This window comes from Vulpes vulpes, chromosome 12 (genome assembly GCF_048418805.1).
Source record: "Vulpes vulpes isolate BD-2025 chromosome 12, VulVul3, whole genome shotgun sequence".
In the NCBI taxonomy this organism is placed as follows: domain Eukaryota; kingdom Metazoa; phylum Chordata; class Mammalia; order Carnivora; family Canidae; genus Vulpes; species Vulpes vulpes.
In genome coordinates this window covers 169,474,062-169,545,107 of record NC_132791.1, presented here as the reverse complement: position 1 = coordinate 169,545,107, position 71,046 = coordinate 169,474,062, and the positions used below count along the sequence as shown (strand labels likewise).

The 71,046-nt window shown below is 50.1% G+C and overlaps 1 protein-coding gene across 1 annotated transcript; it reads left to right on the top strand.

The window, feature by feature from the left end:
• Window positions 1-34,325: 34,325 nt before the first annotated feature.
• On the top strand, window positions 34,326-61,887 carry WFDC1 (WAP four-disulfide core domain 1). The gene is made up of 7 exons (XM_072731412.1): window positions 34,326-34,728; window positions 48,591-48,774; window positions 52,947-53,030; window positions 53,980-54,120; window positions 58,700-58,741; window positions 59,938-60,009; window positions 61,481-61,887. Exons 1-6 carry the CDS (start codon window positions 34,573-34,575, stop codon window positions 59,994-59,996), a joined length of 666 nt encoding a protein of 221 aa, XP_072587513.1. The 5' UTR covers window positions 34,326-34,572; the 3' UTR covers window positions 59,997-60,009; window positions 61,481-61,887.
• The last annotated feature ends 9,159 nt before the right edge of the window (window positions 61,888-71,046 follow it).

Genomic DNA, 71,046 nt, shown 5'->3' with positions numbered 1-71,046 from the left:
AGAAAAAGAAAGATAATGTCCTGTGTAACCACAAAACCATTATTTTATCACAAGTGTGATTAATAATAATTAACAATTTCCTAATTGTTGTATCATCTGGTAACCTGCCCATAATCAACTTTCTGTGTTTCTAAAATGTCTTTTACAGTCTACTAGTTTTCCGAGGACCAAGGTCCAGTGAATGGTGACATAGGACATTTGTGTTCCTTTACTCTTTAATCTCCAACAGTCCTCTGGTGCCCGACCCCCCCTCCCCCCCCGCCACCCAGAACTTTCTCTGCCACCTTCCACCCCTGCCCCGGTGACACCGATTTTTGAAAAAAATCAGGCCAGGTTGTCCTATAGACTGTTCCCAAGAGGCTCCCTCTCCCTTCTATTTCTGGAAATTAGATCCAATGTATCGATCACACTCAGGTTACATAGTTTGGGCCAGAATGCTTCCTAGGTGGGGTTGTTGAGAGCCCATGACCTTGGCTGTCCTCCGTGGTTAATGCCGAAGTGACGCCCAGGGTTAGGGTGGCCGAAACAGATGTTGTCTGTTGTAAAAGAACCCTTTCCTTCTGTGATCAGCCAGTATTTGGGGGTGATGTTTGGATCTAAACACTTTATTCTTTGGTCCCGTGGCAGAGAGGATCCGGGAATTCAGAGGAATGGTATGGGAGGGCTGGTGAGGGGCCCTGCTGCTCACTCCCCCAGATGAGTGCTCACACTCACACTCACAGACACAATTTTCACAGCCAAGAGACAGCACATCTAGTGGTTTCTCCTTCCGGGGCCAGGCTGGGGGCACAGAGAATGGCCAGCACACACATCCCTGAACTCTTTCTGTGTCCCCCACCCTGAACCAGATACACATTCTCACCCTTCCAACAGCCCAGGGATCAGAGGTGGATCCAGTTATTCTCCTAGTTCAGAGATGGAAAAACTGAGGCTGGAAGTTACGGCACCTGCCCTCAGCATCCAGGACGCCTCACCTGCCGTGCCTGCTGTAAACTGCTCTGCTCCACCTCACCTTCATTTCAAGCTCCACCAAGACTAGCTTTCTGGGGCTACGCCCCGGCCACAGAAAGGCAGAGGCCAGGAGAGGGGCTCAAGGTTGAGAAAGAAATGTGAGGTGAGACCAGGTGAACGTTAACCTGTGTTTGGTAACTGTAAGGTTATCAGATCCTGCATTTTACTGTTCGCTCAACCCATTTCCAATCTTCATGTATCATCTGGAAACCTTCCTATGATAATCGTGACCCGAAACAACCGATATTGGTGACTATAAGGAAGTGATGGTCTCATGAATGATTTCGTGGTCAGGACAGGTGGTTAGTGCACCGGGCCTGTTGGAGAGATGCCCTCACACATCTTGTTCAGGTGCTCAGATCCTGGTGGAGGTCCACGCCCTGTTGATTTCTGCCCCAGGTGGAAGCTGAGGGATGCGAGGGGTGGGGGCTTGGGGATCGGAGGTGGACATAAAAAGGCATACTGTGGCCTTAAGGACTGCATGTCAGGGAGATGGACACGATTTACTATAACAAAGACAAATATAGAGAAATTTTAATGAGGTGTAGCTGTGGAGTTTTGGGAGTACAAGGAAATTTGAGGTTGATTCTAATTGAGAGAATCCAAGGAAGACTTTTGCACTGCAGGGGCATTGGAGCTGGGTGTGGAAGTATGAGTAGGAGTTTGAGCAATGACACTGACCCTGACCCTCTGGGGGCTGAGGGGAGTGCTGGATCGAGGGCTGGAGTGTACAGGGAAGACATGTCCAGGCGGTGGGGTATGTGCTCAGCAAGGGAGGACAGCCAGAGATTAGGTTAGAACAAGAAATCGGGATCAGCGGGTTTGAATGATGGGTTGGCCACTAGATCTTATTCCGAAGACATTACAGAGTCATCCAAAGAACGCTGGAAGAATTTGCTCAGGTGTGATGTACCCTAGGGCAGGTACATGGTGGGTGGGATGAGAGTCTGGGAGACCAGGGAAGGAGTGTGTGAGGGGATGAGGGGGGAGGTAAGGATGGGCAGGAGAGAGGCAGTGGGAGGGAAGTGGGCGTGGTTCTCAGGAGCTGGGGGGGGGCGCGCATGCGCAAACTGGGTGGAGGGTGGGGTGCAGGGTGTGAGGGAGTGGGAGGAGGTGACAGTGACCCCAAGATTTCCAGTCTGCGCAGTGAAGCAAAAGGGAAGCAATGAAGGAGGAGATGTCTGGGGGAAAGCCTTGAACTTATCAGGTTAAGGGCACCCTGCTGCAGATGTTTGGGAATTTGAATCCAGAGCCCAGAGAAGAGCTTGGGCTGGAAGTACAAACAGGAGTGTCCTCAGTACCCTTCCAGGGAGGGGGCGTCACCCCAAGAGCTGTGTCTGCAGTGTGGGGGCAAGTGGGTGACCCAGAAGCAGATTGTGTGAAAAGCAGAGACTTCCCTTGGGGTCCTGGAGTCCCGTGGGGAAGGAGGTCAGTGCTCCTCTATGTGCTGGGGGCCTGGAGGGAATTTGAGGGAGAGGCTGAGAGGCAGAGGTGAGCCGGGTTTGGGCCTGAAGGGCGTGGAAGTGGGCTGATCTCGGAGTGTTCCCCATGGGATGGTGCAGAACTCATGCTCAGTCATGGGGGGCCAGGCGGGGTCCTCTGCCATGAAGAGCACCCTGCGGCCCTAGTAGGGTTTCCCAGGGACTCTCAAGAGCAGCCTGGCTGAAAGTCTGTGGACCAACAAATGAAACCCCTACAGAGTTACAGCACCTTTCAAATCATGAATTATTTCCTGTAAAGGGTGAAAGGGGTCTTAGAGGGTTCCTTCCTCCACACCCCCGTCCTTTCCCATTCCCCCCCCAGCCCAGGAACCATTTGTGCTCACACAGCTGTCCTCAGTGGCCTGTGGTCTGATGACCCTGGGCACAAGGCCTCTAAAGAAAGAGTATGATTCCAGGTACGTTCAGGGTAAGTGGGTCAAGTACAGTCTCCCTGGGGGACCTGCTCAGCCCCACAAACAAGCTGATGTGCCAAATGCCTCTTCTAGACCAAGGTCGGCCGCTGGCCACAGCCTATTCATTGGTACCCCTTTTCTGCTTCCTGGATGCCCCCTCTGGGACAGGCCCCTCTCTGATCTCTGTCACTGGGGTGGAGGGTGGTGGTGGAGGCAGATGCCTGGGACATGCTGGACTTCACTGGGTCCCTGGAAGGATCGCTGGGCAGCACCCGAGCCCCGCGCAGGGGAAGGATTGGAATATCAGCGGAGCAGTGGCACAGTGGCAGGTGGGTTTTCCAGTGCTGTTCTGCAGGAGCAGGGTCTGTCCCGGGATGAAGGTGGCAGGACGTGAAAATGTCACATGGTGGGAAATGGGACTGTGGAGGCCTGAAGCCTGCGTTCTTGGCATTTGGAGGCTCCAGGGTGGGCACGGGGAGGGAGAGATGCCCCATCGCCAGGCGGTCTTGCCAGCCTCTTGCACACACCCTCACCCCACAGCCAACTGCTTTGCTTTGCAAAGATGCGGCGACGTGCCTGTTATTGTGCTTTTGAAATCATTCGCTGCGAGGAGCTCATTTAATTTATGATTGGTGAGGCTCCTCCTCCCCACACTCTGTACCTGCTCCGGACAGGCCTCTTCAAAATGAGATGATAAAGCGACACAGTGTTTTTAAATGTAATGAAATATTTTGGCTGTGAAATTGGCCAAGGAGCAAATGGATATGTTAACCCTATTAATAGCAGTTGGCTATTTCCTCCTGATTTGGATGCTTTGTCTCCAGAATCATCCATCTTTCCCTAGGCCTCTGAGAAGCGTGAGGGTCCTGGGGCCTAAAGGGGGCTAAAGGGGCCCGAATGCAGGGAGGAGAGGCAGGGGCGGACGGGGGGGTCCCAGGGACCCAGGAGGGGCTGAGAGCCCGCATCTCTGGGCCCGGGGCCGCAGCGAGGAGGCAGGGGCGCCCGCCCAAGATCGGGATGTGTTAGGTCCGGGTCCAACTGGCAGTGTGTGGACAAGGCGGCCCGGGCTCCGCTGCCAGGATCCTCAACAGGAAAGTGAGGAGAAACTTGAAAATCAGTGAATGGATGCCGGCTCGTCCTTTCAATGTGACACTAGCCCCATGAGCAGGCCGGCGGGGAGTTATTTATATTTCATCCTCTAAGGAATCGTGCCTTTGTTCGGCTCCTCTTACTATTCGTTAGGGTCCCTGATTCCAAAGTGAACACGTTCACTTGCAAACTTGTGTCTGGCACAGGTGACCATGACTTCTGTCCGTTAGCAAAGAAAACCAGAGGCTGTGCTTCTGCTGCCCTGCAGGACCCTCGCCAGGTCTGTCTTTCTCAGCCCCTTCTCCACCATTCCTGAGTGCCCGCAGGCAGGGGGGGCCTCACATGCTGCTTGACCAGCTCCCACCATGCCTGCTTCCAAAGTGATGAGCACAGGGGGTTTTGGGCACATGTTTATTCCATACTGGTGTGAGAGACTTTTAAAATTTTTATTATTTTTTAAAAAGATTTTATATGTTTATTAGCAGAAGGAGAGGGAGAAGCAGGCTCGCCACCAAGCAGGGATCCTGATGTGGGGCTCCATCCCAGGACCCCAGGGCCATGACCTGAGCTAAAGACGGGTGCCTAACCAGCTGAGCCACCCAGGTGCCCCATGAGAGACTAAACAAACAAACAAAAACTTTTAAAAAATTACATTTTGATGTCTTTCCTAGCCAAACCTGCTCCTGAAGACCCAGGTAGGGAAGGTCAATGGAGCTGTTGGTATTTTTAGGCGGGGGTTGGCCTCCTGATGCTTGTGATGCCTCAAGAGTCAAGCAGAGAAATCCCTGAATGCAGCTCAGAGTTCGCTCAGGTCAGTCCTCATTTCCAGGTACCAAATTCTGTTCCAGGAATCGATTGCGGTTAAACAAACCATCCCGAGCCTAATGGCATAAAATAATGAGCACTCATTATGGATGGAAAAAAGAATCATGGATTCCGTGGGACAGAAATTTGGGCAGGGTGCAAGAAGGGCTTGGTCCGCTCCATGATGTCTAGGGCCTCTGTTGGAAGACCGGAAGGCTGGGGTGACTCCAACATCTGGGGCTGGAGGAGCCACTTCCAAGATGGTGGGGTTGGTGGAAGGCTGGGCTCAGCTTGGGCAGTTGGCCAGAGCACCTCCAGCTGGTCTCTCCAGCATGGTGGCCTCAGTGGTCCTGTGAGCCAACTGGGAGCTCCAAAGTCTTTTATGACCCAACCGCAGAAGTCACAGGGTGTCCCGTCCGCTGTACTCTCTTGTCAACGTAGCCAGAAGCCTGTCTGCACACCAAGGGAGGGGCCACAGCCCCCCGGCCATGGGAGGAGTGTCAAAGAATTTGTGGTCCTGTCAAAGCTGCTATGGCTCCATTACGATTTCCTTCCTCTTTGGTCATTTCCGATGAGTTCTAACCAGCCACAGAAGCCAAGGGAAGAGGAGACCTTCAAATCCAATCTTTGCTTCCAGTTCCGACTGTTGTCCTTGGGGTTTTTATATAATCACGTTACCCTTTTTTTCTTGTCTCCTCCAATATTGGGGGTGGGGGTGTGGAGCCTCCAGTAACGTCTGCCCATGGAACTCAACACGCAGCAGCCAACGTGCCTATTGACGTGAGAGAAAGCTCATGCTGCATTTGGTAAGTGAAGAAAACTAAGGAAAACTAAAATGGAAGAATATTGACGTGCCAAATGGTTATCTCTGAATGGAAGCTTTAGACATGAATTCTGTTTTGCTGCTGCATATGTAATTCTTCCTTTTTTATGCAGAGCTCAAGCACCACATGGGGATTAAGTTTGGGGCTCTAGGGCCTGAGTGCTAGGGCTCACGGATCAGTTCTTTCCATTCATAACTTTGTAACCTTGGGAGAGTTACTTTGACTCTCTGAAACTCAGTTTCCTCATCTGTTAAATGGGGCTGTAAAATGATAGACCAACAGTACCTACCTCAAAGTGAGGATTACTGTAAGGACTATGCGAGACCATGCATGTAGAGCACTTAACACAGTGTCCAGCAGAAAGGGAGCAGCCAGGGTTAGGGATTATTCTTAGTGCTATTATTACTACTAACTTTTTATTTTATTTTTTTAAAATTTTTATTTATTTATGATAGTCACACACAGAGACAGAGAGAGAGAGGCAGAGACACAGGCAGAGGGAGAAGCAGGCTCCATGCACCGGGAGCCCGACGCGAGATTCGATCCCGGGTCTCCAGGATCGCGCCCTGGGCCAAAGGCAGGCGCCAAACCGCTGTGCCACCCAGGGATCACACTAATAACTTTTTAAAGAGATAACTGATCAAAGGTTGTACAATTATTTTTAAAGATTTATTTATTTATTTATTTATTTATTTATTTATTTATTTATGATAGACATAGAGAGAGAGAGAGAGAGAGAGGCAGAGACACAGGAGGAGGGAGAAGCAGGCTCCATGCCGGGAGCCCAACGCGGGACTCGATCCCGGGTCTCCAGGATCACACCCTGGGCCAAAGGCAGGTGCTAAACCGCTGAGCCACCCAGGGATCCCCAGGTTGTACAATTTTTTAAAAAGATTTTATTTATTTATTTGAGAGAGACAGTGAGCAAGCAAGAGAGAGAGAGAGAGTGCACGAGCAGGGGGAGAGGGAGAAGCAGACTCCCAGCTGAGCAGAGAGCCTGATGCGGGACTCGATTCCACGACCCTGAGATCATGACCTGAGCCGAAGGCAGACGCTTAACCAACTGAGCTACCCAGGCGTCTCAAAGGTTGTACAATTATACAAGAAAAGTAAAGGCAAACAAACCATAGAATTACCCAGAATCCTTTAAAAGTAGAAAGAGAACAGAGGCTTACTTGTTTCTAATGTCCTGACAACAGCATTTTGTCTAAATGTGTTTTATCAGAAGCATAAACCCCATCTTATTGCTGGAAAAAATCTCATAATTTGCTTTCACATCTTTTAAGGGTTGTTTGCTCCAGACATTCTGCTTTCATGAAGATTTTGAAAAATCTAGGGCAGTGATTTTCCTTAGAAGGGAGGGAGAAGGTCACCAGGAAAGCGAGTTGTCCTACGAATCCTCAGTATTCCAGAGTAAGTACTCAATCAGACAAGATTGAGAAGCTAAAAGCAATAGAATAATTGACCTGATTTTTTTTTAAAGTGCAAAAGCTTTGTTCTCTGCTGGAACACAGAAACATTTGTTACCCTAAAAGGAGACGTTTCTTTGACTTGCTTTGCTGTCAGCAGAAATTTTGGCTCTTGCATTCAACACCCTTCACGGCTAAATAAATAGGAGGGACAGACAGCATGATCAGTTGCTTATTTAGAGCAAGTCTGGACAAGCAAACAGTGGTGCAGAAGTAGGGCGATGGTCCCCTCAGCCGGGAAGAGGGAAGACGGAGAACCTGGCAGCCCTGGGTCAGGGAGCTCCGGGCTGGCCTGGGTCTTAGGAGGCTGACTCAAACCAAGCTCTGTTGCAGAGTGTCCAGTTGGGCCAGAGCTGGAAGTCTGCCCGTTATGGCCTCGGCATGGGGCTGACATGGGATGGGATTCAGTAAGCCCTGGATGGATATGGATGGATATGCAGAGGCATTAAGTGGAGTGTGGGGAAACTTTCTTGACCTCCATCTCCAGGGGATCGTGCTTAGATGCTAGGACCAGAACCCAAAAGAGAGGACACCTTCTGTTCATTTTTCTGCATCCTATGTAGGGCTTCCCTAGCTAACGATAAGGATATTTATAATGACCCACCATCTCTTGGAAAGATGGCGGTGGGGGTTACAAGAAATAACATTTATTTTCTTCCAAATAATTTTCCACACTTTCGAAATTTTCTAAAATGAGCAGATGTTGTTTTCAGATATTTGCACAAAATGTGTCTATGTAAAAAAATTCAAATGCACATTCTTCTCAAAAAAGAATCCTTTCCCATTTTGTCACACATAGCTCCGGACCTGTGTGGACATACTTCCTTTGTAGTAAAGCCTTGAGGGCTTGCTGCATGCCTTTCTTCATGCCCTCAGCCCTTCCAACAACTGCAAGGTATGATCTTCTGACTCATGAGAAAACAAGCTCAGAGAGGTTAAGCAACCTGTTTGAAGTCACACAGTAGTGTTGGTGGTGGGTCTAACACCTAAGTCCTTGCCCTTAAATATCCTGCTGTACTGCTCCACCCTTGTAAACATAATACCACAAAATTAATTTGCAAATATATTTTTTCCTGTTTTTTTTTTTAAAGTTTTATTTATTTATTCATGAGAGACACAGAGAGAGGCAGAAACATAAGCAGAGGGAGAAGCAGGCTCCATGCGGGGAGCCCAATGTGGAACTCAATCCCAGGACCCTGGGATCAAGATTAAGCAGACGCTTAACCACTGGGCCACCCTATGCGGCACCCCTTTTTGCTGTTTTAAAAGGTGAATTTGTTCGTTTGCTTCCTTTTGTTTAGTATTTGCAAGTAAAGGTGACGATTAGAGCCAGCTGATAGATGCAGAGGACTTGATGACTTCTTTTCTTGTGGCTGAAAATGGCAGTGGTGAGACAACCTGCCCAGAGGGGCCTTGTAGAACACTCTGGAACAAGACTTTTATGATCACTGTGGAAAACACAGAAAGCACAGAAATAAACATACTGGTGGGTCTTTGGGGCTGGGAAGACCAGGTTGGCCACCTCTTCGACACCCTGCTGTGTCCCTGGCACACAGGCTGTCCTTTGTCACCTCTGACTCACATGTCAGAGTAACTCTCTCCAGGCCCTCCTTTGCTCCTGGTATGTACTCTGCAGCCCCTCCAACCAAAAGGCACATGAGGTCACAGAGTGCCCTTGAGTGGGGCCCTCTCCGGTGGTCAAGCAGGCTAGCAGGGAAGAAGGAATAGAAGCTTCTGGCTCAGCCCCCTGCTGCCCTGGCTCAGGAGGAATGTCTGGGCCCTGCCCTCAGCCGGCCCAGGTGCTGCAGGGCGCTGGCTCACCTAGGCGCACAGGCAGAGGAGGTTAAACGGCAGAGGAGTCGCTTTCCTTAAGTCTCGAGCCCCAGGTCAGCCCGTCCTCTCGAGCATTTGGATGGAGCTCCCTTCCAGAGGGTCAGTAATCATTCTGATACCTTCAGATGCTATTTCCCAAGCTGTGAGGGTGGGATTTAATTTAGCTGTAGGAGGAATGTAATTGTGTTAAGTTGCACCGCCTTACTCCGACGGCAGGTGCTGAGGGCTTTGAAGATTAAAGTATGAAGGGAAATTAATTATTTAAGGAAAAGCACTGCAAAGGGAGACAGAATAAACCTAGCTTAAAAACCAGGAGGTCCACATTGTCAAACACTGGCAGCGTGCTCTTCATGCTTGACAAAAGATGAGTAGCAGCTGACATCCGCGTAACGTGTTCTAATTTACAAACTTGGACGATGTGTTTCAGTCTTATTTGATTTGGCAGGTCTCTGATATGGTTGTAGCCCTCCAATCTGACAGCCAAGGATGCTCAGGCCCAGAGAGGTTGAGTACCTCCCCCTGGGTCACACAGCTTCAAAAGTCCAGATTAGAAAAATCGGAACCCAAGTTCAAAGGTCCACTGTTCCTCTGAGGCCAATTCAATACAAGAATACATTCATTCCTGCAGACAGTGTTCCGTGAGGGTCTCTGTGACTCTGGCTTTTCCATTCATGATATAATGGTTTGTGATTGGGAAACAACCACTTGCAAATGTATTTAGAAAGAAAAATAAATCCCATGATGTCAATGGGGACACTTAAGCTATCAGGATGTGCACGGAAGACTTACTATTGCTTTGGGCAGAAGGTGGATTATCAGTCATGGAGTCAACTGATGATAACAGCACCATAAGGAGATGACTGAATGGTTTCCCACAGCCCAATTCTGATCCTGGGCACGTGGAGAAGCCAGATTTCCATCTGACTCAGAATCATCAAGCCCAATTGTCTTCTAGCCTCGAAGCTATTAAACGCCTGGGGTTGATGTAATTTTTAGAGGGTGAGATGGTAAATGTCTCTTAATGGGGTAGAATTTGCAAGTGTGGTTAAGCACTGGATAATTGGATAGACCCACACAGAAACCTCAGCGGAGCCTCCTTTGGGAAGTGTGGCTTCAGGCAGGATGCTTCACTTCTGGGCTAAGCCTCCATCACCCGGGCCGCGCCTCGGGACCAGTAGTAGTGTTGTAGACGGGGAGCTGATGGGTACCTCCTGGGTTCATAGCAAGCGATTAGTAAACACTCAACCACTGCTACTGTTGCCAAGGGCACTGAGTTGTGTGCACACATGCGTGAGACGTGTGTGCTTTAAGGCCATGAAAACAGCTAGAGATAAGGAATGGGATCCCAGAGACCTGATTTGCATTTCAGTGCAGCTCATCAATGACTCTGAAATCCTGGGCACCTCGTTTACCTTCTTTGGGTGCCAATTTCCCCATCTATAAAATGGACTTAATTGAGATTCTCAGTAAGTTTCCTGTCTATGTAAGATGTTCTTAGAATCTGTCATTCTCAAAAAAAAAAAAAGAATCTGTCATTCTCGTTCCATGTCATAGAGTTGGCAAAAGCTCACCAGTGGGGAAGGAGCTGGTCACAAACACAGATGGGCTCTGTGGGAAGACAGGGAGACAATAGGGAGGGGTGGGGATTGTGGTCAACTGAGGAGGGCAAGTCCCATCTGAACAGGTCACCACTACTCAAGAGTAGCTGGTGCTGCCACATGGAACAGCAGGCTCTACAGAGTTTCTTGTGCATTCAAGAGAACTGGAAATACAGATTTTTATGTAAAATTGTGCACTTGTAAATGCTGGCAGCTAATTCAAAAGCAGATTTAAAGGCCTGCCTTCCCAAACAAAAGTGTCTGAGCATCTGATTTGGAATCAGCCTGTATCTGTAGCCTCTGAAGCACCCACATCTCCAGGCCAGCATCATGTCCTGGCAAGATCACCCTGAGGACTGGAAGATCTTTTATTCCACCACTGTTTTACTTTAACATTAGGACTCACATTGTAGCCTTACTAGCTCCAAGGGGGAGACGAAAAAGGTCCCTGCTCTAGAAACGGTTCATCTGTTTTTAGCTCCTGGGCTCAGCATGGTTGATGACATCATCCTGCAGGGCTGCTCTTCTACGCAAAGTGTTTGAGGGAAGCTGAAAGGTCCTGGTGCCCCTAAATCTTCCCAAATACCTGATTTTCACTGTTTGTGCTGGAGCCTCCAACCTCCTGGATCCAGGCAGGGTCTCCTGCCTCAGTCTGTTACCTTCCAGACATTTTGCTTTAGTGCTGATGAGTTTCAGAGTCCTTTGGGGGTGCTTTAAAAATATATATGCGTGAGAAAATGCTCTGCATCACTTGCCATCAGGGCAATACAAATCAAAACCACAATTAGATCCCACCTCACACCAGTGAGAATGGGGAACATTAACAAGCAGGAAACCATAAATGTTGGAGAGGATGTGGAGAAAAGGGAACCCTCTTGCACTGTTGGTGGGAATGTGAACTGGTGCAGCCACTCTGGAAAACTGTGTGGAGGTTCCTCAAAGAGTTAAAAATAGACCTGCCCTACGACCCAGCAATTGCACTCTTGGGGATTTACCCCAAAGATACAGATGCAATGAAACGCCGGGACACCTGCACCCCGATGTTTCTAGCAGCAATGGCCACAATAGCCAAACTGTGGAAGGAGCCTCGGTGTCCATCAAAAGATGAATGGATAAAGAAGATGTGGTCTATGTATACAATGGAATATTCCTCAGCCAGTAGAAACAACAAATACCCACCATTTGCTTCGACGTGGATGGAACTGGAGGGTATTATGCTGAGTGAAGTAAATCAATCGGAAAAGGACAAACTGTGTATGTTCTCATTCATTTGGGGAATATAAATAATAGTGAAAGGGAATATAAGGGAAGGAAGAAGAAATGTGTGGGAAATATCAGAAAGGGAGACAGAACATAAAGACTCCTAACTCTGGGAAACGAACTAGGGGTGGTGGAAGGGGAGGAGGGTGGGGAGTGAGGGTGAATGGGTGACGGGCACTGAGGGGGACACTTGATGGGATGAGCACTGGGTGTTATTCTGTATGTTGGTAAACTGAACACCAATAAAAAATAAATTAATTAAAAAATATATATGTATAAATATATTTATCAATAAGTATTTATAAACTATATAGTTAAAAATATGCATAACATAAAATTTACAATTTTAACCATTTTTAAGTGTATGGTTCTTTGGCATTAAGAACATTCACACTATTGTGCAACCATCACCCCCATCCATCTCCTGACTTTTTCACTTGCAAAACTGAAACTCTGTCCCCATTGAATAACTTCCCACCTCCCCTTCCCCTAGCTCCTGGCAGCCACCAACTGTCTTTATAAATATGATGATTCTAGGGACCTCTATGAGTGGAATTATACAGTATCTGTCTTTTTGAGACTGGCTTATTTCACTTGGCATCATGTCCTCAAGGTTTATCTATGTTGTAGCTGGTGTCAGAATTTTCTGCCTTTTCTAGGCTGAATAATATCTCACTGTATGTATAGACCACATTCTATTTAACCATTCTTCTATCGCTAGACACTTGGGTTGCTTCAACCTTTTGGCTGTTGTAAGTAATGTGGCTATGAACATGGGTATGCAAACATTTGTGCATGCTCCTGCTTTCAGGTCTTTTGGAGAAAAACCTAGAAGAGAGATTCCTGAATCATAGAGTAGTTCTATTCTTAATTTTTTGAGGAACTTCCCTACTGTTTTCCATAGCAGCTGCCCCGTTTGACATTATTTCCCACAATGCACAGGATGCCGATTTCTCCGCATGCTCACCAGCACCTCTTTGTTTCCGTTTTTCATTTCTGTAAAAACTAATGATTGTAATGGGGTACCTTTTTTTAAGGCTCAAAATAAGGGGAAGAGGGAGAAAACATGAAGGACCTTGGAGAGCCTTCTGTGAAGAAGCCCCTGAGAGGAAGCAGCATAAACCACTTGGTCATATGCAGCAAGTGCTGCAGAGCTGTGCTGTCCAATAAATGCACCTAAAAATCCAGTTCCTCAATGATACCAACACATTTCAAGTGCTCAGTGGCCACATGGTAATGGGGGGAGCTGGTGGCTGCCATATTGGACAATGCAGATCTAGAACATTCATCATCACAGAAGGTTCTGTTGGACAGTGCTGCTATGGAATTTACAAAATGCATACATGCAAATATCTCATTTTGATGCTTGAAACTCCAATATTGGCCCTGTTTACAGGTGAGCAAACTGAGGCCTGGATGGCTTAGAGATTGATGTCAGTCATGCCACCTCTGGGTAGCAGAATAGACAGTAGAGTCCCCAGATTCCCGGGCCAGTGTGCCATGTTCCCTCCCTTTCACCACAAGCTTGCACGGGAAGTGGAGGTGGTAAGGGGAGGAAGTAGGTTACAAAGGGGACAGGCTCCACGGCATTCTTCAGGATTTCTTTCTAAAGATGAGTAGCCTGTGTGTTGATTTCCTGAGTGCTGTGCTAATATTTCTTGTTTGGTGGTTTATTAAATGTAATGGACCAGATGTTCCAAGGATTATATAGCCCTCATGGCCTGGTGGCTCTGACAGCCTTTGGCTTTAATCAGCTTCCTGACTGCCGCAGGCCCACGAGATTTCATGACCTCATGCAGCCCATTCTCTCTTCTTGGGCAGTTCCCTGATGTCCACTGGGCACGTGGCCATGTAGAATAAAGACTACATTTCCGGGGCACCTGGATGGCTCAGTGGTTGAGCGGCTGCCTTTGGCTCGGGTCATGATCCTGGAGTCCTGGGATTGAGTCCCCCACCAGGCTCTCTGCGGGGAGCCTGCTTCTCCCTCTGCCTGTGTCTCTGCCTCTCTCTATGTCTCTCATGAAGAGGTAAATAAAATCCTTTTTTAAAAACAGACTACATTTCCCAGCCTCCCCTGCTGCTACATGTGTCCATGTGACCAAGTTTTGGCCAATGGGTTGTCTGTAGAGGGGCACCTGGGGATCTATTTTAAGGGATGCCTGCAGGCTACTGTCCTTTGCCTCTCCCTTTCTCTGTTAGTCCTTTCCCAGTACTGTTGTCTGCAGCTGTCACCTTGGTCCCTGAAGAAAAGGTCAAAGGTTAAGGATGGAGAAGTAGAGCAGAGCCACCACACAACCCTGAATTGCTAACATTTGGTCCTTTATGAGCAAGAAAACCAAGCTGCTGTCTGGTTCAACCCACTGTTATTTGCAGGCAAATCCAGTCCTCACTGATGAACAAGGTAGGGACAGAGCTTACTATATATCAGGCCCTCTCTATAAACCATCAACACTCAGAACAATCTTAATAAAGTAGGGATTGTCAACTGGGGATGATTTTGCTGCCAAGGAAACATTAGGCAATGTCTGGAGTCCGTTTCTATGGTCCTGACTGATGGGTGAGGTGTGTGCTATTGATTTCTAGTGGGTGGAGGCCAAGGAGCTGCTAAATGTCCTAGGATGCACAGCACAGCTTATACCATAAAATTAATGCCAGTAGTACTGGTTTTTGTTTTGTTACATATAAGGAAATTAAAGCCAAAGGGCTGAAGTCACTTGCCTTTGGTGACATAGTTTGTAAATGGCAGAGTCAAGATTCAAACCTGGTGAAGGTTGGTGTGCATCATGAGCAAGGGAAGAGATGCATGCAACACGTTCCCCAAACACCCTGCACATTCCCACTTCATGTCCAGGAGTCAAGCATCTCCTGTATTCAGGTCCTGGCTCTGCTGCCCACTGGAAGATTGACTTTGAGCTGGTTACCTCCCCTCTGGGCACCCCAGTTACTTCCACTCTATGAATGAGAGATGGTCAAGCCCACATCCCTGTTGGGAGTATTGGTGAGCCCACCAATCAGAGTGGATCTGGTGGGCCACAGCGTGCCAGGGGCTCCTTGTGTCCAGGGTGAGCCTTTCTGTTTCCATGGGGAACCCGAGGAGTGGGATCTTGGAGGCCGGAGTGGGGAGCACTCAGGGATGGAGGGGGATGGGCTGTTTGCTAATTGATATGGAAAGATTTCAAAACTCTCATCACCTGTATGGTCGTTCTGGTATGCACGGGCCACGTGTCAGCTTGAGTAGAGAGATGTAGACATTGCTCAGGTTGGGAAGGTTTGGAAGATTGAGTCTGCAGAGCCAGTCTCCTTTGACCTCTGAGCCTTCCCCCTGAAGAGAAATAAAATACAGCCACCATTCAGATGAAAGATGAAGAGGGGGTGATGATGCCTGATGAGCTCCACCTTAGACCAGGTGCTTTGCTAGGGCACTCACTCAGTTCCCACAGCTGTCCTGGGATGGGGATTTATTATTTGCTTTCATTTTACAGATGAGGAAGCAGCGACCAAAGGGATTGGTACCACTCTCAGGATTTTGGAGCTGGTAAGTGAACTCAGGCATTTATGCAACCACCCTGTCAGAAAGCAGCGGGATAGGAGTTGGGGTCTGAGACCATCTGAGATTTGTGCAGTCAGGCGACACTTTTCGCTCAGGAAAAATGGGGAAAGGATCGATGGTCTCAGAGAGCATTTGGCTCAGTAAGCGTGTTCAGTGGATCCGGCACTGAGAATTCACTAGGGCAGAAACAGGTACATCAGGACCTTGACCCTAGGGGTCAACCTGCCCCATTTGTACTCCCAGACTTGGCTCCCGGGGTAGCACCAGCCCTACGGTCTTCATGCCCCTTCTCCATGCTCCCTGGCAGGGTTGAGCCACCTTTGGATTAGGAAGGTGCTAATGATTTGATATCTCAGCCCAGGGATTTAATTGATCCTTTAAGCTCAGCTGGACAAATTCCCTCCAATAGCTGTTTTATCTTCCGGCCCTTGCCACCACTTTAATTATACTAAGTCCTCATCAGATGCCTCCAATAAGAGGGAATTTAAAAAAAAAAAAGGACAAGCCATCGGGACAGGCTGGGTTTCCTTTCTAGACCATTTGGAGCAGGATTGCTTACTTCGAATCAGCAGCTTTCACCTGGAGATTAAAAGGCATCCCCCGGAGCCCACTTGAGATGAACAATGAGGCACATGGGAACTTAATCTTCTCCGTGCTCACGAAACCGGTGTTTTATGGGACGTCGCAGCCTCCAGCCTCCCATCTCCCTTCGCAGGCCATCAGTCCCTGTGGCAAAAATGGTGCCCTGGGAAAATTCATGCCTCTACAAAGTGGTTAATGGCGCATGAAACCATCTCAAAACATAACTAGAGAGACATTTCCCATGTTAACCTTCTGCAGAAGGACACTATGGGGAGGACTCGGGGCTTTGCATGTTTCTGAAGCTCCAGGGGGAATGCCTTTGTTGTCTTTCTGTTTTTGTCTTTTAATGTAAACCTGGCTTTAATAAAGTTAAAGACTTATACTTTTTTTTTTTTTGCTTTTAGCATAAATTCCAAGCTTTTAAACTTTTGTTATTGACTTTAGTAAAATTGGAAAATGACAAGTTGAAACAACACACGTGTGATTCAGACAGTTTCAAGACAACACATTATTCATGTCACTGTTGTGTATCTGATGTGCTCTCTGAGAACACAGCCATTCACATGCACTTTCTTGGGGTTCGGAGGGACATGGTGGTGCCTGACCTTCTATGGGTTCGTGTTGTGACTTAGCCCCGTGAGCTCTTCAGTGAGAAGCTGGCAGTGCTCATCAGTATTCATCTTTAGCACTCTTCGTTTACCAGCGTGCATGGGTTTAGATGAAAGGGGACGGATTCAGGGTAAGAAGTCCTGACTGGCAGCAGCGGCAATGGCAAATCCCATCTAGGGAGTGCTCGGGAGCCACGCACTGTGGCAGGTGCTTACCAGACAGCATTCCACTGGATCCTCCAACAGCTCAGTGTGAGAGGAGTTATTATCGCCCTATCTTACAGATGGGTACATTGAGGTTTGGAGGGGCCAACAATGTGCTGGTGAACAGATAGTCTGCTAATCCGTTGCTCTGTGACCTGGCATAGCTCCTTGCTGGACTTCCCCTGTGGCTATGAAGGTGTAGTAGTAGTCAGACGGGGTCCCTGGCAGTGCCCACCTGGAGGATGGCCTGCAGGAGTGTTTTGGGTTGGCCCTCACGTTGTTATTAAAATGCAATGTGAATAAAGTGGGATTTGGAATGACCATCTTGAACACCTATTTGGCAGCATCTACCAAGCAGAGCGTACGCCCACCCTGTGACTCTGTGATTCCACTCCCACCTCCTTACTCAACAGAGCGGACACTCTCACCAAAGACACGTCCCAGAAGAATGTCAATGGCAGCTCTACTGGGAGTGGCTCAAACACAGAAGTGCCCAAATGCCCATCAACGCGGATCAGTGGACTGGTGTGTGTTCATACAATGGAATTCTCTGCAGCCAGATACCAGCGTGGGTGAACCTCACCAACACGGAGTGAAAGAAGCCGGGCAGGACAGAGCACACACTGAAGGATCTCATTTGTAGGAAGGACTGGAACAGGCAAAACTGGTATACTGTTCAAGGTCAGGATTGGGATTACCTTTTAAGAATAGGGGGAGAGTGCAAAAAATGAGCTGGGGCATCAGGGGATGACTTGGGACCTGGCAGGGTTCTGCTATAATCTGAGTGGTGAGTACAGGATGCACTTACTGTGTGAAAATTCATCGAGCTCTGTCCTTTTTCTTCTCTATCACTTTCATTTCTCAAACAGCTTTATTGAGATGTAACTCACATGCTATAAAATCTACCCACTTAAAGTGTAAGACTCAGTGGGTTTGAATGTGTTCGCAGGGTTGGGCAACCATCACCACATCCAGTTCGGGAACATTTTCATCATCCCAGAAAGAACACAGGTACCTGCTAGTGGTCACTCCCCGTTTATCCCCCCCACCCCTACCCCGGGTGATCACTAATCTACTGTGTGAGTTATATATACTTCTGATGCGTGTATGTAGGGTAAATTTAAATGTACAAGGTACTGAAATAACCATAGGGCAAGTGGCAGGCATTGCACTACACCCCTAGCCTCTGTGTCATGCACTTGGCCGTGTTGTATGATCAATCACCCGCCTGGCCCTGTAGGCATTCCAAACCGTGACTTTGGGAATAGATGATCTTGAGAGTGTTTTCTAGTAGGAATATCCCTTGTTTCTCATTTCTCCTGCGTGGGAGCAGGTCTGGGTCAAATCATCCTTTTAATTTAGAGAGTCCAGTGGGGATGCATTTCAGAGCTAGATGCTGAAGTGGATCAGTCCCCTGCAGCCCAGCTGTGGCTTTCCCTGGACAGTGGATAAGCATCTGGATGGAGCCATTTCTCTGGACTCCTTCACTGAGCCCCCAGGGCCCGCTGCTCTGGGTGAGTGGAAGATGTCTGTCCTCTTCTCAATGTGCCTGGCCGGGACAGCCCAGCACCAGGCAGGATGGCAGAAAGACGAGGCAGGGAAGGGAGCAGAAAGTTGTGCATCAGACAATTTGGGGACATAAGAGTAGCCAGGACTTGGGTTAGAAGGAAAGGTGTTCTCTTGGCTGATCCAAAACTAAAAGCTGGCAAGCAACAACTGACCATCTTCATTTGTGAGGTACTTTCACTTTATCCTCATAGCACACCCCAGAAGTAGCTATCAGTATCCCCGTTTCCCAGATAGGGAAGCTGAGGTCAGCCTCAGCCTCAGACTTGGAGAAAATCGTGATCTTCCCACAATTCGAGGGGTCATCTGGGGTTGAGCTGGATGGTTCTGCTGGTCTTGCTGCAGATGGGAGCTTGGTCCAGAGCTCAGCAGGGGCTGGAATATCCAAGGTGGCTGTTCTTCAGGGCACCTCTCCACTGGGCCCCTCCTCATCAGGTGGACAGCCTGGATGATGTCCTCACGGCTTGGCAGCCAGGCCCCGAGAGAGGAGATGAGAGCTTCCGATCTTCTACTTCTCACTGCATGCTATTTGTCAAACCAAGTCACAAACCAACCCAAGGGGAGGGGAAATACGTGGTGCCAGGAAGTGTGTGTGCATGTAGGGTTGGGAAGAACTGTGGCTGGCCACATTTGGAGGGACTCTTCTACACGGGATTTACGATGCAGATGTTAGAGGCTGTGTTCAGAATGAATACCAGCTGTATGGGGGCTCAGCCACGGAGGCAATAAACTCGGGTAGGTAGCGAGGGATTTCCTGAGGAGGTAGGGCCTCCTCTGGGGTGGTTCTAGAGTCAAAGAGCTAAGGGTAGGGGGGCTCTGAGCTCAGACTCTTTGTTGGGTTCCAATCCCAATTTCTGTTGCCAAGAGCTCAAGCCAGTCACTTGAACTCTCTGCCTCAGTTTCCTCACTGTAAAATGGGGAGAACAATCATCCCTGCTTCACAGAGTTGCTCTAAGGACCCAGCAGGATATGCCTGTAGAGCATTTAGCACTGTGTCTGGTGCAGAGAAGTTCTCAAGTGTTGCTGCCATCACTATTTTGTGGTTAACATGACGATGATGATGTGGAGAAGGATTATCCAAGCTAAGATGGGTAGGAAAGAGTGTTCTGAGGGGAGGGAATAGCCTCTGCTAAACCCAGGAGTGGAGAGAACCTGAAGCCTAGAAGAAATGAAAAGCCGATGTAGCAACAGGCAGAGTTTTGGGGGGATGGTGGTCACATGCTGGAGGGGCAGGCAGAGGGTGGGCCAGAAAGCCCTTGCAAGGCAAGGGAAGGTTTAGGGGTTTGGTCCTAAGGCCAGAAAGCCCTTGCAAGGCAAGGGAAGGTTTAGGGGTTTGGTCCATTCTTTCATCCATCCATCTCCCCATCCTTCCTTCCTTCCTTCCTTCCTTCCATCCATCCATCCATCCATCCATCCATCCATTCATCCATCTCTCCAGCCATCAATATAGGGATGCCTACTGTATTCTAAGTTCTTTTCTAGCAGTGGGCTGCTGGGACCAGGTGTAGGTTCTACTGAGGTCTGGCTGGCTGGCTGCCGGGGGGCAGAGTGGACAGAGCCAAGATGGGCATGCGGCAATTTGTGTGAGGGCCTTTGCCTCATCTGTGTCAGAGAGAAGGGACCTGGTGGTGTCAGAGAGGTGGGAGCCTGTGGGGGCTCCAGTGGTGCAGGGGCAGCTGACCCTTGGCATTAGATGGGGTAAGGAAGATGAGGGAAAGGCTGGTGTGGATTCCTCCTGGGTCTCTGGTTTGGGGGTGGATCCTTCCAGGACGTGGGCAGTACAGAAGGACTAGGTTAGGGCAGGGGGTGACAGTGGCTCCTGTTGTGAAGATACTGTCTTTGAGAGACCATTGGAGCTGCCATGCCATGACACTCGAGTGTCAAGAATGAGGGCCATTGCCAAGCTGGAGAAAAGGGATAACAGTGTGCTAGCTTGAGAGAACAGTGTGTACAGGTGCTTGGAGGCCTGGGGCAGCAGGGTCTGTTCTCAAAAGAGAGGAATCTCATATGGTGGCAACTGAGAAATGAGGCTGGGGAGGCAGGCGAGGGCCAGGATGTGAAGGATTTCAAGTGCCCTGGAATCTGCACCTGTTCTGTGAGCCCCAGATGTTCCTTAGGGTTACAAGCAGAGAAGTGATGTGAGCAGGATTTTTGTTTTTGTTTTGGAAGAAGGCCAGAGCTCAGAGGGACCCTGCTGGTAGTGGGAGAATGCTAATGCTTTGAACTGGGATTATCAAGCCCTGTGATAAAGTAGCTAAAATCAATAGTTGGGTGTGGGGAGCCAGACATCAGGTGGGGAGCTCATTAAATATAGATATTTGCTGATGAGTTAAGATGATTATGGAGTCTGATTCAGAGGATTAGGGGTACAAACAGCCTGTTGACTTCTGTCATTTGACAACAAAAGTCCTCATCAGAAAGGTATCGAGCAGCCAGGCCCCTTCAAAAGAGACGGAAGGTGTTGAGCATCAACAATATCAGCTGAGTCTGGTAGCTCCCTTTTAGGGGATTTTACATCTCCCCTCCTTCCATCCATTTACCCATTCTCCATTTACCTGTCAAACGACCTATCCACTCTTTCATCTTTCCTTCCATCCACTAGTTTTCTGCCCATCCATCCTTCTACCCAATCCCATCCATCCATCCATCCATCCATCTATCCATCATCCACCTATCCATCCTTCAATTCAACTATCTACCCATGCTTACATCTCTCCATTCTTCCATCCATCCATCTCCCCATCTATCCTTCCTTCCTTCCTTCCTTCCATCCATCCATCCATCCATCTCTCCAGCCATCAATATAGGGATGCCTACTGTATTCTAAGTTCTTTTCTAGCTATCAATGTGCTAGATAGACAAAGTCTTCTCTCATGCAGCTAGCCTTCTTGAGCAGGAGACGTGCAACACATAAAATAAACAAGAAAATGTGTGAGTGATAGATGTGGCAGGAGAATTAAAATCTGGCAGTGAAAGTGACTGGGTGGCTGTTTTCACTAGGGTAAGCAGGAACTCCTCTCTCTCTGTAGGGGTGACATTTGAACCGAAGCTTAAATAATAAGGGGTCAAAGAGGTAAACACTTTTTTTGGTAGGGGAGGATGAACATTCTGGGTGAAGGGAATAGTAAGTGAAAACGATTGGTCCAGAAATGCATTTGGTTGTTTGAGGGATAAGGCCAGTGAGGCTGGGAAGATGATGGACTGGAGGAGGGTGGAGCCAAGGCTGAGGACACCACTAAAATGAGACCCTTTGACATGTCAACTTTGTCAAGCCAAACTGGTGTTCACCTCACGGCCTTTGCACTTGCATCTGGCCTGGAACATGCCTTGACCTTCTCTCTGCACAGGTGATTCTTTTTCATCACTCCCATCTTGACTATGATGTTACCTGTTCAGAGACATCTTCCACATTTGTCTATGCACACATGCATAAAAATACACTTTTTTGGCAAAAGCTGAAATGCGCTATATATCGTGTTGTAGAATTCCTTTTAAATCTCTTAGCAATATATTATGAACATTGTCCCAACTCCATGGAGGTATGCACCACCTTGATAGAGGCATGGAATTCCACTGCCTTAATACATCTAATTCCCTTAAGCAATTCTCTTACACTAGGACATTTGTCCTTCCTGCCCCCCACCCCCCACCCCACGTCTCACTGTTATATACTGTGCAGTGGTGAGCGTCCTTGAGCACGTCATCTTTCCCTGTGGTTGTCTCTGTTGTTATTTTGCTTCACAGATCACATGGAGGTGACACATAAAAGGCAGACCAGCTCTAGCCAAGTTATGACAAATTTCATTTTAACAAGGTAGAAGTTAGGTAACCAGGCCCTGTAGCTGGGAACCAGTGTTAACCGGCGTTACTGTGAATACTCACTCCTTTCTGCAGCAGTGGCTTGTGGCTTCCAGCAGGTGGTGTCATGAGCCAACCCCGCATCAGGCCTTGACACCTGCCACCAGCTTCGTAATTAATGGTCGGTTCCAGTCCCCACTGGGTATGACCTGGGGCGGTTAATTTTCTCGGTATCTATTGACAACTCCAATTCAGATAAATGTCCCTCCTCCCTTCCTCCCTTTTTTTTTTCTTTCTCTTATTCTTTCTGCAAATTCAACTGTGCTCACTTACTCTACCCATCTTGGACCAATTTTCCCAGGCTTCTGTTAGACACATTTATCAGGAATCAGATATGTTTCTCCTTGATTGCTGGGGGACTTTGAAATACATACATGGTGAACTAAATAAGCTCATATACGTAAATGCCTCGAACAGTGGCTGACACGTGGAAGTACTATTTAAAAATCCACGAGGCTGTTTCTTAATTACTAAGACTGTCCCCCCCAAAGTTATGAGAACCCCCAAATTTTCTCCAGGTGTGGGAAGAAGGAACCTAGAGAGGACGTGTAAAAGGGCATTGCTGGGTGCAGGTGGCTCAGTGCTTGCTGGGCAGGGTCCTTGCTCAGTGAGCAGGTGACACTGGCAGCAGATGATTGCAGAGCTGCTCTGGAAAGGGGGTTCATAGTTCATGGTGGGGCTGAGAGCCTCACCTGCTTGTTCTCCAGGGGCTGACACATCATTTCCCCACCCCTAAGAGTGTCTGGGCCCTGACAATGGGGAGTAGGATTGAGTGAGGAACAGGGAAGGGCATTTAGGGACTAGGGAAGGGCACCAGCGAAAGCAAGATGCCGGGAGTGTGCTGGGCCATGTGGGTACCAGACTCGCGGCACACACTGAGACCACCATGAAGATGCTCGGGGAGGGTCCAGGCTCCCCTGCCATCCTCGGGGAGCAGAGCGGGATGTGGGCCCTTCCGCCAGCCTCCGAGAGAGAAAGGGTAAGGGGCTTGGGCAGTTGTGTTGGGATGGAGTCCTTGTTTCAGGGAGTCTGGGGCTCAGGTGATCTTGGGCCATCAGGTGACGTGAGGCTCTCTCCAAGGTGAGATGTGAGGGTAGCAAATGACAGCGAGAACCCCCAGGTGACAGAGGGATTCTGGTGATAACGGAGCCAGCTCAGTCTTTAAGCAAATGAATACCTTGGGCAAGACACCTCTGAGCCTCAGTTTCTCCATCAGTGAAATGTGGATAATAGCAGTGCCTGCCTCTTAAGAGTTTTCCTGTGGATTAAGTGAGTGTGGGAAGTTCTCGGCTTAGAAAAAGACTAAGTGTGTTATTATTTTTATGACTAGAATTAATTATTATTATAATCCTCCACCTCCTCTGCCCTGCCCCCAGGCCCCATAGACACAGAATTCACAACCTCCCTTTAGAGGAACAAGAGGTAGGTGGGGACTTCTCACGTTTTCCATCAGCCCGGCAGCCCCTGGGGCCCCACCTGCCACCTGCCCTCCTTGTAGGGGTGAGGGTCAGGCACCCTCTGCTCAGTTGTTGGTGTTGAAGCTTTCAGCGTTGCTGGCTGCTACCTCTAATGTTGACACACACATCCCTTTGCCCCAGACATGTTTGTCACTCACCCCCACCTGATGCCTGTTCCTCATGACTGATGTGCAGGCATGAGATCACTCCTCAGCCTTTTGTCTTTCCAGCGTCCTCAATGAGTCACTGTGCGCCCCCAAATCACAAGCAGCAGCATGAAAGTCAGTTACGTAGACTCACTTTAGAGCTTCTTGTGATGAGATTACCACGGTTTACCAACAAAAGTACCATGTGCCGTGTCCTATGCAGAGGACTTGCATGGGTTTTCGGTTTTTGTGGTTTTTTTTTGTTTTTTTTTTTTTTTATGATAGTCATACAGAGAGAGAGAGAGAGGCAGAGACACAGGCAGAGGGAGAAGCAGGCTCCATGCACCGGGAGCCTGATGTGGGATTCGATCCCGGGTCTCCAGGATCGCGCCCTGGGCCAAAGGCAGGCGCCAAACCGCTGCGCCACCCAGGGATCCCGGTTTTCGGTTTTATTTTGCACAGCAGCCCTATGGGGCAGGTGCCATCCTTGTGCCATTTGCTGGAGCAGGAGATGAGCTCAGAGCTCAGGGGACATTTCTGGAAAGTGGGCAGAGCTGGGATTTGAACCCATGGCCATGCATTTTCTTAGTAATATGTGGTCCATTGTAGACAGGTGAGAAACTCTAGGTAAGATTCAATTCCCCTCAGTTCTACCATCCAGAAAAGGTCACCATGAGCATGTCTGATGGGAGATCCAAGGGTACCAATGATATCCACTGTGAACCCTGGCTTGGGCCTGCTTCCTGCCCACTTGATGTGTCACAGGTGGTTCTGGTTGCTGAAACTGGGTGCTCCCTAACACCACAACTCTCAACCCCCCCGTTATCCGTTTGCATTTGTTAATGTCATTGAGAAGGCTTTGCTATTTTGGTTGAAAGAAGAGAGACAAGAGTCTCTGGAAGGAAGAACTGCCCCCAGAGGACAAAGGACCTGAGCGCTTGGAGGAACAAGCCTGGTGTGTGGTCTCCCTTGAGGCCGAAACCCAGCCTCCTCTCCAGGAGACCCCTGAGCTAGATGTGAATGTGGAGTTTGCACAGGCCTGGGTAGGATTTTATATCAAAGTGTCTTGATATTGCACCATGTGGAGCAAGGAGAGTCCACATGACACCATTGAGAAGCTGTTTCTTGTTTATACACCATTAAGTTCAGACCCTCCCACACTGTGGATTACATTATGAGTCTTACAACGAGCCAATCTAGTGTTTGCCTCAGGGCCTTTGCACCTGCTGTACCCCCATACCTGGAATATGCCTTGGCCTTCTCTCTGTACAGGTGATTTCTCATCACTCCGGTCTTGACCAGGATGCCACCGGCTCAGGGATGTCTCCTGCTCACTCTAGCCCACTCATTCTCCCTGCTTATCACCGTGTTAGTTTCTTTACCGGGCTCACAGCTCCAAGATTATCTTGTTCTTTCACTGGCTTCTTTGTAGTATGTCACTCTCCACTCCCCCAATTCGAATGCAAGCTCTCCAGATCCCAGGGCCTCGAAGAACATCTAGCACCTAGTAGATGCTCGGTGAATAACTGTTTAACAAATGGACAGGAAATTTCCGCCATCCCTGTGGGTTCTATCAGCTTTTGATCTCGTGAGAGGAAGGAAAAGAGGAGGGAAGGGAAGGGAGAAAATGTAGTCACCTGTGTGTGTGGCTGGGTGGCAGGGCAGGGGGCTGTTTTACTGTGACCGTTTGTGCCAGGCCTGGGCCTCTTTGCCCCTGGATCCACCCTCCTCTCCCACTTTAGGGGCCGTTTCCAGGGGACTGGCTCCTCAGGCAGCATGTCCCCTGCTCTCGTGTCCCTGGGCTAAGCCGGTGGGAGGCCCGGATGGGAGGCCGGAGGGCAGAAGGAAAGGGGAAGCCAGGCTGTTTCTGTCCTCTCCCTGGGCATTAGATGGGCCTTGGGCAGTGGCTGTGTCTCCTCTGTGGCTCCAGCATCACCAGGCAGCCAGTCCTGAGCTTCAGCTTCTTTGGGGTGACCCCAGGTCGTGGGCGGGAGAAACACCCTCCCCCTCCTCCCCACCTGGGGTTGGGGGCAGTGGCACCTTGTTATTGAGCGGCCTTCTGTATTCTGCAACAAAGTTACAGATTCTTGGGGGAATCCCTCTGTTTTAAAGACCCACTGTTGTTTCCACTTTCCCACTGATACAAAACCTGCACCTTTGAACCATGACAGATGAGAGAAAAAAAGTTAGGAAAGCAGTTGGCAGCTGATTCTCAAGGAATGGATGGAGAGGACGGTAGGACAGTGGGCCCGGGTGGCGGCGGGCTGTCACCTCTCCCACCCGCCTGCCAGGCCTGGGGCCCTGCATGCTCAGCCAGGTGGAAATCACCTTCTGAATTTATGTGGCTGTCACACAGTGACTTATGGCAGGACAGCTTGTTTTTGCCAAATGATAGATTTATTTGCACCAGACACTGAGTAATAAGAGTCAAAGATTCTTGCTTTCTCTTCTTTTCCCAAACTCCTGCCAAACGAAAGCGTTCTCCACAGTCCCTGCCAGGAGGGGCAGCAAGAAGCTCAGGGTGTCCTGGGGTGCCTGGGTGGCTCAGTTGGTGAAGTGTCCGACTCTTGATTTTGGCTCAGGTCACAATCTCAGGGTTGTGAGATCGAGCCCTGCCTTGGGCTCTCTGCTCAGTGGGGAGTCTGCTCAAGATTCTTGCCCTCTGCTCCTTCCTTGATTCATGCGCACACATGTGAGCTCTCTCTCTCTCTCTCCCCCAAATTAATTAATTAAATTTAAAAAAGATTTTATTTATTTATTCATGAGAGACACAGAGAGAGGCGGAGACACACGCAGAGGGAGAAGCAGGCTCCATGCAGGGAGCCTGATGTGGGACTCAATCCCAGGACCCCAGGATCACGCCCTGGGCTGAAGGTAGACACTCGACCGCTGAGCCACCCAGGCATCCCTTAATTAATTAATTTTTAAGAAGAAGCAGCTCAGAGTGTCCTGCTGCCCCATTGACCACTCCTGGCCAAGTGGCCTAACTCGTTGACCCCAGGGAGGGAGAAGGAACACATAGTAGGTGCTCAAGAAATACCACATTCCTCTACCTTTTCTCCCGTAGCTTCTGTTTTCATGGATGCTTACCCACCAGGCTGGATGTGAACTTGGTGTGTATCAGTCAGGATGTATTTGGCAGCAAGTAAGAAAAAGTTCCAACTCAATCAGCTTAACCCTAGGCCAGATGAGTTTGTCCCATGTAGCATGAAGCCCAGGTAGGATGGTTCTGGGGTTGGCCAAACTCAGCAGTTCAGCAAAGTCAGCAAGGACTTGATGATTCCCCACACTGTCATTTTAGGGTTGGCCTCCCTCTTGTCTCCTTGTGGTGGCAAAGTGGCTGCTGAAGATCCTGGAATCGCATCCCAACTGGGTCAAGTCCAGATGCACTGAGGAAGCCTCACTTTCCTGCATGTCCGTCACGTGTGAGGACCACCTTCCCAGAAGTATCGCACCTGACATCCCCTTGCACTTCATTGGTCCAGACCAGAGGGCCGACCCACTCCTGAACTGACCACCAGGAAGTGGGTAGGTGGGATATGTGATTGGCTCACGCCCATGGGGGACTTGCACCCTCACCTCTAGATGACTTCCCCTTGCAATCCTGCTCCCAGCACCCCTTTGTCCACTTCCTCTGCTAATCTCTGGATACAGTGAGAGCCTCCTCTTCCCCTCACACCCCCATGAGTTTACAGAGTGGCCGACTTGGGACCAGAGGCTGATGGCCCCTTCCTGGAAGATTCTTCCCACCACACTCTCCCCCTCAACTTATTGGGCTCATTCCCGTCTCTGGGATGTCACCCCTTGCGTGCTCCTCCTTTCCGCCCTCTCTAAAGGCGGTTCCCCACCTGGCACGGCACCTGCTGTGTCTCTCTCAGGCTTCTGAGTCCTTAGAGCATTTAGCACAATTTGTCTGTTTTCTCATTCTGTGTCTTCTCCCTGGATCATCTCCTTGCTAATGGAGGGGATGTGTCTCACGTCTTATCCAGGTCCCACCATCACCAGGGGGCTCGTGTTCCAGAGTATCTCTGGAAAACACAAGATGAGGCTGCTGTGCAGGAACAGGGGAATGTTTAGTTCCCTGGAAGTTTAAGAGTTTCCTCTGCAGAAGGGCTGCGAAATCTCTAGCTCACCTCTAGGCCACGTATCCTATCAGTGGAGGGGGGATGTTCTGACACCCAACTGGTCTGAAGGCAGAGGTTTTTTTTGCTTTTGTGTGTGTATTTTTTTTTTTTTTTTTTAAGGACATCCTTAGGAAATAACATCTTGGATGGCTTAGCCTGGCCCAGTTTTGGTGGAGCCAACATCAGCATTTCCTGGGGGTTGTCTGACCTTGACCCCACCCATCAAGTTGACCTTGAGCCCCCACCTGGACCACAAAGGCAGGAGGGGGTGAGGGGTGGGCCCCTAAGCAGAGGATCGAGTGGCCAGCCAGAAGAAGCAGCCATACACGGGCATGTTGGCCGTTGGGCTCCCCTGCCCTGATGCAGGTTACCGGGCATGGAGAGCTCCAATCCGTTTCTGCTCATCTGGTCATTTTTAGTTTTGTTTCCACTTTACTTTTATTGTGGTAAAATTTACATTTAAGAATTAACCATTTTAGGGGCTCCTGGGTGGCTCAGTCAGTTAAGTGTCTGACTCTTGATTTCAGTTCCGGTCATGAGCTCAGGGTCGTGAGATCGAGCCCCGTTCGGGCTCCACACTGAGCATAAAGTCTGCTTAAGATTCTCTCTCTCCCTCTCCCTCTGCCCTTCCCCCCCACTGATGTGTGCTCTCTCAAAAAAAATTTTTTTAACCATTTTAAATTGTTTGATTCAGTGGCATTTAGCACATTCACATCATTGTGCAACCCGCATCTCCATGTACTTCCTAAACATTTCCTCACCCCAAAGGGGATCCCATCCCCACTAGCAGTCCCTCCCCATGCTCTTCCCTCCACCCCCTGGGAACAACCAATCTGCTCTCTTTCTGTAAATTTGTCCATCCTGGATATTCCATACAGGTCCGGCTTCTTTCACTTGGCATCATGTTCTCAAGACTCATCCCTGCTGTGGCATGAATCAGTACTTCGTTTTTTTTTGTTTTTTTTTTTTATAGCTGAACTTCTATTTTTTGGCCATTGCAAATAGTGCTGCTAGGAATATTTGCTTACACATTTTTATTTGAACACCTGTTTTCACTTGTTTTGGGTGTTTACCTAGGAGTGGAATTTAGGAGTCATATGGTAATTCTGTGTTTATCTTTTTGAAGAACAGCCAGATGTCTGCACAGAGGATGTTCCATGTACCAGCAATATACACAGGTTCTGTTTTTCCATATCCTCACCCAAGACTTGCTATTTTCTGCATGTGTGCATGCATGCATGTGTGTGCATATGTAGCACATATGTAGTTCCAGTAGGTGGGAGGGGATGTCTCCGTGTGGCTTTGATTTGTACTCCTCTGGTGACTAAGGATACCGAGCATCTTTTATTATGCCTATTAGCATCTGTGCATGTTCTTGGGAGACACATCTGTTCAAGTCCTTTGGCCATTTTTTAAAATTGGGCTTAAATTATCTTCTTGTTGAGTTGCAAGAACTCTTTATATATTCTTCCCTTTTAATTTTTGAGACCTCTTTATCTTGACGTCACTCAAACCAAGAAGTATAGTTTGAAAATACTACAGGAAATGTCTCCACACCCTTCACCCAAATCCACCAACTGCTTTCATCTGGCCCCATTTGTGTCGTCCATCTGCTCTGCTTGAATGGCACACGTCTCCATAACTAGTACACATTCAGAACTGGATGTTGGAGGAATGCTGGTGGCAGTAGTGCTAAGTCATACTTGCACCCCACTGTGAGCCCAGTAACCCAGGGGTGAGGGTGCGGCCGTGGTCTCCACTGTGGACAAGGAGCAGAGGCCTGGGGAAGACAGCATCTTGCTGTGGTCACCGGGCACAGCAGGAGCAGGACCTCAGGCAGACTTCAGAGCCCGTAACCTCCGCCCACGCTTCTGGCAGAGTTTATTACTACTGGGTGCTGCTTTTTGTTTTTTTCTCTTAATTGTGAGTGTGAGCATGAGTGTGTGTGAATTATACATACATACGTGTGTGCACAGTTTGGCAGTAACTATACGCTGACGTCCTGACTGCACTCTCTTTAACTGTGGTCAGCTCCAGCAATGCAGGCATTCTCAGCTAGGAGCGGATTGTGTCCCCAGGCCAGGGGTGTTTGGTAGCATCTGGAGACATTTTTGGTTGTCACGACTGGTGGGGGATGGTGGGAGACTACTACTGGCATCTAGAGGGTAAAGGACAAGTGTCCTCCACTGCACAGGGCAGTCCCCTGACAGGGGATGCTGATAAGCCTTGTGGCACAGCTGGCAGACAGGGGCCGGTGTGTTCCCGGCTTCTAGGACACTGTCGAGTGCAAGTTGTGGCTGTGGAATGATGCCACCTTGGGGGCAGGTGTGGCTGCAAGTGTTCACGTCCGTCCAATCAGGTCAGGGGACTTTGGTGCCAGGCTTTGGGGGCTCTAGGATCCCTGACTGCCGTTAGAAAGTCCCAGCAAAGGGATCTGGGCAGGAGTCCTGGGTGGGGCGTGGGAGCAACCATTTAGCCACTCAATGAATGTTCCCTGAACTACTATGTGCTATGGGTGAGAAAGAAAAATACCCCAAACCATGAAGAGACGATCCTTACCCTTAGAGTATTTACCATCTATTGGGAGAGATGGGCATTGTCACAAGAACCATCACTTCCACTGTCTTGTCGCCTGCATCCTGCCCAGTGGAGGCACACGGTCCATGAAAGCCTGTTCTCGGGGAACCCAGCTGGCCTGGAGATCGGGGAGTGTTTCTGGGAGGAAGCAGCCCAGTGTTTTGCTGAGAGTGGAGATATGGGGAAGCCTGAATTAGTTTCCTCAGCAAAGAAACCAGGGAATGGTGTCAGGGAGAGGGAGCAGGGTGGGGGGGGGGGGGGGGGGAGGAGCATAAGGTTGGAGCTGGGGACCCATCGGGAGAGGCCAGATGCATCAGGCCTCCTGGCCCTGGCTGCTCACTAGAATGGGCCAGGGACCTCTGGAAATGACAGGTTCTGATCTCCCTGATCTGAGTTCTGACTTCTATGGTCTGAGCTTGACCTGGGTGTCGGGCTGGTTGAAACCCCCTCTGGCAGGAGATGCTAACATGCAGCCAGGTTGAGAGAGTCCAGGTTAGACCTGCAAGGCCTGTGGGGTTGCACATTTTATCCTTGTCCTAATAGGGCCATGGCAGGTTTTGGGGTCTAGGAGATGCGGCATGGAGGGGTTTCACAGTCAGATTTGCATTTGAGGGAGAAACAAAAACAAGTGACTCAGTCACATGGAAAAGAAGCAAGAAAAGCCTGGGAAAAGCCTGGCCCAGCAGCTAGAGAGGCACTGATAGGACCAGTGCATCAGCTGGAAGACAAGGGTGCAGAGAGCCAGGCCAGCCTTCCAACCTGACCTTTTGACTGGCGTGCATTGGCTTCCGGGCTTCCTACTGCCTGAAAGGGGACGCTTTTCTGCAGCAGTGCTGAATGGGAAGGAAGCGGGAGGTCCCATCGGCCAGAGCCAAGGGGTCAGTTCCTGGGAGGTCTGGCCCTGAGGCAGAGGCCACTCAGGGGCAAGGGGAGTAGGCGAGGAGACTTGCAGGGGTGGGGACAGAAGCTGGGAGTTCCCTAACGGGGAGGGCATCTGCTGTGAGTTAAGGGGGAGACAGACAATAAGTGGAGGTCAGTAACAGGGCGGTGGGGTGAGCTGAGGTCAGGGTCTGGCTGTCCAAGAACAAGCGGCCCAGGGGACATTCACAGCCTGGAGCAGAGCTGGGCGGGGCAGTTCTTAAAGCCAGCTGCCAGCTTGAGGGCCACTTCCACTCGAGTCCACCCTGTTCTTGCAGAGGACACGGTGAGGGGGTACCGGCAAGAACTGGGCACCTCCTGAGCGCCCCGTGGGCTCGTCTACATGATCCACTTGATCCTCCCAGCTCCTGGCTCAGTGTGTGCAGAGGCCTGCTCCGGGTCACACAGCACTGCTTGGGCCCAGAGCCATCTTCAGGCACACTGTCTAGGGCCCCCAAGAATCTTAGGTACTCAGGAAAGTGTCTTAAATTTCTCTTAAAATCAGAACAAAAAGAGTACGTTCCAACTTGGGTTATATTTGTCTTTTCATCAATGCCGTTGTAATAGATTGTTGTGATTGATTGATTGATTGATTGCAGATAGGACAGGCCTGGGAAGGCAAAATCGCCGCGGGCCCCTTGGTAGTGTGCTCTCACCGAGCCTGTGTGTCCAGCCAGCGCTCAGGTGTGTGCCCTGGGAGCACGTCCCCAGGGAGCCCTGTGAGGTCTCCTCTGTCTAGCACCCCCTTCACCCCATGTGCCGCTGGGATCCCCCATGAGCACGTGATGCAGTGATTTTGAACACAGGCTTTGAAAGTGAACATCTGGTTTTACTGTCCCTGGTACCCCCGGCCAGGTGCATGGTAGGTATGCAAATGTTTGAACAGGTGAATGAATGTCCCTGGTCCTCTTTCTTGTGCCAGTATGTTTCTTTCTGCAGCAAGTCATTCACACTTTAGTATGACATATGGATGAATGCCCCCTTGGCCCCTTTCCTCAAGCACTTAATTTGCTTGATCTGATCACCATGGAAAACATGTTCTGCCTTCTGGGGAAGGCTTGTAAAGCCTCAGTGATCAGGTGGGGGAATTTAGCAGGGGTGGAGGGGCAGGATTTCTCCCTAGACCCCGTAACTGTGAGCCCCATCCTCTGCTCCGGAGAGGGAGGCCGCTAAGCACTTGTGCTCTCTGTACCTCTAAAAGGAGACAGTTTCCTCTTTTTTCAGAGGGTGAGAAGCCCTTGGCAGGCAGCCGCCACCGTCAGGCCCCAGTGGGCCCCTCACTCAGAGCAGACTTGATAACCGGCTTGATAAAAGGCCTCGCCAGCCCGGAGGCTTTCCCAGAGGAAACCTCCCCGCCCCCGGATCTGTAGGAAGTCATTCTCATGGGTCGATGAGTCCTGGGAGGACAGCCCACGAACTTGGGATCACATCCAGGTCTCCAGAGCTCAGATAAACTAGAAAGATCTCCGCCGCTCGGAACATCAAGTTCTGAGGCCTGGCAGGCGCCGTGGAGGAGCTGGCGGCCGGGCAGTCAAGGCAGGCCCCAGGCCCTGGCCGGCGTCGTCGGCGCCCGCCGGGATGTCCAGCCTGGCTGTCAGGCCAGGATCCCGCCTCGAATCTGATCAAAGGAGAGCGGCTGGTTTCCCAGGCAGATTTGTTCCATGTTTACTTCTCTCCTCAAGCCTTTCTCCTTCCACAGAAAACCTGTAATGCCCGGGTCCCTGGATTGTCACACACACACACACACACACACGCACACACACACACAGCCCTCGCCCCCATCTTAAAGACTTCAAAGGGTCGTTTTTATAAGTTAGTCCTTGCAAGAAATTAACTGACAGGTCCCACGTTGGTGCCCTGGGTCCCTGTGATCTGAATACTGCTGCAGAGCTGATTGCTCGGCTGAAGAACATGTATTGAGCACCTACTGTGTGCCAGCCTGTGCCATGTCCTGGGACTTCAAGAAACACGCCCGACTTTTACCCACTATCTCTCATCGGTGGACTAGACATACTTTGCCATAGAGCCGTCGTGATGGCTCAACTTATTCCAAGCCCCAAGCCTGGACTTGCTGAGGGCAGATGCAAGCTAGGCCCTGCACAGACAGTAAGAGATACTTGGCCTTGCAGAGCTGATATCCCACTCGGGGGTGTCCGAGCTCCTACTGTCGCTGTCGCTAGGACCACAAACTTAGCATCACAGATGAAAGAACTAGGAGCAGTAGGGGAGGCTTTCCCAGCACCCCACAGACGCAGCTGAGCTGCGATGCAGCCCCCCTGTGTCTGTGTCTGGGGCCGGGGTCCCTTTCCTGGCAGTGAGTCACAGTGGTCAGATGGGCCTGGGGCCAAGCCCCAGCTCTGCTGCCTGCTGCCTGAGCTCAGGCAAGTATGTGTAGTATTTGTACCTCTGTTTCCCCATCTGAGAAACAGACATCACGGTAGGGGTTGCTGCAAGCAGGCGGCACAATGTTTGTCAGATACTGAGCACAGCACTTTTTGCACCTGTACAGAACACACACAGGCTGACAAGGCCCAGGACCTGCGTGGCACGGGTCACAGTCAAGAGGTCACTGAGCCTTCCCAAGGAACGCACGACGTAAGCGCTGGCAAGCCCACACGGGGGAGGAGGACGCCAGGGTTCCAGGAGGGTGAGTCCTCTTCCCACGGCCACGTGCTCAGCCAGTCCCCATCCAGCACCATCCTCCAAAGAAGCTCCTACACACTGCTGTTTGTCAGCTCAGCTCAAAACTTGGATGAGGTAGCCGTTGCGAACCGCCACCCACCGTGCTGGGCTGGTCCCCTGTGTGCCCGTCCCCCCAGCCCGGGAGCCAGCACAGCTCCTCTGGGAGGAGAGACTGCCCCAGCCCGCAAGGAAGTGCTCATTATCCCAGTGGGACAGGGCCACTCCCGGCCACGTCTCCAAGCAAGCCCAGTGCCCCCTCCTCCAGCCTCCACCATCTGAACTGCCTGGGCTGCAGACATCCATGGTAGAGCCTCTGGGGCCAGATGTTATAGGGCAAGCTAAAAATAACCGGGCGGGCCGGCCACCATCGGGGGTGGGGTAGGGGTGGGGGCACGTGCTGGGCGCGGACACATGATCCGAGGGACCCGGCTGAGCCGAGCTAAGAGGCCGGCAGACTGTGCACACTTCTGCTCCCTACTTGTTGGCCCCCCCAGCCAGAGGGCCCCTCGTCTCTGAACATGTGGGAGGAAATGCCTTTTTCTAGCCGCAGGATGGGCAGCGGCAGAAGGAAGGTCATCTGGGCTCTGTGCTTCCTGCTGCTTCTCCTGGAAGCCGGTTCTGCCAAGAATCTCTGGAAACGGGCATTGCACCCCAGGCTGGCCGAGAAGCCCCGCGTAAGTGCCCGGGAGAGGGAGGCTGGGAGGCGATCCCCCCAAACTCGGGCAGGGCAGCATCTTTATCTGAGTGTGCCAGGGTCGGGAGGTGGGCAGATGAACTCACCGCCCTCACAAGGCTCCTTGTCTGTCGGGAAAGCAGCAGAGGGGCACCCCAAAAATGTGCAGGGGGATTGTGACATGCCTTTGGCTACCACAGTATACTTTCTCCTGACAGGCAGCACCCGATTGAAGACTCCAGGGACTTAAAACTGAGTGTTTTGTCTCAACAATCAATAACCAGATGTTTATAAAATATAATTAGACATTCATGCAGCTATTTACTCATTCAGTAAACAGTCCGTGGAAGCTGCTCAGGGCCAGGCACTGTGTGCGGTCCTGTGGCTGCAGGATGGAGACACCAGCTCCCACCCTCGGGGGGGACATAGTTGAGTAGGGAAGGCGGTCCGGTGACATGTGGCGGCACCTCAAAGGGGTGGTACAACACTGCAAACGGCAGGAGGCATGTGCCTTAGAGCCAGGTGTCTGGGTTGGAATCCAGCTTCTGCGGCTCACCAGCTGTGTGACTTCGGGCAATTTATTTGACATCTCTGAGCGCCAGTGAGCTCATCAGAAAAAGAAAGAGTGATGCGTTCCTTTTGACAAATGTATCTGATCACCACTGTTGACCTGGCACTGTCCTGGGCTGTGGGCATACAGACATCAGATCCCTGTTTCGGGGAATTCACAGTTTTGTGAGAGAGGCAGAGAGTAAGTAAGAAATAAGGAAAACATAGTGTGTTTGGTGACAAGTGCCAAGAAGAAAAATAAAGCTGGAAGGGGACTAGGAGATAGAGTGGGGGGTGGAAGGGTGTCATTTTAGTGCCCTCCCTTCCCACATGGGGAGCATAAGGCAGTGTAGGTTCAAAGCTCTCTCGGGGTGAAACGGTTGCTATGCATGCAGTGGTTAACACAGAGCAAGTGCTCAGTGCATCTTGGTGACTTCATTAAATTACTGTGAAATTGGTTGGTGCTTGCCTCCCTGGGGGGTATGCAGCTCCTCAGTGTGAGACCTGATGTCTCATTCAGTACAGTGTTCCTGTGCCACGCCAGGCGCCTGCCATTAACTTGGCACTCGGTACATTCTTATGGGTAATTTATGAGCAAATGCATTGGAAGCACAGAAGAATGTGTTCAGCTCTACCCTGGAAGGGTCGGGAGGGTTTTCCAGGGCTGGGGACATTCACCGTTGGGCTTTGAAAGATGAATAGGAGTTTGTCAGATAAATAGGTGGGAAAGGGGAATGTTTAATGACTCTTGCCGTGATGAGATGCATGAAACTATATTGAGGCTAACCCTAGCCTCATGGGCTCACATTCTTCAGGTCAGGCAGGAGGCCGCTAGGAGTGGAACAGATTCATACCAAGTGAAATGATGGTAGATGTTTAGAGAAGGGAGAGCTCATATGAGACAATGTATTCATAGAAGTCTTCCTGGAGGAGGTGAGACCCTGGCCAGATCTTGAAGAACTATTAAGAATTAGGAAGAGGAAGGATATTCCTGGAAGAAGATTCAATATGGGCAGAGGTATACTGAGGCAAAAATTGTGCATCTGAGGGGGCAGCCCTCACTACGGGAGAGGGTTGGTTGGTGCAAGGAGGGAGGTTTGACACCTCCATGCTCTTTGCTGGCCCAACAGGATGATTCAGTCCTCCAAAGTAGTTAGCACTTTGGTTCTAGGATAACAAAGAGATTTCCAATACGTGATCTGGTCTGATCCCCACTCTGTCCCAGAGTGTCATAGGAGCAAGTGCCGTGGCATCTCAGGAGGAGGAATGGAGAGGCGGGGTGGTTGGGGACGATGTGCATGGGGCCTGGGCAGGTGAGCTTCAGAAACCAGATTGCTTTTAGCCTCCATCTGCCAGAAGGCAAGTGCTTCGAGTTTGCGCCCCGGGATTGGAGCTCTCCCTGGTTATCAGCAGGCATCATCATCCCTCCCCAGTGCTTGGACACGGGAGAGGTTCGTGCCAAGAACTGGCCTCAGAGAAAGCACCTGAGGAAGGGTACAGGCTGTTGACTTGTGGGCACCAGGCCCAGGGATTTACCTCAGTGGCACCTCCAGTGAGCTGCGTAGCCTCGGGCCACTCACTACCCCTCTGGTCATTGCCTGGGAAATGAAGGCCGAGGCCCAGATGGCCTCCATGGCCCTTGCAAACGCCCAACAGGGAAATTAGGAATATAGGCAACAGCTCCCACACGCTCAGAAGCATGACTTCCCCTCATGGGGCACCTACCACCCCCACCCCAGACTGAGTCAGGTCTGCAGCCCCGGCCCCTGGAGCGCTGTGGGGGGGTGTCCGGAAGTGTGCCGCAGCCAGCTCGTACCCACTCTGGAGAGTTGAACAGTGCCCTTATTAAAATTGAATCCTATAAGCCTGTAATTATATAATTTATGTTAAAAAGGAAGTAGATGCTCCCTATAAGAACTGTGTCACTTGCTAATGATTTCACTCCATCTTACAATTAATTCTCTCTGCTCTTGTGGTTATTAGTGGTGTCTGGGTGGGGAGACACCATGTGTGGAGGGGCTGCCACTCGACCCTGTCCAGCTCCTGGCCTGGCGCTCACAATCATGGGGGGCCTACTCACCACGGCGAGATGGCAAGGCTGGTCGTCCAGCCCAGCTGGCACCAGGTGCCCCTTCCCCCTTTCTGCAGGTGGGGGTGGAGGTAGTAGCTGTGGGCAGAGTGGGTCCAGGGCTCTTCCCAAACACTGTGTCCCTTTTACTGCCTGAGGACTTAGAGACACACCAGAGAGGGAGGCACTTCCTCTGTCCCCAAGGAGGCCATCGGGGGACACTTGTCGTGAGAAAGGGGGCTCCTGTCTCTGAGCCTCGGCCTCCTGGTCTGCAGCATGGGAAAGGCAGCCTGGCTGCGGTCCCCCAGGGAAGAGACCTTGGGGAGTTGTGTGCCCCGTGCCTGGCACAGAGCACCCCCCTCTATGTGTGCGCTATTGAAAATAAAACCAGAGCAGACAAACGCACAGAACCAAATATCTGCCAGGCCGGATAAAAGAGAACAGAATGTTTGGGAATAGCCCAGTGGCCTTTTGCGGGGAGCTTTTCTTTCCTGGCACTTGCTGTGTGTCGGGACAAGCGTTCACCGCACATTAACTCCTAGAAGCCTCTCAACAAACTTTACCATGTGGGGCCCATTGCAGCCACCGTGTCATGTCGCCCCAGGGGCTGGGTTGCCCAATGGTCTCCGCATGTCGCTGTGGCTGTCTGTTTTGTCCCCCAAGTGCCTGCCCAAGGCAGCTAGAGATGGTTGGGCAGTTTGCACCATGCCTGGGGGTGCCTGCCCAACAGAGCGGGCAGTATGGGGCTGCAGCCGCGAGGGCAGGGGTGCCCCTCCTTGATACATGCTGCCCCACTTTTGTGCGGATGGCTCTTGGCCCTGTAGAAGCTGGCAACAAGCCCCGGCCCTGTGACCCAGCTTCCTCAGTCTCCCCAAGAGGGAGTCTCCCCTTATGATTTCTGCGAGCTCCAGAGCCTTCTATTGCATCTCTTATTCTTTTGCCAAGTTAGCAAGAGGGGGAGAGGCAGAGGCCTGGAGCTGTGCAGACCTCCCATCTGCTCTCATCATTGGTAGCCTGGACCTCTCTGGTGGGGGGCATGCCCAGCTGGCACCTAGGACAGGCCAAGGTACTGGGGTGTTTACACCATGGGAACAAATGGAACCAAAGACCAGGCCCCGGCTCCTCATCCCTGGACGGGAGGACCACCTCTGAAGAGTGGTCTGTACAATTTCTCAGAGGTCCCCTTTGGGTCTGAGCTCCAGTCTCCTGTGTATTAACACTCCCTGGATGGGCTCCATGGATGCCTGCTGGAGCTTCCTGGGACCCCTCCCAAACATATGCCCTGCACTAGAATCCTAGTCTCAGGTCTGTGTTGGTGGGTTTAACTGTGTCCCTCAAAAAAGACTTAGGGGCACCTGGGTGGCTCGGTGGTTGAGTGTCTGCCTCAGGCTCAGGGTGTGATCCCAGGATCCTGGGATGGTGTCCCTCAATAAGCTCCCTGCAGGGAGCCTGCTTCTCCCTCTGCCTGTGTCTCTGTGCAAATCTCATGAATAAAGAAATAAAATCTTTAAAAAAAAAAAAAAGGCTCAAATCTTAACCCCTGGTACCTGTAAATGGGAACTTCTTTGGAAATAGGGTTGTTGTAGATGTAATTAATTAAGATGAGGACATCTGGGGGTAAGGTGGGCCCTCCCTTAATCCGATATGGCTGGTGAGAAGAGACAAGAAGAGATAACAGAAGCAGACACACAGAGGGAAGGCCAGGGGAAGACAGAGGCAGAGACTGGAGGCATGTCTCCACAGGCCAAGGGATGTCAGATGGCCAGGAGCCACCAGAAGCTGGCAGACACAGATTCTCCCACAGAGCTTCCGGAAGAGACCAACCTTGTCAACACCTTGATTTCTGACTTCTGGCTTCCAGAGCTGTGCGAGTGCACATTGCTATTGCTTCAAGCCCCCAGCTCATGGTATTTTGTTAGAGCAGCCCTGGGATACTCGTGCGGTCTGCTTCTGGGAACCAACAGAGTCAGCTTCTGGGGCCGGCAACCAGCACCCCTGATGAAAGATATGAGCTCACACCCCTGCAGGATCCCATCATCAGGACCTCTAAGATGCCTCCCTCTAGAGGAGCGGGGGCAGCTCCTGGCCCTTGAGGTGTTCGTGGCTCCCCATGGGGGAGGAGGAGAGGAAGTGGCATGCTGAGGTGAGACAACCCTTCTGTAGGCTTGGCCATAGCCTTGTGTCCAGCTCAGAGTCTGGTACATCACGGGCACGCAGAAACATTTTAAGAATGGGGTCGGAAAAAAAAAAAAAAAGAATGGGGTCGGATTGAGCTGGCTGGATGGCTGGGTAGATCAAGGAAGGAAGGAAAAGTAAATGGGTAGCTTGATTTGGGGGGTGACCTTGGGCAAATCACTTTCTCCTCTGGACCTGGCTTCCCCATCTGAGGTTCCAGTCCTGAAATTAATTCCAGGTAGAAATGAGCAAGGGAAGAAGCATCCGGGACCCTATGGGGCTCTAATCTGGGGTGTGCATGTGGGGGGGCGGGGCAGGCAAGCAGAGAGGAAGTGCATGATTAGTCCATCATTAGTGCATCCAAGCAGCACTAGTTGAGGTAGCCAAAGCTGGAAACAGCCCAAAGGCTCCAGAAGCTCAAAATGAAAAACAGAAATATGACCTCTCCATGTGGTGGAATATTATTCAGCCATAAAAATGGGAATTAACACCTGCTACAGGACAGATGAGCCCTGAAAACATATACTACATCAAAGAAGCCAGTCACTAAAGGCCACGTACCATATGATCTATCTGTACGAAATGTCCAGAAGGGGCAAATCCATAGAGACAGCAGATTAGAGGTGCCGGGGGCCCGGGGAGGGAATGAGGAGGAACTGCTTGATGAGAACAGAATTTCTGTGCGTGTGATGTAAACATTTCAGAAATAGACACTCCAGTGGCACAATATTGTGAATTTAATGCCGCTGAATCATATACTTAAACATGGTTAAAGTGGCAAATTTTATATTATGTATATTTTACCGCATTAATTTTTTCAAAAGGGTGACAGTGGAAACCTAAGGTACATCTTAGGGATTCTGAAGGTCCATGGGATCCATGTGACCAGAACATTGGACGGTGGCCCCCTCTGTCCCCAGCACCCCAGGGAGGCATGCCCAGTGCTTGCTTCAGACACACTTATATGGTAGTTGGTCTTCTCCTCAGAAGACTGTTCCCTTAAACATTTTCATATCATCCCAACCTCTTCAGTGCATTTAGCTCCATGACTATTATCTGCAGGATAATGTTTTTTATTGTGGCTTTAGTTTTTCATTAATTACTTTTGCGGATGACAAAGAAAATAAATAAATAAAGCAATTCATTTGTTTTATCTGTGTGAAGTCTGGTTTGAGGTTTGTCACTTGTCCTGGAACTGAGCCACGTAAAGACAGGGATATCTTCTGGTTAAGCCCAGCTGTCCTCGGAGTCAGTCCAGTGCCTGGCATGTAGTCAGCCTGCGAACTATGAATGTGCCATTAAATGAATGAATAAATTACGTTTAAGCCTTCTAGAACAGGATAAAAGGGGATGGAATGTTCCAGAAGACTTCCTGTGCAAAGCAGTGCTCGTGGATGCCAGCGTGCTGTCGTCATGCACTGAGATGGGGTTGTGCCTGGGGCGAGATCCGGATTTTTGAGTACCTGTCTGAGGAAGTCCCTAGCCGTGCACCCAGTTCCACTCCCAAAGCCCAGTGCGGAGGTCCCAGGGCGTCAGGAAATGGCATTCATCAAGGCCCACTGAACACGAAGACTCTGTTCCAAAGAGAGGCATATTTTTAGATCTTTGACGTACAAATTCCAGAGGAAGAGCAAGTAATGCTTAGAAGAAAATTGGCTTTCTTCCGGCGCCAAACAAATCAGTCCTGGGGTGCACTTTTATTGGTCTGGCCGTTAAGTCGCTGGAACATTCCAAAGAAGGGTAAAGCTCTTACACGCAGGATGAAGGGGGTGGAGAGCACAGAGGGAGGGAAACCGGTATACTAGGGCAGTTTTGGAGATTGGATTCTTTCTCCTTAAATGGAAATGACTCAAAAATGTTTCCTGGTTAGAAAAATAACGTTTACCGTAAAAGAAAGTCAGACAATCCAGAAAGTTATAACTAATGTAAAAAGATCTAAATTCTTCCTCTGAGACATAAGCTCTGTTGACATTTTGGGGTGTGTGTGTGTGTGTCTGTGTGCCTAAACTATTCCACGAAATGGCTACACTCACACATATTGTTTTCATTTATTTCTATTGTTTAATTTTTTTATTTTTTTATTTTTTAAAGAAAATTTTATTTATTTATTCATGAGAGACACAGAGAGAGGCGGAGAGAGAAGCAGGGTCCCTGCGGGGAGCCTGATGCAGGACTCAATCCAGGACTCTGGAATCATGAATCATGACCTGAGCCAAAGGCAGAGACACTCAATTACTGAGCCACCCAGGCGTCCCCCCAAATTTTTTTAAGAAGCTGAAATTTCACATAATGTAAAATTAACCATTTTAAAGCATACAATTCTGTGACACTGAGCACATTGACAATGTTGCACAACCACCACCTCTACCTAGTGCCAAAGCACTCCCCAAAGGAAGCCCCAACTCTGCTAACAGTGGCTCCCCCTTCTCCATCCCCATGCGTCTCTTCATCTCTACGGATTTGCCTGTTCTGGAGAGTTCGTGTCAATGCAATCCTATGCTTCGTGGAGTTTGTGTCTGGCTTCTTCACATGATTTTCTACCTTGCATTTTTCATTGAACAGTATATGGTGAAAATGTTGATACAGTAGCTCTGTGTCCTCTTTTCAAAGGCTTCTATGGTGTCCCTCAGTACAGATGGGCAATTATTTCTGTATCCAGCCTCCTTTGGTTGGATACAAGGCTGCTTGGTTGTGTAGGAGCCAGACTTGAACCCTTAGAATTGGACTTTCCACCGAGAGAGTCCAGACCTGGCATTCCCTTGACCTGCTCTCTGAGGGTATTGGCAGCACAGTGGCTCTGCAGATCCACCGAGGTCTCCAGAACCAGCTCCCTGAGGAGTGAAAAAACAGAGTCACCGGAGGCGGGGGGGAGCCTCAAGGGAGTCGTCTTTATGGGAGGAAGGCATGCAGAACTGTCTACACTGAACCATCAATGTGTGTTCGGCAGCTGTTCGGACATGGACTTGTGATACACTCCCTGAGCAGGAATGAAAACAAGAGATGGAAATCACAGGTTGCCCTGGGATTTTTGTGAAGGATGTTGTCAGTCTGGGGTGGGCCCCCTCATTTGTCTGAGGGACTTGAGTTTTGACTGAGTGGCCACGTAGGGCAGGGTTGATGGGCTTGCAGAGGATGGGGGCCAGGTGTATTCTTAGTAGAATGTGTCCCTGGGGCAGGTGGTTCTAGGACTGTGTCCTCAGCTGGGGCTGGCCCACGGGCAGGCAGGTGGCAGGGGCATGTGAGGACCCCCCCACCCACCTCCTGGAGCTGACCAAGCAGCAGGGAAACTCACAGGCAAGGGGGGGAAGCCGCTCCTTGGATCCAGACTCCCAGCACAGGAAAGCGCCAGATTCAGACAGACCCAGGTGCGACTCCTGCCTCTGCTGCTCACCAGCCGCTTGGCCTTGGGCAAGGGCCCCTCATGTTTTCTGTGCCTCCATTTCTTCATCTGTCAAGTAGGTAAATAACAGCAGCAGCCCCAGAGGCTTATGTGAGAGGATTCAGTGAGAGTATGTGAGGACCTAGCTCAGCGCTGGCACACAGTAGGAGCTTCATAAATGCTGCCTGCCCTGCTGTTATTATGGATGAGACCTCCTGGAGCAGTGACTATGTGCCTCTGTCCCCCCACTTGTATAATGGGGGCAGCGATGGTGACCACAGGGTGGGGTAGATGCTACTTCAGGGCATCCTTGAGGCTGGGCATGGCTGTTTCCAGGTGCCCCCTTCCTTTTAGGAATTCTGACAGTTGTTTGCCTCGTCCGACTAGACATAGTGAGGCTGCCAAGTGCCACATGGCACTGTTGCTTGAGCGTCTCCTTGGGGGTGCGTCTTCTGTCCCCAGCTAGATCCAGCCTCCTTGGGGGCAGGGACAAGCTCTCAGGTTTCTTTAGCACCTGCCGCAGCCTCAAACCCAAACCGTCCTGTGAGTGATAGAGGGCAGGAAGGGGGCAGGAAGAAAGGAAGACCTGGAGAGGCGAAGACCTGGAGAAGCTACCCTGAACTGACAAACTCCTGGCTGTGAGACAAGAGGCTTCGAAGGCTGCCAAGTCGGCAAGAAGAAAAGTAAGCATAATTCCAACAATTGGCGTTGCCCGTGGCTCAGTTGAGAGCTCATCGGCTCCCACCACAATCGCCGGCAGCAGGGACAGCTCTTGTGCCCATTTTGCAGATGAGGAAAACAGAGGCTCAGATAATCAGTGGTCTTCCTGTATGATCACGGAGCTACGGAGTTCAAACCCAGACTTGTATGAGGGACTATCTCACACCAGTCAGAATGGCTAAAACTAACAACACAGGGAACAACGGGTGTTCATGAGGACTTGGAGAAAGGGGAACCCTCGTGTACGTTGGTGACAATGCAAGCTGGTGCAGCTGCTGTGGAAAACGGTGTGGAGGTTTCTCAAGAAGTTAAAAATAGAGCTACCCTACCTCCCAGCCATTGCACTACTGGGTATTTATTCAAAGGATACAAACATGTGATTTAAAGGGGCACCTGCCCCTCGATGTTTATAGCAGCCATATCCACAAGAGCCAAACTACAGAAAGAGCCCAGACATCCATCGACAGATGAATGGATGAAGAAGCAGTGGTATATACACAATGGGATATTACTCAGCCTTCAAAAAGAATGAAATCTCGCCATTTGTAATGATGCGGGTGAAGCTCGAGGGTATTATGCTAAGTCCATCAGAGAGAGACAACTACCATATGATCTCACTCATGTGGAATTTAAGAAACAAAACAGAGGGGAAGGGAAGGAAAAATCAAATAAGACCGAAGCAGAGAGAGAGACAAACCATAAGAGACTCTTAACTGTAGGAAACAAACGGAGAGTTGCTGGCGGGGAGGGGGCGGGGAGGGGGTAACTGGGGGATGGGCATTCAGGAGGACCTGCGATGGAAAGACACTGATGAGTCACTGAATTCTACCTCTGAAACTAATAATACACTATATGTTAACTAAATTGAATTTAAACAAAAAATTTAAAAAACAAAAAAAATCCCAAATAAGCCCAGACTTGTCTAGTTCCTAAGCCTGAGTTAGATCCCTGCTGAACTCAGCTGTAGTGTTGATGAGGCCGCAGGCCTTAGCCCCATCCATCTTGGTAGACTCGCAGGTCAGAGCAGCTCCTAAGTTCTTGCCCCAAAGGAAGGGGAGGCAGCCGGGGAGAGTTAAGCGGAGGGAATAGCGCGTGGAAGCCCTCAAGGCCAGGAGGAGTAAGGAGTCTGAGCAAACCTTCAGAAATTGAGGCCTGATTCTAGATGTATAGTTGGGATGCATTCCTTGGGCTTGGGGAGAGAGGGATGGAGTACTTGGGCTCATGACCCTTCCCCACCTGTGGCCTTGGGCAAGCCTTTCATTCTCCAGGCCTCAGGGGCCTCATCTGTAGTGTGGGTAGTAATAGGACTTCCCCTGCTGGCCTCACGTGACCAGAGGAGGGTGCCGATGCTCGGCAAGAGGTGCGCCATGGATCGGATACAAAGGGACAGCAGCCATCAGTGAAGGCCTCCTGGACAGCAGTGCCAACCACACAGTCCCAAGACAGAAGCCCTTAGGGAGATGACTGGTGACCTGCCAGCAAGTGTCGGCTCGACTTCAGCAACATCACCATGGCAGCTTTCACCCACCGCAAATGCGTGCTGAGCACCTGCTCCACACCAGGCACTGCTGTGGGGGCCCCGGACACAGGTGGGAACCAAACCCAGTGCGTAAGGAGAGCACAGTGGAGAATGGGGAAACTAACTCCGATGAGTGGGTGGGTCCACAGTGTTCCCACACGGGCAGAGATACAAAGCTAGGTAAAGCAGGGGGGCCGTGTGTTAGTAGAGACCCCAGGGGAAGTGAGGGCGGAGCCAGGCTGCTATCTCAGGCAGGAGACACAGCCTGTGCAAAGGCCCAGGGTGGCACCGTTCCAGGGACCTCAGAGAGGCCAAGAGTGCTGAACAGGAATGAGCAAGGGAGAGGGTGAGTGCAGGGGCTGAGGGCAGGGGGACCAGCCAGCTCCATCTGACCTTTAACTCTTTGTCCTCCAGGGGCTGGGACACCCTGGGGGACTGGGCTGGGGCCAGGTGGTTGGGGGGCAATCTATTTATCTCTCTGATAAAAGCCAGTTCTTTCTCAGAACTCCGGGAAACAATGTTTTTAGGACCCTCTTTGAGTGTCACCTTGCATGACATGAAATATTTTCCAAAACATTTAATCCTTTAATCTGAGCCCCTCGGTGAAATCAGTCCTTTATCACCCATGACCATCTGTTGTTTGGGCTGCACCGTAAATAACTCAGGAGATTTGACTTCTAAGGCGCTTATCTCTTTTGTTCTCTCCAAATTCTGGGAGACGACATTTGAATTCTCCTCGGAGGGAAGAGCATGGCACATCTAAAATTGATCTCTCCGCACACCCCCTGGTGGGACCTCCTGGTGTCCCCGGAACTGGGAAGCTGGACTGGGAGGCTGGAGGGGGAAGTGCGGGGAGAGGGGAGTGACCGTGTTTGACCTCTGATCTGCAGGTTCCAGGCACTTCTGTAAATGAGGCCTCGCCTACGAACAGCCTCCTGACCATGTACACGCTGGCCTCATCACCCTCCCAAGGAGGCCGGGGCAGCTGTCAGGTTCAATTAAGATTACAATGGCCGGGCCCCAACATGGGTCCAATTTTGTTAATTCCGAAGAAAATGAACTAAGAGCTAATGGTGTGGGATTATGTCCTCTGCTTGCAGCTTGAGAATTATTCACAATGATACAGGAATTACGGGGACCGACCTGAGCAGGGGCTGGTGAAAAGGCTGAACCAGTTTGAAAATCCCTGCTCTGGTCTCCCCTTTGTTTGGGGGTAGAAGCACGAATCTCCTGAACCCTTCGTTTCCTTTTATGCCAAAGGTTGGCTTTGTGTTCATTTTTACATTTCACAAATGAAATGACACATATCTATGGGAAAAAAAGATGCATTTTCTGAGTGAAGCTGGAGTGGGGCCATGAGCGCCATCCTCCCCAGGCTGCCCCTGCCCCACTAGGTCACTGGTTCTTCCTTCTCTTGCCCTCCCTCTAAGTCCCCCGGCTCCCTGCGAGGTAGTTTGAAAACCTGGGGCCCTTGGGACTTGCACCAGTTCCAAGAGGCACCTGGTCGTTACCCGTCCTCGGAGACTCGACGCCCCCTGCAGGGCACTGCGGGCAGTGCATGGACTTTGCAGCCACGTTAGAGCTGGGGGAGGATGTAGGCACATCTTTGACCTTCCTTCTTTTTGCTCCATTGAGGTCAGAGGGCATATGCCATTGTGTTCCTTGCTCTTTTTTTTTTTTTTAACTAACACAAGTATTTTTCTTGTCATTAAAAATTCTTCCTAATACTTCTCTTTTTGATTGCCTTCTTTAAATTGAAAAAAAATAGTATGTGCAGGGCGTGTTAATTATTCTTTTTTTTTTTAAGATTTTATTTTTTTATTCATGAGAGACAGACAGAGAGAGAGACACAGACACACGCAGAGGGAGAAGCAGGCTCCATGCAGGGAGCCCGACGTGGGACTCGATCCTGGGGCTCCAGGATCACCCCTGGGCAGAAGGCAGATGCTCAACATCTGAGCCACCTGTGCAGGGCAGACATAATATTGAAGCAGGGCAAATGAATATACAATGAGGAGAAATGCCCCTTGGCTTCAGAACTGAATGCTCCTCTCTAAGGGCAATCTGTGATAACAGTTTCTTGTGTATTCTAGTGCATCCTTCCAAAAATGTTCTAGGCAAACCCTAGAACGGGTTTTAAAACCCCTCGTTTTAAGACATGGTTAGGTGCGTAGCATACAAGCTGTTCTGCACCTTAATATTCCTAACCCACCACTGCATCCTGGTGATCTTTCATAAGCGGGCCAAGAGCAGGTTTGTATGGCTGCACAGTATTCCAGTCTGCAGATAAGCATCATTTACTTGTACAGGAGGGCAGGATTTTGAAATATGGAAACATTTGCAGGGGGGCAGGGGCAGGGAGTAAATAGGGGGTTAGGTGACAGGAGCAGGTTAGGCACAGGTCGGGAGGCGGGGCAGGCCAGGGTGTTTTTCTCCTAATGAACCTATTCTATATGTGTGTGTGTGTGTGTGTGTGTGTGTGCACGCGCGTGTGTAGGGATGTGGAAGGCCTGCCCTCCACACAGCCCATTTTCAAATCCAGAAGCAGAACAATGTCCCCAGCAAGGATGGGGCCTAGTAGAAGAGGGATCCAGTATGGATTGCCTGGTGTGACAGAGTTCCCCAAACTCACCTCTAAAATGCTTATTTTATGGGCAGCCCCAGTGGCGCAGTGGTTTAATGCTGCCTTCAGCCCAGGGTGTGACCCTGGAGACCCAGGATTGAGTCCCGTGTCAGGCTCCCTGCATGGAGCCTGCTTCTCCCCCTCTCTCTCTCTCTCTCTCTTGCCCCGTGTCTCTCATGAATAAATAAATAAAATTTTAAAAAATAAAATGCTTATTTTATTGCTCATGTGCCCATATTTCCTGTACGTTAAGTACTGTATCTTATTTTTAACTTTTTATTGAAACTTAATACCAAAAAGTGGGAAAATCACATGTCCAGCTGCCCCCAACACCGTGTAACGGACACCCAGGTCAGGAAGTAGAACGGGGCCAGCCCCCAGGGACCCCCATGCCCCCTCCTGGTCCTGTGCCATCCACAGGTGACTCACCCCGCTGACCTCTCACAACAGACAACACCTTTGCCTGTGTCTGAACTAAGTCTAAGTGGAACGGCGCCGTGTGTTCTCTTTTGAGCTGACCTTTCTTTTTTCTGTCGCTGAGTATTCTGTGAGATTTACCCAAGTTGTGTGAATTTATCCATCCTCTGTGTGATTTGGAAATTCTCGAAGCTCTGCACAAACATACGGACTGTAAGAGATACACAGAGGAATGTGTGTGTGTGTGTGTGTGTGTGTGTGCACGCAGCGCTGCGCACACGCATACCCGAGCGTGCCCGTCTGCAGCAGGAGGGGCGCGGGGCAGACGGGCACGACAGGTGCAAGCGGCCCGGGGCAGCGCCCCCCCCTCCCCGGGACCGGGTCCCCGCCGCTGACGCGCGCTGTCCCCTCAGGCCGAGGAGGCGGCGGGTCCCCGGCAACCCCGCGCCGACCGCTGCCCCCCGCCGCCGCGTTCGCTGCCCCCCGGCGCCTGCCAGGCTGCGCGATGCCAGGCGGACTCCGAGTGCCCGCGGCACCGGCGCTGCTGCTACAACGGCTGTGCCTACGCCTGCCTGGAGGCCGTGCCGCCCCCTCCAGGTAGGCCCCCGGGCCCCGGGGTGGGGGCGGGGGGCGCCCAGGGGACCTGGGGGGGGAGGTGCCGCGTGCCACCGGGGCCCGGAGCAGGCATCCAGCCACCTGCCGGTCAGCCACCGTCCTGGGGGCGCGCATGGCCCCGGGGAGAGGCCCATTCCGGGAAGATGCCCCCTCCTTAGAAGATGGGGAGATTTCTCATTTTTAAAAAATCCAGATCTCCAGCTTTTCTTAGAAATCCTGGACCACATTCTCTGTGCCACCATCCACCAGGACCCCAGGGGCCCCTAGATGGCAGCGGGTCCTCCAGTCCTCCCACCCCACCCCAGACCCCACAAGGCCCACTTCCCACACCATCCTGGCCCTGGGTGTATTTGAGACAGAGACCCGGGACCTCCCCTGGCCAGGTGGGGTGTACCTGGGAGAGTCAGGGGGGATGCAGGCTCCTGGCTTCAAGTCCACCGGTTAGCTGGTCACCCCTTGAGATGCCCCCAGCTGCACAACAGGACTGAAGTGAGTAAGTGCAGCTCCTGGAGGACTCTGAACATGCGCTATGCCGGCAGGGAGCAGAAAATCAAGATGTTTGTTCAATCTTAATGGCAATTTCTTTGGGAGAAACAGCCCTCAGGGAATCACTCATCTTTGAAGGGAAGATTTTAGACCCCTTCTGGAGAGGCTTGGGAGGGGCCGGAAGGGAGCCTGTGGGGATACTGGGGGAAGGTGGGCAGTGTGTCCCCCAGGGCGGAGAAAAGGTGCCCCTGAGTGGATAGGATAGGGGAAGTAAAGTCTCCTCCCCTCTCAGTTCTGCTTGGAGCTGAGCCTTTACATGACAATAGCCTGCTTGGACTGCACCTGTCAGGGAGAGGCCTCTAGTTTGCCCTGGGCCTTAATTGATGGAGGTGGCTTGAGAAGGCAGGCCCACCCCCTCCTCCCAAGGCCAAAGCAAGAATGGCCCCGCTTTGTTTTCTTTGGGGTGAGGTCACAGCAGTGACAAGGTACTCAGCACCCTCAATAATGCTCATAATTACAGTCTACCCTGCATTTGAGCACAGCCTCTTGTCAAGGGACTGGGCAGGCTGGGAGGGCTCCTTTATTTAAAAAGACAACATGGCACCCCCTGCTGGTGGAAGAAGCACAGAAAGATACTTTCCTCTGAGTGGATAAGTCAAAAAAGGTTTCCTTTCCTTGGGAGTGTGACAGCGCACAGGGATTCTAGCCCCACTTGCCGCCTACGCCAGGAGCTTTTGAGCAGTGCACAAACTATACAACTGTTCATGACTTTCCCAATAGCCTTTCCATACATCATCTCATTTAATGCTCACACAGCCCTATGGTGTGGAGAGACCGTTACCATCCTTATTTTACAGCTGAAGACACAGAAGCTCAGAGAAGCTGAGTTGCTTGCCCAAGATCACACAACAGGCAAAGCTGGTGTTTCAATCCAGTCTTCTGACTGTGGAGAAGCATCCACTGCTTTAGGCCCTGACTGCAGGGATGCGGGACTCCTACTCCAGGATCAGGACCCATATGTGGGGATCCCTCAGTGCCTGGTACATCTTTCTCCCAGACACCCACATTGCTCACTTCCTTACCCTTTTCAGATCTTTGTCCTGAAGTGATGATCACTTTTCGGGGAAGATTTCCCTCTCTAAATGGCAAACCCTCCTGTAGCCATTCCTTACCCACCTTTCCCTGCTTAATTTTTCTTTATAGCACAATCTAGAACTTTGTGTTTTATTTGTGCATTGACTGTTCTCCCCACTGGATGGTCAGTCCCAGACTGCAGAGTTTGGTCTGTTTCATTCACAGCTGAATGCCCACCATTTGAACTCATCTCTGGGCACCTGAAAAGTACTCAGTGAATATTGAATGAACTAGCGAATCAGTGAATGACTAGTTTTCGCTGGCCAGGCAGAGCAGTCCAGCTGCTTATTAGTCATAGTAATAATTATAATAACAACATCTAACACAGAGTTTCTCACCCTTGGCACCCTGGACATTTGGGGTTGGATAATTCTAGTTTGGGCTGGGGTGGGGGGCTGACCTGGGCACATGTGGAATAGCATCTCTGGACCTCCACCATGAGATGCCAGTAGTACCCCCACCCCACATTGTTTCAACACAAAGCATCTCCAAACTTTACTGTATGTCCCATGAGGACAAAATCACTCCACTTTGAGAACCACTGATCTAACATGAGCAGATGACCTGAAATGCACCAGGCCCTGTTTTAAGCATCTTACACACTTCGTAGCAATCTTTGGGTAGGTTCCTTCCAAAGCAGACCTGGAGATAAGGACTTGGGTACAGGAAATTCACTTAGCAAGTGGTCCCAAGAAGTTTTACTGAAGCACAGAGAGGAGAGACCCTGTGCCCCCAGGCCTTTAAGGGTCTGCAAGCTAATGGGAGACCTTGACCAAGTTTCAGTTTCAAAAAATGCAGCAAACTGTGTATGTACATTTCCCACTACTCAGAAGCCTTTGACCAAGGCAAAACATACAAATAGGAAATAGAAATACTTTCTTCTATTTGATAAAAACTAGCATTGAAAACATTTTCTATCATGTGGTCCGAGGTGGTAGGGAGGAGGAGGGGAGAAGCAGAAGACTGGAAATCATGCCTGCAGATCCTCCTCATGTCACCCCTCCAGTAGGAAGTTGCAAACCACTGGTTTGCTCTTCTGTTCCAGTCTGCACCCTGTGAGCAGCTAACGATCATCTTGTGTTCCTTTCAAGAAAAGACTAAGCAGCATTTTTACCAATATCCAACTAGGTACCTTAAAAGGCACTAGACAGCACATCAACCTCTTTATTTTTTGTCATATTTTGGAATCCAACAAAAACAGAGGTCATAAATAAATGTGATCCCAGACCAGTTTTATTTGCTCTCCATAAAACATAAAAAAATTTTTTTAAGAGAGAGAGAGTAGGGGGTGCCCGGGGTGTGGGGAGGGACAGAGGGACAGTGAAAGAGAGCATCCCAAACAGGCTCCATACTCAGCATGGAGCTTGACGTGGGGCTTGATCTCACCACCTTGAGATCATGACCTGAGCCAAAATTAAGAATCAGACACTTAACCAACTGAGCCACCCAGGCATCCCTAAGTGCCTAAATTAAAAAAAAAATTAATTGCCAACATTTAAAAACATTATATTTTAAATAATATCTACAAGGTTTAAAAAAAACACAGACTAAAAAAAAAAAAAAAAAACACAGACTCACAGGCCCTAGGAACATGGGGAATCGCTGGCCAGTGCTGACCAGCAGCTGACCCACTGAGGCCGGGACTGCCTCCAGTTCGCCATGGATTTTCTTATTCATGTCACCTACCTGCTCTCTGCAAGCATTTGGGCTCTCCACCCCTGCTCTGGGATTTTGAACACTTTACAGTCTACCATGTGGATTGATCTTGTTAAAAACGTAGGGACGGGATGCCTGGGTGGCTCAGTGGTTTAGCGCCTGCCTTCAGCCCAGGGCATGATCCTGGTGTCCAGGGATCGAGTCCCACATCGGGCTCCCTGCATGGAGCCTGCTCCTCCCTCTGCCTGTGTCTCTGCTTCTCTCTTTCTCTCTCTCTGTCTCTCATGAATAAATAAAATCTTTTAAAAAAATAAAAATAAAAACGTAGTGTCCACAGAGCCAGCTATGCTGCTATAACAAAAAGACCCATAAAGCCAGGAGTCCCAACCTATTAGGCATTTAATCCTCTGTTGCTTAATAGGCCAGAGTAGCTGGTGGCCCATGGCAGGTAGGTGGCCCCACTCCAGTCATCCAGGTACCCAGGTTCCTTCCATGTTGTTGCTCTGCATGATCAAAGTGTTCCCAGCTGCAGGAAGAGGGAAAGCCAGAGGCTGGAGAGCAAAGAGGCATCAGTGCAGGGACAAGGCAGGAAGTCATGTTATCACTTCTGCTCACATCCCATTGGCTAGAACCCAGTCATGTGGCCATACCAGCAAGGAAGGCTGGGAAATGTAGTCTTCAACTTGGCACCCAGTAGAGGAGACTCAAAGTTCTGCTACTGAAAGTCTGGGCCAATGTATGGCAGGGAGCCTCTCTGTTTCTCATGAAGTGTAGGCTCCCACACTCCCAGAGGCTGGGGCGTTTCTCAGATACCTGAGGAGCGGTGGGGGGGGGGTGTGGTTGAGGGGGCTTAATTTAACCATTCGTTATTTTGTTAGTTTTAGACTGGCTAGTGCAGCCGAAACCTCGATGGCTCGGTGGCAACGGCTGGCTTCTGGATGGCCCCGAGGAGGTGTTGCAAGGTGCCTACAGGATGAAGCCCAACCTGACATCCGAGCCAGGGTCCCTCCATTTCAGGCTGCCTCTGCTCCAGCAGGCTGTCTGCTGTCACGTGCTCAGATACTCAGTACTCCCCACCTGATGTAAAGGGTGGTGGCTGGGGCTTGGCCAGGCTCTCAGAATCCCCAGAACAGTATAGGGCTTGACGTTCCCTCTGCCAGGGGTGGGGGGTGGGAGGGAGACCTGAGAGGGAGGGGGTTGGGGTTGGCTTTCAAACTCCTAAAATCATAATAAAAGGTTCACTCCTTCTTGAGAGTGAGGCCTTCTCTAGGTGGGTGGACAGCAGGCAGCAGCCCTGGGATCTAGAGAACTGGAGGGTACGGGTGTGTGCACTTGTGCATATGTGACTCTGTCCATGACTCTGCACACATCTGTGTGCACACCTGCATCTGTGAGTGTGTGCAGCTATTCTTGTGCTGTGTGAATGTTTGTGCATTTGTGTGAAGGCAAATGTGTGTGATTGTAGGTGTGTGTGTGTGTATTAAGAGCCACGGTGGCAAAAATGTGTTTGTGTCAGGATTTGTGTATGAATGTGTGTGTACACCTGTGGCTGTAGATGTGAGTGCATGCGTGTGTCAGGATTCGGTGGATACAGGCACAGGATTTGTATGTGTGTAGATGCACATATCTGTGTATGCATCAGGCTTTTGTGCATGAACACACATGACTATAAGTGTGAGCATGTGTGTAGGTGCACGTGTGTGTATATGTCACTATGTACATGAGGGTGTTTGGGATCATGTGACTTTGGACTGTCCCTGTGTGTTGGCAAGTGTGTGCATATGTGCATGTGCGTGAACACGCCACTGTGAGCGAGAGCCAAGGCATAGCCTGAAACATGGGGTGCAGTGGGAGGCAGACCCTCTGGTTCCCTGCTCCCACCCAAGGCCCGGGCATGTGTCCCTCCCACAGCTGAGGCCTGCAGCACCACGGAGGATGGGGCGGAGCCTCTCCTCTGCCCCTCAGGCTACGAGTGCCACATCCTGAGCCCTGGTGATGTGGCCGAGGGCATCCCCAACCGCGGGCAGTGTGTCAAGCAGCGCCGGCAGGCAGGTGAGTGCGGGCCCTGTGCCATGCTCCTGGCCCCTGCCCCTGCCCCACTCTCCCTAGAACACCCCACAGGGACACCAGTCCCAGAGAAAACCGCCAGCAACCCCCAAACCTGGCCGAGAGCTCCTCCTGTCCTCCTACTTCTGTGCCTCCCGCTTTGAGTCTTCCACCCTTTCCCTGCCTCACCTGCATGGGACCCAGGTCTTTGAGCCCTGCCACCTCCTAGCTGGGATCAGTTGCTTCAAGCCTCTTAGCCTGCATTTTCTCATCTGTGAAATGTGGCCGTATGGTGTTCTGGAAATTCATTTAAATCATACATGTAAAGCCCTCAGAGCAGAGCCAAGCAATAATAGGTGCTCAGTAAACATCAGATATTTTATATCCATCTTTCTTTCTTTTTTTTTTTTAAAGATTTTGATTTATTTATTCATGAGACACACACACACACACACACACACACACACACACACACAGAGGCAGAGACACAGGCAGAGGGAGAAGCAGGCTCCATGCAGGGAGCCTGACGTGGAACTCGATCCCAGGACTCCCGGATCAGGCCCTGGACTGAAGGTGGCACTAAACTACTGAGCCACCCAGGCTGGCCTCTTTCTATCTTTTTTTAAAATTGTCTGAGAACCCTTGACTTCCCAGGGTCTCTGCTAAGAGCATTCAGTATGACTTAACTCCTTTTTTTCCCTGGAGGTGAATAGTAAATAATAAATCAACCGGGAAAGGGCATGAATGGCATTGCTTCAGTCTGCACGATTTTCCCACGGAGAGCCAGGACCACAGAGCAGGTGCCGCCGGTGATACCTGGAGCCTCACACGAGGTGTAAGGTCCACAGGACTTGGAAGAAATGGGTGGCAAGCGAAGAATCTGGAATTTCAGGGAGATGTGGGTTGGTCTTGTCACAGATGAGCTCCCTGGGATTCTGAGAGCCTAGACTCAGGGCCCAGTCCCCACTTCTGCATCTCTCAGCCCTGAGAGCTGCGGATGGCACCCTCGGTCAACACCGAGGCCGGAAGAACACGGCAGGGTACGTGATCTGCCAAAGCACTTCTTTTCTTGATTTGACGACGTATTTTCCTTAAGTGTTTCAAGAAGGACACATTTAGTGCTATGCAGTTAGCATCATCATCACTGCAAATAGCCTGAGTGTGAGACCTTAGAACTGTCTCGAGAAGCCTGGCTCCTGGAATGCTGAGCTTTGAAAAAGTTGCCCATAAAAGGGGGCATCTGGGTGGCACAGTGGGTAAGCATCCAACTCTTGATTTCAGCTCAGGTCATGATCTCTGGGTGGGGAGATCGAGCCCTGCGTTGATTCTCTCTCTCTCTCTCTCTCTCTCTCTCTCTCCCTCTGCCCCTTCCCCACTTGAGCTCTCTCTCTCTCTCTCAGAAAAGAATTGCCCATAGTAGGCATCTTAGTGGTTTCTCCTACATTCCACCTGCTGTTTGGGGTTATGAGCACGTTCTCCCACCAAACGGCCTGGACTCCAGTGGCCACTTGGCTCCTCACTGCTGCGTATGGCAAGTAGCCTTACCTTCTTGGCCTTCATTTTCCTTATCTGTAAAATGGGCTAATAATAGTTCATCTACTTCACGCCATCCTCTGTCTTATGGAAGAGGAACTTGCCTACAGTATACACAGCTAATGAGGAGCAGAGGGGGAGTTCTGAGCCAATCTATGGGCCGCAGAGCCCATGCGGTGTGTGAGTGTGTGTGTGTATGTGTGTGTGTGTGTGTGTGTTCTCCCCTCCCTCAGGAATGATCGGAGCCTTCCAGCTGGAAATGTAAGTGAAATTCCTCCTAGCCTTGTTCCCAGAGGCTGCCAGTGAGCAACAATTGTTGGTAATTATATGGGAGTTTGAAAATGCCTTGACGTCCAACAACTTCCCTCAGGACAACAGCCTCGGGGAGGAACAGGGGCACTCATCTCAGGTTAACCAAAAAGAAGCCTTTTATTTAAGTTTTATCTTTTTTAACTACATATTTGAAATAATTTCAGACTTCAGGGTGTCTGGGTGGCTCAGTTGGTTAAGCATCTGCCTTCAGCTCAAATCATGATCTCAGGGTCCTGGGGTCGAGCCCCATGTCAGGCTCCCCATGAGTGGGGAGCCTGCTTCTCCCCCTCCCTCTGCCCCTTCTGCTTGTGCACTTGCTCTCTCTCTCTCTCTCCCTCTCTCCCTCTCTCTTTCTCTCTCTCTCTCTCTCCCTCTCTCTCTCTCTCTCTCTCTCTCTGTCAAATAAATAAATAGTCTTTTAAAAAAAATTTTTTAAAGAAATAATTTCAGGTTTCGGAAAAGTTGCAAGAACCGTACCTTGAACCCTCCACCCCAATGATCTGTCAGTTGTTAAAATATGGTTTTTACCATTCTCTCTTCCTCTTCCCGGTCCCCACTGTCTCGCCATATAAATCTGCATATTTATTTTGGGAACTATTTGAGAATAAGTTTCAGATCTCATGCCCACACCTAAGATGCAAGTCCCCTCTGAGAGCCAGCTCCTAGCCAGTGATTTTTCAGGTTTTACAGCCCATCAGCTTGGAACCCAACATTGGAAGGGTTCATGTTTTTCTCAAGAGGAAAACAAATGTTGACACAGGCAATAAATCTGACTCTTGGGAGAGCAGGGTCCGGGGAGTCAGTGCATGTCTCCAAATGGGTTTGAGGTCACTCAGAGGCTGAGGGTCTTGTGTCTCCCAGGCTTGCCCCTGACAGAGCAATATTGCTAATGCCGAATGAGCAGAACAGAGGATCACTCAGTCTTGAGCAGGGGAAATCTATTTCATAAAAATGACATGTAATCATGTTTGGTAAAGATATATGTGTGAGGAGGATGTCCAGCTCCACATATCCCTCTGTCTCCTTCCCCAGTGTTCATCCCCAAGGAGAAGGAAGGCCCAGGAATGCTTCATCGCCGCCAGCAAACCCAGCCATTTGCTTCAGAAAATAGCTGTGGCCCTCATTGCTGATAAGTTATCAGCCTGAGGGTATGGATCCGCTCTGCTGGCTTCTGTCACCTTGTACTATAAATGTCAGTGGGGCTCTAAGCACCCTGATGCTTTTTAGGATGGCCACAAAACAAAAGGAAACAAAATGTCTAGCTATTGTATAAATGTGATCTTTAAAACTGAGACATCATTGACATATAACATTATATTAGCATAAATGGGCTTTGTTGACAAAGCTGATGTGCCGAGATGGAGGGGTGAGCTCATTCCTGGCAGTGTTCAGAGAAACTTCTGCGTGACCTGGTCAGACTTCTCAGGCACAAATGTTTCACTGCCGTGATAGGCTGGGGGCAGGGGGGTGGTGGGGTCAATGACAACTGACAGCGAGAATCCTTAGTAATTGCAGGTGTATGACGTTCCAAAAAATTGACCACTTTTTTTTTTTAATTTTTTTTTTATTTATTTATGATAGTCACACAGAGAGAGAGAGAGAGAGAGAGAGAGAGAGGCAGAGGGAGAAGCAGGCTCCATGCACCGGGAGCCCGACGTGGGATTCGATCCTGGGTCTCCAGGATCGCGCCCTGGGCCAAAGGCAGGCGCCAAACCGCTGCGCCACCCAGGGATCCCAAAATTGACCACTTTTAACGTACAAAAATGGCAGTCTCGTGTGGTTTCTCCTATTATTTGCATTTGATGATTCAAATGAAATTAATTATTTTCATCCTCACAATAATGAGGTGCTAGTTTTTAAATATTCATTTATTTATTTGTTTATTTAAGAGAGACCGAGAACATGAGCAGGGGGAAGGGCAGAGGGAGAGGGAGAAAGAATCTCAAGCAGACTCCCCACTGAGCACAGAGCTGGACAACACGGGGCTTGATCCCAGGACCCTGAGACTCTGACCTGAGCTGAAACCAAGAGTCAGACCCTTAACCAACTGAGCCACCCAGGTGCCCCAGGAAGTGCTAATTTTATGCCCATTTTAGGTGAGTAAACTGAGGCCCAGAGAGGATTAGTGAAACTCATTACTTTGCCACATGCAGTAAGAACTTAGACTCAGAAAGTACCATGTGTTCCCCATGTGAATTATATAGCTTGTAATCACACTTGCTGATAATATGTTGAAATTCTGTTTCTGGTTCATCTGTTCAGACAACGGTTCCTAAGCTTTTTGGCCTCGGGATCCCCTCACACACGAAAAACATTGAGAACCCCATAGAGATCTCCTTTGTGGGGCTGTGGGTAATTACTTGACTAAACTAAAGCCAAGGCATTAAAAATATTTGTGTTAATTCCTTTAAGAATGACAATGATAAACTCATGCATTAAACAGAAATAACATTTCTTTACAAGTAACTATGCTTCCCGACACACACAAAAACAGAAGACTGGCATTGGTTTACATTTTTGCAGTTCTTTCTAATATGTGTGTGAAGAGAATTAGATTCTCACGTCTGCTTCTGCATTCTATTGGTTGTGACATCACCATCGTGCAGCTTCTAGAAACTCCATGCGCACTTGGGAGGAGGGGATGGTAGTGAAAACACAAATAATTCCTTGGTGTTCTTATGAAATAGTTTTGGCCTTATGAACTCACTGGAAGGAGTTTAATCCTCTTGCTGTTTTCCAGATGGGCGATTCCTCCGACACAAATTTTACAAAGAATATCCAGGTAAGAAAGGAAACACTCTTCCTTTGCATAGGAAACTTAAAGGAGCGATGAGAATTTCTTGAGTGAAAAAGAAAAAATAGGATTCCATTGCCTGTTTTAAGAGCTATAGTCTGAAGCTGCTGTGAAGAGAAATGAAGAGAAATGTCCATACTTTTCCCAGGTGCCTTTCTGCCATTAGATGGCCCTTTGGAGGTAATGTGGTGGTGCCAACATTGGAAATCTTGGCATTTTACACCAAGATGCTTCTGGTGTGAAAATCTCTCCTCCATCCTGAGCAGCCTTCCAGGTGGCATCTGACATGAACAGGAGCCATTCTAGGGTGCAGCCTGGGACTGAGGCATCAGCTTAGGGATGTCTCACTGGGGACAAAATGAGAACTAGGATTGGAAAATAAAGTAGATGATGGTATGCAGAGGAGGTGAAAGCTAAAGAGGCATTCATAGAAGAAAAGTGGCTTCGTGTTAAATGTTAGAACTCGGGACTAGATATGCTTGAGTCTTTCCTACTATCATTTAGGGGATTGAAAATACGCCGACACTATTTTTCTATCTAGTCATTCATTGATCCATCCATCCCGTCTCCTAATCTTCCATCTATCCATTCTTTCATCCATCTTTCCTTCCATCCATCTATCCACCAGTTCTTCCTTCCTTCCATCCATCCATCCATCCTTCCAATATTCCATTCTTCCATCCATCTTTCCATCTTCCATTCATCCATCCATCCTTCCTTCCATTCATCATATCTTTACTAAGAAGTCATAGCACATATTTTTCAAGCACCACTCTTTATTCTGTGCCAGAAGTTGGGACTACATTTGTGATCATGGTAGACTCAATTTCTGCCATCATGCGGCCAATATCAAGCAGGAAATACAAACATTAATAGCCCCAAGTAGTTATTTAATAACAATAGTGATTAGGGTGATTGAGGTCACATACAGGACAGTATGACAAGATATTAGACAGATGTCAAGGAAGGCTTACTGAGGAGGGGACATTTAAGCTCAGCTTAGAGAATAAGAAATAGTGCACAGAGGAAGAGCCAGTGTGAATCCTGAGTTTGGAAACAAGTTGGCCATCACTGCAGCTGGTGTACAGTGAGCAAAGAGGGAATGGCAGTAGATTGGGCCAGAAATGCAGGCAGGACCACAGCACACAGGACACTGCCCTGACAGAGCCCTAGTCTTTTTGCAGAAGGTGACTCCAAAAATGTGGCGGAGCCTGGGAAAGGACCCCAGAGGCACTTTCAATAAGGCAGCAGTGCTGGTAAGTGGGAGGGATGGTGGCCAATGGCGGCGGGGTGGCGGGGAGGTTTGTGCAACCAGGTGTCCTGGGAGCTTGAATCACCAAACTGACCAGTGGGAGGGGAGAGTGGGGCTTTACCTGGGGGTAGAACTTTAAAATTCTCATTATCAAAGTAAACATACGAGAACTTGGTATGTAGCCGAGGTGGAAGTTTCTATACCATCTGGACCTAAATCCAAACACTAGACTAGGTTGCAACTTTCCTTTCCATTCCTTGTCTTAATGCCTCCATGAACAGCAGATGAGTCCTCTGTTGTTCCCTGAAGTCTATCCCTCTGCCTCTCCCTCCCTCTGTCACATGATAGCCTCAAGTGCCAACTCCTCTACAGGCACATGCACAGCACTCAGTTCCCTAGCAGCCATGGGTGGCTATCTGCATGGTGTCTGGCATTGCACTGGGGCTGTCGCAGTGAAGGACCAGGGTCCCCACACCCAGGGGGACACTAAATAAATCAACAGAGAAATCAGCCTGCAATAAGTGTTGTGAAGACAATGAACAGGGTCATGAGGCAGAGTAGCCAGGTTGGGAGGGGCTGTGAGAAGGTCATATCTGAGCCAAGATCTTTGAGGAGAAGCAGCTGCCTTGGGAAGACCTGGGGAACAGGTGTGCATGGGCAGAAGTTGCTGGAAGAGCATAAGTCCCCAGGCAGGAGAGATCTTGGTTTCGAGGAGCCACAGGGAGGCCAGTGGGGTAGGAAGAGAATGATAGCGGTGAGGATGGCACCAGAGAGTGTAAGGAAGGCACAGGCCCTGCTCTCAGACACTCTCCAAGGCGAGATGCATGCCTGTGGATGCCAAAGACTGGGAGCATCTCTGCCAGTAAGACCCAAATGCCCACCTCACCCTTGTAAAAGCTGAATATCCACACACGGTAAGCAAAAGCCCTTGAAAGCAGCCTATTTCCCCAGAATGTCCTTGAAAGGCAAACATTGGGTTTCAGATTCCAGAATATTCTAGTGCAAGTCCCCCAGGAAACTCTTGAGCCCTTGGGGATTGGTGCCAACATGTCTATTACCTGCTGATGACAGGAATGGTCCTTGGAGTGGGCCTGATCCCCTGAGGACAGTGAGCTTCCACAGGGAAGCGCTGGGGGCCGTTTGCAGTGGCTTCTGGGAGCAGCCAGGTGGCCCCAACTGGGCTTAAATTCTTGACCCACCACATATGACTTCAGGCAAATGCCTTCAACTCTGCATGTCCCAGTTTCCTTATCTATAGAATGGGAATGATGGGGAGGGATGTGTTAGGAACTAAACAAGACGATACCTAGAGAGATTGAAAGTTGAAGGAAGTTAAGAATTCAGTCTTAGGGAAACAGGCATCTTACTGGTGTATGTGGGGGGGAGGGGTGCAAGGAAGTAGATGACGCGGACTGTGACCTCGTGTTCTGCCCCAGCGGCGGCTCATGTTGCTCTCTTCTCTGTTTCTCTTCCAGCCAATTGCAAGAACATTCCTCCACTTTCTGCTAAGTCTTGGAAACAGTTGGATAAAACATGATCTGACCCCCAGAGGTCATGCTCAGCTCCACAGAGCATGACCCCAGAGATACTTAGAGACAAGACACGTGGCTCCCAATGTCAGCATGACCCGTCTGGCTGGGTGACTTTGTGGGAGCCCCTTGCCAGCACCGGATCCCTGTTTTATTATCCTGAAGATCCAGCACGTCTGACCTGGCGATCCCACGGGCCTCGGGAAGAGGTCACCGTCTTTGGGAGCTGTATGAAGCCCCATTCTAAGACAGAGTTCAGCATCACATTTCTTCCAGATTTGACTCTGGAAGGCACGTACCTATCCCAAATGTTCTCAAAATAAATCTCTCCTTACAAAATGGAAATGAACTTACCTACTCTACTCAGGTGGCTAATTCATACCTTTAATCCCCATGATTTTAAAATTGCAGGTGCTGAAGCCCTAGAACCCTGGGGGTGGGCCGGGGTGGGGGATGCTGGGATGGGGTATCTGCTCAGGTCTGCTTCTGGAACCCTGGAACACCTGGCTACATGCTCACTGCTCTGGGTCGATCCCTCTGAGGCAGACCCTGGAAGGAGGCTTTGTTGAAAGTACTTTCTTAGGAAAATTCCTAACTTTCCTGGGGGGAGGGTAGGGAAGTGGGGCGGGGAGGGAGGAGGAGGAAGTCAGATAGGTGAAGTATCAGGGTCCCACAGAGGGTGACTTCGGTGAGATCCCTCAAGGTGAGCTCCAGGGGCAGTTGCTCAGAGGGGCCCATATTTGCCTGAATGAAATTCTTAACAATTGTTGAAGCGGGGAGTGTGAGGGGGGGGTGTCATGTGCTCATTTTGCAAATAGTGTAGGCGTGGAAGTGGCCCCACTGGGGGGCATGGGAGCCAAATCTGTATAAGGCTCCTGGCGCCTTCAGTGACAAGGTTAAGGGCTGCCCCTAGGGGAGGGGTGGCCACTTCCAGGCGCTGCGGGCAGAGCCCTGGGAGCATCTATTAAACACATTTCAACAGTGGCTGCACAATAGGGCCACACACATGTGTAGGCTTGTGGAGAGAAATGGGTTCACTTACCAACAACTCATCCCTTTCAAAAACAGCCCCAAGGTGATCGGTACTAATCAGTCCCTTGGAGGGCTCGACCTTTGGAATTCTAAAATGGGCTTGTGTGAAGACAACACCCAAATTCCCATATTTTAAAAACAAGCAGCTCTCCTCCCTGCCCACCCTCCAACCCTGGCCCTCTGCACCTCCCTGACCAAGCATGCATGCTTTCTCCCATAAAATCCACACTCTTAGAAAATATTCCAAGCCCGCTTTAAAGCGAAGACAGGTGCCTGGCGGGCCTCAGTATATCCACATTGCTAAATAACTATTTTGGGGTTTTTTAGGGGGTATTGTTTCGGTTTTGTGTGTGGAACATGAAAGACAAACTGTCAAGAAATTCATATACAAGCTGTATGAAGCATGCCTTTGTCACACCGTGAAAAAGGGAGTGGGCATAGGTTTTGACCTTCACATTGATGGAATAGAAAGATTTTTTTTTTTTTCCTAAGAATGGCAAGTCTGACACGAGACAGATCCGGTTTCCATTTTGGGAAGTGAGATTCATGTCTGTCTGTTTCAGGCATAAGCCACTTTGTGAAACAGATGCACATGATTTCAAGGGTCATAGCTTGGGTCACCAATGAAATCCGCACTTGCCCCCCTGACCTGGAGGGTTGATCTCATTGGACCTGGGCCTGAGGTTGGCTAAAGCTTCTGGGGGTGGGGGTGGGGTCCCCTGAACAGCCAGACGGATCAGGGTTGAGGGCACAGGGCTGAGGGATTGTCCACTCCATGCTGGCCACACACGGTGGAAGCAAATGGGTACAACCAGCAGAGACCTGCGAGGCACTTACCTTGTCTGGGCCTCTGTTTCTTCCTCCGTGGGGTGGGCATGGTAAGAGCAGCTGTCTATCAGACTCTCCGGGGAGGCATATGGGAGATGAAGTACAGCAAGTGTCGGTGGGTCTGGCTGTAAGTCCTTATTATCAGCCTGGCACCATGGTCCCTGGGAGGCACAGCTGCCCCCGACCCCCGACCCCCGGCCCCACTGTGAACTCTGGTATGGCCCACATAATTGGAGTCTAATTTGTGTCACTTCCTCCCTCTGTAAATTCCACTGGTGCGCTGCCCCTCGGGTGCAGGGCAATCCACCAACTTCCCCACTTGCTTGTTCCTCATTCATTCACTCATTCACACATCCATTCTGGCAAGAAATATTTACCAAGCACTAACCACACTCACTTGGTGAATCCAAGACACACTTCCCCTGAAGTTGGGATATGTCAGAGTCATGGCCACCAGGTGGCACGCATCATTGCCCACATATCATTTTGTTGAAACATGCAGATTGGGCATAAGCAAGCTTGGTGGAAACTTCCAGGAACAACAGAGGAACAGCCTTCTGGGAAATTCTGCATCACCCGAGCTCTTGGGGATGCAGAGGACCATTTTGGCAGAAGGACTTGGACACAGGCAAACCAGAGTGGAAAAGCAATTTGGAAGAGCTGGATCCAAACACAATGACCTTCTAGGAAATACCTTATTCCGTCCATTTCACTTACATTTCCTTTATGAGGTGTGCTTAAGAATGGTACATGACAGCCCTGACACTTGCTGGCTGTGTGACCTGGCACAGGTCATTCATTGTGTCTCAGTCTTCCCATCTGTAAAAGGGGGCAAAGATACCTCTTGATACTGTCAGGAGTAAAAGTGTTAGTACATATGCAGCTCTCAGAACAGTGCCTGGCTCATAGCATGTACGTGTAAGTGCTCCCTGCTATTATTGTTACTATGATTGCTTCTAAGGAAGATCTGATGGTCCCCACTTGGGAAGACAGGGCCTCACTTGGGCTTCAGGGGTGGCAGGAACCAGGGATGGGGAATTCAGTTCTGTCTTCTCTGGGTAGAGTGACCATTTTCCTCATGATGTGAGATGTGGCTTTGGCAACTCCAGACTCCATCTCGCCCACCTGCCCCCTGGCCTGCTGCCCCTCCAGCACCCTGGGGAAGGCACCCATTCCTGGGCCCATCAACCGAGGTCAAGGGAAGGCTAAAGAAAGAACTGGAAGGTCTCCCATCAGCAGTGGCAATGAGGGTAATGGTGCACTAGGAGGGGGTCCCAGGAAAATGCACACGTCAGGAGCAGGCAGACAGTCTCCCCAATGTCCACTCCTCATTTTACAAAGGAGGACAGCAGACCCCAGAATGTTTCATGACTTGCCCAAGGTCAGACACAGCCAGACAGTGATAGGTGGGCAATTGAGCCTTATGAGAAACTCCTTCTGTTCCTAACCCTTGCCCTACAGTATTACATTACTCTTCATGGCAAACCTTAGCACAGTAGCCAGCTCCTTCTGAGCACTTACTACGTTGTAGGTAACTCTGGGAGCCCTCTATAGAAACAAGCAACTCACTTGAACTATCCCAAGCATGAGGAAGACACTATGAACACCCATTTTACAGATTAGGGAAACTGAGGCACACAGAAATAAAGTCACTTAGCAAGTGTCACACAGCTAGTGAATGGCAGGGTAAGGATTCCGGCTTAAGTAATCTGATTCTAGTCTTTGGGAGGTAGGGATTTTTTTTCTTTATCGAAGAGAATAAACCTGTAATTTGTGTAGTTTCATGAGCACACATAGGTACTGAGTTTTGAATAAAATGTTTGACTTGATTATGACATTCCCCTACCTACAGTCATTCAAAGCAGAAAGATATTACACACTTATTATTGTTCTCTGAGGAAGCATGAATTACAGGAAGCCTTTCTGGAAAAGATTTTAGAAAGGAAAGAACACATTTGGTCTCTCCACCCCCACGGTTAATTGTCAAAGTCAGATTACACTTTATGCTAAGGTCGTCTACCTGTTTTTTTTTAAAATGATTTTTAAACATGTTTTCTTTGAAATAATGGTACATATACAGGACATGCAAAGAGACATACAGGGAGTCCACCCGGCCTGTGGTGACAGCTTGCATAAGCAGCACACCAGTGCCACCAGGAAGCTGGCACTGGAGCCTCCGCAGGGCTTCTGGGCTCTGCTCCAGTCCCATACGGTGAAGCCAATTCGCCCAAGGCCTCTCAGCTTCGAACTGGCTGATCAGGAATCCCACCTCTCATTTTCCTTCTTCCAGAACTGCAGGAGGCCAGCTCCATTTCTCCGAATCCAGTCTGAGGTTTTCCTCTCCTGCCATATTGAAGAGGCAATAGAGGCCACCGTGGTGGCTGTCTGGGGTCCAGTCCACAGCCATGAAGGGGTGGGTAGGGGTGGCCTAGTCTCTGAGAGGGCTGAGTCCCTCCTGACAGCTAACAGGGCCTCGCAGCAGGGGCTTGAGGTAGGGCACCAGGGAGCTGGGAAACAGTGAGCAAGCCCAGGCACTGTTCCAGCCCTGCCTGATGGAGACAAAGAGCCTCCTACAAGACCCCCGAAAAGTGGCTAGACCCAGTGTGGGGCACCTGGCTGAGAGCAGGGCTGGCCAGGGACCTCATCCACTGAGAAGGCTCTTCCATAAGAACAAATATCATTCAATAATCCCCTTTCTCCTTAGGTTAGTCAATCTACCCATAGTCTTTCCTGGGGCCATTTTCCGTCTGAGCGGCCAGGATTACCTAACTCCCCCCACCCCAAGTCTTTTTCTAGAAGAACATTCACATGGAGATCATCGGGGTTGTCTACAAAGAAGGAAACTGGGTGAAGGCAGTGTAGGACAACTGCCTTTGTTTGTAGGACAATACCCCTTTCTTAGAATCCCAGGAAAGGCATCCTCACGGTTTCACCTGAGAAGAGGTGAGTAGGCCCCTGGGTGAGAAGGTGAGAGGTACCCAGATCAAAACAGATTTCCTACGACCCCTTGTAGTCAGTTGCCTAAAATCCCACCATTATAATGTGATCTCTGCTGTTTATGACAGACATCACAAGCAGGAGGAGGAGCAGAGGGGAGAGGAAGAAGCAGACTTCCCGGCCAACCAGGGAGCTGGATGTGGGATCATGACGTGAGCGGAAGGCAGACGCCTCATGGGCTGAGCCCCCCGGGCGCCCCCTCTGCTCTGTCTTCACACGGCATTGTCCCTCTGTGTCCCAAGTTCCCCTCTCCTTTCCTATGAGGACACCTTTCAGTGGATTTGGGGCCCACTCGGAATCCACGATGACCTCGTCTAGACATCCATACTTTAAGTATATTTGCCCTATTTCCAACTAAGGCCACATACGCAGGTTCCAGAATTCCAGGGGTTAGGGGGTACAGTGGGAGGAGGGGGGCACGATTGGATCAACTCTAGGGCCCAAGTTAGCTAACCTCGATTGGGGAAGTAGAGGAAAGGCAGCTCAGGCAGAGGGGAGCAGTACGTGCAAAGGCACGGACCAGAGAAGTTCAAGGAACTGCAAGCAGTTGGGCATGGTTCTAAAAAGGGGGTCTCTGGGAGGGGGAGGACGGGGGTATGTCTCGGACAGGTGCCGGCCAGCTCACAGCCAGAGCTCAAACTTGGCCACGACAGCAACGGGAAGCCACAGAAGGGTGGGCCTGGGTTATCTGAGAGGCCAGTAGGCTGATCCTCATTTACAGCTGAAAACACTGTGGCTCAAAGAGCTGAAGCCATTTGCCCACCGCCCTCACTGAGACTGGTTTTCCGACGCTGGGCCTGGGGGGCGCCATGTTGGAACGCGGAGACCCCGCCCTGGCCACAGCTGATTGGTCCAGCCCGGACCACCTGACTCAGGAGGGGCCAATCAGACTCTCCCATCCCTCTGTGCGCCTGAGTCTTCCCGAGGCGGAGGGGTGACGAGGCGCCTGGCCCAGCCGCGGTAGGTTCCCCCGCTCCCGGCTCTGCGTCCTCATGAAGCTTCTTGAAACTCTCTTCGCGCCAGTTTCCTTCTCTGGAAGTGAGAGAAATGAAAATAGCGCTTTCTTCCGTGGCTCCCGTGGGATAACGTGAAAGCCCGGTGGTGAAGCGTTTTGCCCAAGGCCTGGCACGCGGGAAACCCTGCCAGACGGGCGCCGTGACAGAGGGGGACGGGACTCGGGCTGTGCGGAGGCCACCTGCTGCCTCGCGTGTGAGGAGGAGAGGAAGACGGAGAAGGAGCCAGACAGGGAGAGAGAGACCACAGGGCCCTTGACAGCGTTCCAGGACTTGAGTCCAACTGATAAGACTTGGCTGCCCTCCCTGTACGGAGGTCCCCGGAAAGACGCCCTGCCCTGGCCGCTCCGAGCCTGGCCTAGGCTAGCATAGATGAGTCTCTGATATTTGCCGTCAAAACCAAACCCAAACAAAACAGCCAGAACAGCAAACACCTTGACTGGGACATTTTGGCAACCTGAAGCCCCCTTGGAATCCACTGAAACGGCCTTCGAACTGGACGCCAGGAAAATTCCTGCCCCAGACTTGGTTACCACGTCAAGAAAGCAGCCCAAGCCGTACTGAGGGGGCAGCTGCCGAGGCTCCTGGGAGGCCATCCTGCCTGTGACCCGCCGAGACCTCACCTCCCAAGGAGCGGGCATGTGATCTGCTGCCCCACATTCCACGCCCACACCCACACCTCCTGCTCCAGATGGGCAGGCTTCTGGCAAGTTCCATATTCAGCCCAGGAACTTGTTTAACAGGTGCCTTAAGGTGGGAGACTCCCCGACCAGGCCTAGGCTGGAGAATGTGTGAGAGGGGAATACGTTGGGACTGTCATAATTTCCCAAGTTACATGCCAAGATGAGTGCCTCACATCCATCACCTCCTCAGCCACCAGGTTGGAAGGATGCCATCCACGTTGATAGCAGAACAAATTGAAGCTCAGATATCGCTAGCTTCTTGCTCAAGGTTATCCAGTGACTACATGTGGGAGCCAGAGCTTTTTTTTTTTCCCTCTAATATGAAATCAGCAAGGTGTAGGTTTACTTTAACACTTTGAAATAGAAACAAGGCGTAGGAAAGTGGTATAAGGAACCTCTTCGGACTTACCAGCCAACTGCCATTCATTGTTTCATCTATACCTTAAACTTTTTTGCAAGGGCAGAGGCGCTGGGATATTTTAAAGTAAAATCTGGAAAGTCTGTACATAACCTATGAAGGTTACAAAATGCATCTCTAACAGATGAGGAATTTTTTTGTTTGTTTTTTTGCACATAACCATATGCTCATTGTCATAAGACCACTGGTTGGGAAAGTTCACATTGGAACCATCATTCCGTGTGTCCTGGGAGGAGGCAGACAGTCCCAGGCAAGTCCTGTTCTTCCAAGGTGGGCAAGATCACTACAGCAGCAGCATCACTAGAGAAGTCCCTAGAAATGCAGATTCTCAGGCCCACCCCAGAATGACTCAGTCAGAAACTCTGAAGCTGGGCCAAGCAATCTGTTTTAACACAGCCCCCCAGGACTCTGATGGCAGCTCAAGCTCAAGAACTTCTGCTCTGGAGAAAGACGGACAGCCCATGGAGTTGATTCCGTGCTTGCATTTAGCCGGTTTATTATTTTTGCTGGTTCTAACTCCTTCTCCAAAGGATGCTGAGCGGCTGGTCATAAGTGATATTGTCTTCCAGTTTGAATTGGCAACTCTGGAGACTGGTGGTTAGTGGGTGAGATCTGGCTCCTCCCCTTGCATCCTGGGTGATCCTGAGCCAAAGCCTCCTCATCCATAAAATGTGTACCTAACAGCATGTGTGTCCTGGGCTGGCTGTAAGAAGGACGATAGGTAAAGTATAGGAAGCAGTTAGAATGATTCCCAGTGCATAGCAAGTGTTATGAAAGGACCAGCTGTTCTTACCAAACGTGGGCATCAAGGCCGGGGTAGTATGAGGAGGAGCCTGATTTTCAGAGGCAGGGTGCGGGTGGGCCTCTGGGGAGGTGTGAAGGAGACTGGGGGGCTGCTGGGAAAAGCTAGGACCCCCCCTGGGGCAGGGAGCCTGCAAGGCAGTGACGTGGCAAGAGATGGAGAGGGAGGAGCTCACGGTTGCCCAGGGTGATGGGCTTCCCAAAGTCCCAGAGAGGGGACCGGAGGGGCCCGCTCAGCTGTAAGAGCTGCCCCTGGGAGCCCCAGGAAGGTTCTCCGATCTTCCAGGGCCCAGCTGGGAAACAGAGAAACAATCAAGGAGCAAGGGGGAGCCTGGACTCCACGAAGGCTGGAGGCCAGGAGGCCTGTGCTGGGTTCAGAGCAAACACCGAGGACAGTCACCATGGGTATGGTTGTCCCCGAGGCTTGGAAACAGGAGTTACATATTGGTAATTTATATAGGGCAGACTCTCAGACCCTTCATTTAAATGAGAAATTTAACAGAGTGCTAGAAATCTTGTTTCCCTGTCTGTGCATGTGAGAGAAGAGTCACAGGATTTAACCTGTGAGAGGAGGGAGATGCCAATCCAGTGGTACAATCAGGACAAGCTTTGAGGTAAGAAAACCGAGGTTCACAGTGTGAGCTCACTAGGGATTTCATTATTAACCCTTCACCTGTTTTGCTGATCCTCTCCTCCCCTGCCCTCTGGAGGCTGCTAGTTTGTTCTTTATGCTTATGAGTTTCTTTTTGTTGTTTGCTTGTTTGGGGTTTGTTTGGATATTTTGGTTCTACATATGAGTGAAATCATATGGTATTTGTCTTTCTCTGACATAAGTCCTGGAGACCCATCCATGCTGTTGCCAATGGCAGGATGTCCTTCTTACAGCTGTGTAAGATTCCATTTTCTATGTGCACCACGTGCTCTTTATCCATTCATCTACCAATGGACACAGTTGCTCCCATATCATGACTTCAGCAGACAATGCTCTAATAAACAGGGGTGCGTGTATCTTTTCAAATTCATGTTTTAGTTTTTGGGACAACCTCCATACAGTTTTCCACGGTGGCTGCACCAGTTTGCATTTCCACCAACAGTTCGCCTTTTCTCCACAACCTCGCCAACACTTACTTCTTGTCTTTTTGATACCAGCCATCCTGACAGGTGTGGGGTGATATCTCCGTGTGGTTTTGATTTGCACTTCCCTGATGATCAGTGATGTGGAGCATCTTCTCTTGTGTCTGTCACCTGGATATCTTCTTTGGAGAAATGTCTATTCAGGTCCTCTGCCTGTTTTAAAAATCAGATTGTTTTTTGGTAGCGTTACAGGAGTTCTTTGTATATTTGGATACTAACCCCTCATGCAATACGCAACTATTTCCTGCCATTCAGTAGGCTGCCTTTTTGTTTTGTTGATGGTTTCTTTCACTGTGTAAAAACTTTTTAGTTTGATTTACTCCCACTTGTTTATTTTTATTTCTTTGAAAAAAATACATTTATATTTGCTATAAAAATCTATGAACTATCCATTGAAATCTATGTTTAAATTCATGAGTTCACAAAAATATGTTTTAAAATCTAGTGGATCTCCTTCTGAGGATGATGAGGAATCAACATGTTATCTTGAAAACTGGTAAAGGGAAGGGATCAAGCAGTGGCTCTGTCTTTCCTGTTCTAAATGAGTAACCCCAGTGGAGTCAAAGGAAAGCATCTCTTTAGGAAAGTATTGCAATTGACACTTTG

Coding starts and splice junctions, on each gene's coding strand:
- WFDC1 (XM_072731412.1), top strand. CDS start 34,573: ATGTGGGAGGAAATGCCTTTTTCTAGCCGCAGGATGGGCAGCGGCAGA. Junction 34,729..48,590: donor GGCTGGCCGAGAAGCCCCGC/GTAAGTGCCCGG, acceptor CTGTCCCCTCAG/GCCGAGGAGGCGGCGGGTCC. Junction 54,121..58,699: donor CAAGCAGCGCCGGCAGGCAG/GTGAGTGCGGGC, acceptor GCTGTTTTCCAG/ATGGGCGATTCCTCCGACAC.